A 72,089-nucleotide genomic window follows, 5' to 3' on the forward strand; every position below is an offset into this window, starting at 1 on the left:
GAGATGACAGGAGGGGCACAATCACAGTAAAGTCAAATCGCATGACGGCTGGGTGGGTGACTCACAAACTGGAGAACAATTATACCACAGAAGTCCACCCACTGGAGTGAAGGTTCTGAGCCCCACGTCAGGCTTCCCAACCTGGGGTCCAGCAATGGGAGGAGGAATCCCCAGAGAATCAGACTTTGAAGGCTAGCGGGATTTGATTGCAGGACTTTGACAGGACTGGGGGAAACAGACACCCCACTATTGGAGGGCACACACAAAGTAGTGTGCGTATCAGGACCCAGGGGAAGGAGCAGTGACCCCATAGGAGACAGAACCAGACCTACCTGCTAGTGTTGGAGGGACTCCTGCAGAGGCCAGGGGTGGCTGTGGCTCACCAAGGGGACAAGGGCACTAGAGGCAGAAGTTCTCAGAAGTACTGACTGGCATGGCCATGCCAGGAGTCAGCCATTAGCCACACTAAAGAGTCTGTAGCCTCCAGTGCTGGGTCGCCTCAGGCCAAACAACCAACAGGGAGGGAACTCAGCCCCACTCATCACCAGACAAGCAGATTAAAGTTTTACTGAGCTCTGCCCACCAGAGCAACACCCAACTCTACCCACCACTAGTCCCTCCCATTGTAGGGCTTGCACAAGCCTCTTAGAGAGCCTCATCCACCAGAGGGCAGAAAGCAGAAGCAAAAAGAACTACAGTCCTGCAGCCTATGGAACGAAAACCACATTCACAGAAAGACAGACAAAATGAAAAGGCAGAGGAATATGTAACAGATGAAGGAACAAGATAAAACACCAGAACAACAACTAAATGAAGTGGAGATAGCCAACCTTCCAGAAAAAGAATTCAGAATAATGATACTGAAGATGACCCAGGACCTCAGAAAAAGAATGGAGGCAAAGGTCAAGGAGATGCAAGAAATGTTTAACAAAGAACTAGAAGAACTAAAGAACAAACACCCGGAAGAATTAAATAACAAACAAACAGAGATGAACAATACAAAAACTGAAATGAAAAATACACTAGAAGGAATCAATAGCAGAATAACTGAAGCAGAAAAACAGATAAGTGACCTAGAAGACAGAATGGTGGAATCCACTGCTGTGGAACAGAATAAAGAAAAAAGAAAGAAAAGAAATGAAGACAGCCTAAGAGACCTCTGGGACAACATTAAATGCACCAACATTCGCATTGTAGGGGTCCCAGAAGGAGAAGAGAGAGAGAAAGGACCCAAGAAAATATTTGAAGAGATTATAGTCAAAACTTCCCTAACATGGGAAAGGAAATAGCCACCCAAGTCCAGGAAGAGCAGAAAGTCCCAGGCAGGATAAACCCAAGGAGAAACACGCCGAGACACATAGTAGTCAAACTGACAAAAATTAAAGACAAAGAAAAATTATTAAAAGCAACAAGGGAAAAACGACAAATAACATACAAGGGGGCTCCCATAAGGTTAACAGCTGATTTCTCAGCAGAAACTCTACAAGCCAGAAGGGAGTGGCACAATATATTTAAAGTGATGAAAAGGAAGAAGCTAAAACCAAGATTACTCTACTCAGCAAGGATCTCATTCAGATTCAACAGAGAAATCAAAAGCTTTACAGACAAGCAAAAGCTAAGAGAATTCAGGACCACCAAACCAGCTCTACAACAAATGCTAAAGGAACTTCTCTAAGTGGGAAACACAAGAGAAGAAAAGGACCTACAAGAACAAACCCAAAACAATTAAGAAAATGGTAATAGGAACATACATATTGATAATTACCTTAAATATGAATAGATTAAATGCTCCAAACAAAAGACACAGGTTTGCTGATGGCTTCACAGGTGAATTCTATCAAACCTTTAGAGAAAAGCTAACACCTATCCTTCTCAAAAATCTTCCAAAAAATTGCAGAGGAAAGAACACTCCCAAACTCATTCTACAAGGCCACCATCACCCTGATACTAAAACCAGACAGAGATACTACAAAAAAAAAAGAAATTTACAGATCAATATCACTGATGAATATAGATGGAAAAATCCTCAACAAAATACTAGCAAACAGAATCTAACAACACGTTAGAAGGATCATACAACACGATCAAGTGGGATTTACCCCACGGATGCAAGGATTATTCAATATATGCCAGTCAATCAATGTGATACACCATATTAACAAATTTAAGGATAAAAACCATATGATCATCTCAATAGATGCAGAAAAAGCTTCTGACAAAATTCGACACTGATTTATGATAAAAACGCACCAGAAAGTGGGCATAGAGGGAACCTACCCCAACATAATAAAGGCCATATACGACAAACCCATAGCAAACATCATTCTCAATGGTGAAAAACTGAAAGCATTTCCTCTAAGATCAGGAGCAAGACAAGGATGTCCACTCTCACCACTATTATTCAACATAGTTTGGAAGTCCTAGCCACGGCAATCAGAGAAGAAAAAGAAATAAAAGGAATACAAATTGGAAAAGAAGAAGTAAAACTGTCACTGTTTGCAGATGACATGATACTATACATAGAGAATCCTAAAGATGCCACCAGAAAAGTACTAGAGCTAATCAATGAATTTGGTAAAGTTGCAGGAGACAAAGTTAATGCACAGAAATCTCTTGCATTACTATATACTAACAATGAAAGATCAGAAAGAGAAATTAAGGAAACAATCCCATTCACCATTGCAACAAGAAGAATAAAATAGCAAACCTACCTAAGGAGGTAAAAGACCTGTACTCAGAAAAGTATAAGACACTGATGAAAGAAATCAAAGATGACACAAACAGATGGAGAGATATATCATATTCTTGGATTGGAAGAATCAGTATTGTGCAAATGACTATAATACCCAAAGCAATCTACAGAATCAATGCAATCCTTATCAAACTACCAATGGCATTTTTCACAGAACTAGAACAAAAAATTTCACAATTTGTATGGAAACACAAAAGACCCTGAATAGCCAAAGCAATCTTGAGAAAGAAATACAGAGCTGGAGGAATCAGGCTCCCTGACTTCAGACTATAGTACAAAGCTACAGTAATCAAGATAGTATGGTACTGGCACAAAAACAGACATAAGTCAATGAAACAGGATAGAAAGCTCAGAGATAAACCGACACACATAAGGTCACCTTATTTTTGATAAAGGAGGCAAGAATACACAATGGAGAAAAGACAGCCTCTTCAATAAGTGGTGCTAGGAAAACTGGACAGCTACATGTACAAGAATGAAATTAGAACACTCCCTAACACCATACACAAAAATAAACTCAAAATGGATTAAAGACCTAAATGTAAGACTGGACACTGTAAAACTCTTAGAGGAAAACATAGGAAGAACATTATTTGACATAAATCACAAAAGATCTTTTTCGACCCACCTCCTAGAGTAATGGAAATAAAAACAAAACGAAACAAATGGGACCTAATGAAACTCAAAAGCTTTTGCACAGCAAAGGAAACTATAAATAAGACGAAAAAACAACCCTCAGAATGGGAGAAAATATTTGGAAACGAAGTACCGACAAGGGATTAATCTCCAAAATATATAAACAGCTCATGCAGCTCAATATTAAAAAAACAAACTACCCAATCAAAAAATGGGCAGAAGACCTAAGTAGACATATCTCCAAAGAAGACATACAGATGGCCAAGAGGCACATGAAAAGCTGCTCAATATCACTAATTATTAGAGAAATGCAAATCAAAACTACAATGAGGTATCACATCACACCAGTTAGAATGGGCATCATCAGAAAATCTACAAACAACAAATGCTGGAGAGGGTGTGGAGAAAAGGGAACCCTCTTGCAGTGTTGCTGGAAATGTAAATTGATACAGCCACTATGGAGAACAGTATGGATGTTCCTTAGAAAACTAAAAATAGAATTACCATATGACCCAGCAATCCCACTACTGGGCATTTACCCAGAGAAAACCATAATTCAACAAGACACGTGCACCCCAATGTTCATTGCAGCACCATTTACAATAGCCAGGTCATGGAAGCAATCTAAATGCTCACTGAGAGACGAAAGGATAAAGAAGATGTGGTACATATATACAATGGAATATTACTCAGCCATAAAAAGGAACGAAATTGGGTCATTTGTAGAGACGTGGATGGATCTAGAGACTTTCATACAGAGTGAAGGAAGTCAGAAAGAGAAAAGCAAATATCATATATTAACACATATATGTGGAATCTAGAAAAATGGTACAGATGAACCAGTTTGCAAGGCAGAAACAGAGGCACAGATATAGAGAACAAATGTATGGACACCAAGGGGGAAGTTGGGGGGTGGTGGTGGTGGTGGGATGAATTGGGAGATTGGGATTGACATGTATACACTAATATGTATAAAATGGATGACTAATAAGAACCTGCTGTATAAAAAAATAAATAAAATAAAATTCAAAAAGAAAAAAAAAGAAATGCTTTGGGGACATCTAGCAAGGAGATCATTGTTTTCCTATTCATTTCCTAGAGATTACTTCCATCATGTGCTTAAGATGCTTCTAGCAATGCTAACTGCACAAGGTTGAAATATACTGGCCGATGGACTAAATTACAGCACAGCCCATTTTCGAAAGGGTAGCTTTTCACTTCACTGGGCAAAAATACAATTTAAACATCTTAGAAGTGTGGTTTTCAGTAACATCAGTACCAACTGGGGTGTTGGGAAATGTAACTGAACCACTTGAATCTTTTTTGTTGAAAAGTAACTTGAATGCCAAGCTTTAGGAAAATTACATTTTACTATTCTCTCAATGTGAGCTAGAATATACAGCAACTGCTGTTATTACAGCAAATAATAAACATTAGTCTTCAAGAACGTAAAAATAAGCACAAACCAAAGCAATGTTAACCACGAATAGAGTTTATCTCATGTATAATTCCCTGCAGCTTTTGAATAATAATGGGGACTATGATGGTAGAAAGTGCTAGCAAGTAGTAGTGTCTACACAGGCTTTATACAAAAAGTTGTGTGTGCACTACTTTTTTCAATGATCACTTTACAAAATCAGAGAGCTGTTGATATAATGTTAAGAGATACAAGAAAGAGGAGTAATGGGCATTGTCCAGCAATTGAGGGCTTTATTCTGGATTCAATAACTGAGCATGGCTTTGAGTCATTTTGGTTCGGGGAAGAGGCATGCATTTTCATCTTTATGTGAGCTAGTCATAATATAAATATGTTAAGCAGAAGCATTATGTTATGGGAATTCTGCCAGTTGCTGAGTATGTCTATTCCAATTATGCATTCCAGAACTGGAGAACTAATGTCATAATGGGTTCAGAGAACCACTGAACCACTATGAGACAGATCTAAGCTAACACTCCATTGATCACTTGGCCTCCACAAGCACCAGCTCCAACAGATGGACCAAGTGATATTCGAGGTCTCCTGGGATTGGTGTCAGTTTAGAACCAGCACCCCTTAATCCCTGAACAATCTGATTATTTCCTTTTCCCCAATGCCTGACAAAAAGCCATATAGGTCCCTTTGGGGAAGGCTGGGAGTAATACTAACAGTATACACTTTTGGCAGTGTAACAGGGTCCTTCCTCCAGGGCATTCAGCCTCTCCTTCATTCAAGGGATTCTAGGTTTATAAACTGGTTCGAGTCTGGGAATTGATCGAGGGGCTGTGACACTGTTTTGATGATTCAAGTTAGAACTTAGTTCATTTGACTTAGGATACTTCTTTTTAGACCGTTCAAGTAAAAATTTAGTAGGCTGCCCATCTATTTCTTTTCTAGAGACACAACGATAAACTAGTTGATGCCATAGGTCTTTGCAAGTCAGACTACTGTGATTACTGTTTGGACTCTGCTGTCCATTATGATAACCACACCCACCTTGTCCTTGGCAATTAAGTGCTACCTTTTGGCCCCTGCCACCCTGGAATCCAATTATCCCTATTGCATTTAAGGGTCCCAGTTCAGTGACAGTGGTTCCCACTGCAATTTCTGACCTACAGAGAAGAATGACCACAGAGCTCTGCAATGATGCTGGGCTCCCCTCACATATTCATTTCTCACAGTCATGGTGAAAGGTGTGTCCTCTGGACCCTCCCAGGGTGGGTGAGGTCTGACATGATAAATCCACTCTAACATTCCAATCTCCTTAAGCCTTCGGATCCTTTCTACCACAGTATACCAGGGCAGTTCTGGAATTTCAACTTCATTTAGTATTGGCCACTTTTTGATCCACGTTTCAGCCTAACAACCAAACAAATATTAGCATTCTTCCTCACCCTTTGAGCTACATCGAATCTTGAATTTCTGCTTAGTGGACCCATATCAGTAAGTTCAGCCTGATCCAACTTTTTGTTCCTTAACTATTACCCTACATCCTTACTATCCATCTCCACCCATATTCTCCAGATCTGTGCACGAAAAGAAGCTTGTGTGTATATGTTTAGTGTACATGTACATGCTGTTAAGAAATGAAATATAGTGGTAGTCTTTTTAAAAAATTCCCCTTTGTTTTGTGATGATTGTTAATATTTTCTATTCTTATGTCCTTTTAAGATGAAAGTATTGGGAAGATTTATATCTGATGGGTTTAGTTTGGTTTGAATACCCATCTCTCCATGTGTGTGTATGTGGGGGGTTTAAATAAGTTTTATTGAGAACACTAATCTTATCCTTTTCATAATTAGCTCTCCTCTGCTTTACGAATCCTTGATGAAACTTTTCTTTTTCTTTTAATTGCTATTTTAATATTTAACAACTTAATTCATAAAAGTAAAAAGTACAAATAGCCAATAAGATATGAAAAAATTAAAGTAATTCTCAACTTTACTAACATGTAAATACCTATGAATAAATATAGACACCATTTTTTCCTTCAGATTACACACATGCACACACAGAATAACAAAGACAGTGTAGCAAAGGGAGAACTCTCAGGCACCAATGGTTGAAATATAAAGTAACACAAAATTCCCAGCAGAAAGGTGGCTCTTTTGTCATTATTTTATTTTGATATTTCTGGAAATATTTTATTCAATGATAATCTTTGCAAATGTATGGATAATGTCCAAAAATTAGGGAAGAGTAAAAAAAAGTCAAGTAAATCCATATGGTGTAATATAATGCTTCAAATATAAAGCCCATCTTAAAGTTTATATAAGGAAATGTACAAATCTTCATGTACAAAAATAAAATCATATATTTCATGCAGCTTTCCAAAGAAAATATATTAATATGCATGAAAATACTGGATGATATATATCAACATATTAATAGCTGTTGCTTCTGGGAACTGAAAATATTAGTAAGTTTCTTTTTCTTTTTAAAGAAATCTATAGTTTTTAATCTTAATGTTTTGCAAAGAGCATATATTGGAAACAAAGAACTAAAAGCATCCTTATATTGGAAACTTCTGTTATTTATATTGTGTTTCAGAATTTTTATCCTAAACTCTTCTTTTAAAATTTTCTATCCATTTGAATTTAATACACAAATTATCCATGTTTTAGCTTAGGTTCCACCAAAAAGCAAAGTTTTCATATGGGTAGTTTAATTTTGGAAATTACCCCAAGGAACAGGATTTAGGGAATTTAAAGAGGAAAACAGTAAGGAGGAAAAACAAATTCGTAAGTGTGATATGGATCTGGTTACCAATGTGAGCAACTAGGACACACACACACAAAAGAGCTGTGGAGAATGCACCTCGGAGCTTCCCCCAGTGTAAAGAAGAGAGTATTTATATACTAGTACCTAGTCAGGAGTTATCTCATGCAGAGTTAATTCCCTCATATTTCCAGGTTTGGGTACTCAACAGAATTACCATGTGTAGCTGTTTGCTACAGCAACGTCTGTAAAAAAGCTGGGCCAAGGTCATGCAAGGTGGAGCATGAGATCGTTTTCAAAGATCCCTCTAGTCTATTGCTATTACTAGCTATGTGAATTTAGGCCTATTATATCTGTTTTTGAGATTTAAACACCAATATCAGCAGGTTATTTTACTTACCTTGTATGTGTGGGTTGTTGTGAAGATAAACTTTCATCAATTTTTATTAAAGAACTGAACCATGCTTTACAAGCATTTCCTTATGCTGTTAATTAGCATATTCTTCAAGATGACAGATGACATGATAATTATTAAAGATCTCCTTGTAGTTAAACATGGTTACTTCCACACCTTGGGAAAGAACAAGTCTGCCTCTATGAGACAGGTTCAATAAGGCACGACGGTCAAGGAAAACTTACAAAGAGTAGTGAGGGAGAAGAGAACCTTCCCACTGACCATCAACCAGATAAACCCTTCAATCAATGTTAATCAGATGCCACAAACAGATGCTCTTAAAGCAAATCATCAGTGTTCTACAACAATGCAAAAAAATTCAGAAAGGCTATCTGTAACTCATCTGTAAGTACAATTTGAGTACCTACACACACACAGAAAAGAATATGACCCAAGAATCACTTTCCTGGTAGCTTTTTCTAAGGAAATAATACAAAGTAAAGCTTTAGCTATAACAACATCAAGTTAGCAATAACTTCAAAGTTCAAGGATAAGGGAATTAATTAAATTATTCTTCCATATGATAAAATTTTAAGCAAACATTAAAATTATGATTTCCAAAATAATATTTATATCACAGACACTGTGTTATCATAGACACATGAAAAGAAACTATAAAATGACACATGTGATACTATTTCAAATATGCATAAATCTTTCCTATATTCGGGAAAATGATGAGAAAGAAAATGAATAATTGAAATCAACAAACAGGGCTGATCGAGGGTGTATTTTTTTAGTTTTTGTTTTAATATTTTACTATTATTCATTTTTATAGGCATTATAGCATAGTTGTTAACATGGGATGTAAAACCAACTACTTGAATTAGAATTATTTTTTTTCCATTCACTAAATATATAAACTTGGGCAAATCAATTTCTCTGAGTTTCTATTAGTACCTCTGTAAAGCAAAAATAATAAGACTACCTTACACATAGGGTAGGGAGAGCACTGAATGAGTTAATGCACGATAAATGCTTGGCACAATACCTAACCCATAATAAGTGCTCAGTGAACATCATCTATTTTTATTATGTTGGAAAATGAATTCATTGTAATTGTTTCCATGAACACCTTCAGTCAAGCATAAAAATTATAGTGATAATTTCCAAAGATTATTGTATCGTAGCCTTCTTTTCTTAAAAATTCACTTTGAAACAGAAATATATGTATGCTGGTAAAAGAAAACTAATTAATACCTTTTGTTGATGACTGGAGGTAATAAAAATATTGAGAGTTAGCTATGAGGGAAACAATGTAAGTATTTGAGATGACTTAACCTTCCCTAATCTGAGTACAAATTTGCAAATTTGCACTGCAAATATTCTTAGCTATAGATTTTGATCTGATGAATTGAAAATTTTCATCTTACTGTTAGCTGAGCGATTTTAGTTCAGGAATATTGTGACCCTTTTGTAGGTACACATGGCAAGATGAGGTAGGACAAGAGCCTTGCTTCCAGAGATATCAGCTACTTTAAGTTATTGTTTATTGTATTTTCTTCATCTAGTCACAGCATGTGCCAGACGTGGACAGCAGAGTCATTATAGAGGAAAGCAGGATCTCACAAAGGCGCCGAACTCAGAAAGGTGAAATAAGTTGCTTCTTCTGAGCTACATACGTGGCTCCTCATCTGACTCAGTTTCCCTAACACTTTGTCCTTAAGCTGATTAAAAATAGAATGATGGTAGTTGGTAGGCAGAACCCACTGGATCTGAATGTCACGGACTGATTCCCCAAAGTACAGGGTATGCTGAGCTCTCCTGGATGGTAGGTAGCATGCTGATACTGAGTGTGCTGAGATTTCATTATGAGTACCCATGCGAAGCAAAAGGACGTTTCCTAAGGCAAGGAAACAGCCTTCTTCTCACTTCTTGATACATAATAATGCATTATCTCTCTCATTTTGTTGGTGGCTCTATTTTGTTCTACCTTCACCCCAAATTCATTTATCTTTGGTTGACTAAATAACAAAGAAAGATCTGAGTGTTACTAGGATATACCATATGAAAAATAAAAGCATCCAAAATAAAGGCTCTGGAATACCCAATTTGGTTTACCACTAACTTAAGCACTTAATAGCTCAGAGTTTGGCAAGTTTATCAAACTTCCCTTTGCCTCAGTTTGAGCATCTGTGAAATGGTGAATCATATTTACCAAGAGGCTGTCATGTGTATTAAATGAGATAATATAAATACAAAACTGGTATGCCTACATTATATTCATTACTAAGCAAATTAATACTATTTCTTTATATTATTGTTGATTATTTACGTGAGTGTTGGAAAAGCATGGACCATTCTGTACAGCTCATAAATAAAATGCATTAAATAGTTAACACCAAAATAATTTATTGTAGACAAAAGCCATAAACAGTCTACTATTTGTGGTATTAGGATAAGAGGGAAATGGAAGAAAGCAAGCTTGCTAGAAAAGCATTTCCTTCATATAAATCCTAGGGGAAAATAATCCATCTACCAAAGAAATGTACTCCATTTATTAGGAAAAAAGATAAACTGATTTCTTTAGAAAAGTATTTTTGCAAACTGTTGCTTCATCAAATTAAAACCTACAAACGCTTGTTTAAAGAAAGAGTACCTAACAGAATAGCTTCTATCTCAATATTTCAAACAGTTCCCTTCTAAGTGAAATGAGCCATTCACAGAAAAACAAATGCTGCATGATTCCAGTTACTTGAGGTATCCAAAGTCAAATTAATAGAATCAAAGAATGGAATGGTCCTTGCCAGTGGCTGGGGAGAATGGGAAATGGAAGGTTACTGAACAAAGGGCAAAAAGTTGCACTCAAGGGACTTCCCTGGTGGTCCAGTGGTTAAGAATCTGCCTTCCAATGCTGGGAACTCGGGTTCAATCCCTGGTGGAGGAACTGAGATCCTACATGCCGCGGGGCAACTAAGCCCGCGCACCTCAACTAGAGAGAGAAAACCCGCACACCACAACTAGAGAGAAGCCCATGTGCCCCAATGAAGAGCCCATGGGCTGAGTCCGCGCACTGCAATGAAAGATCCCACGTGCCGCAATGAGGATCCCGTGTGCCACAACTAAGACATGACGCAGCCAAAAAATAAAAAATAAAATAAAATAAATATTTAAAAAAGCAAGTCAAGCAAGATGAATAAGCTCTAGAGATCTGCTGTACAACATTGTACCTATAGTTAACAAAATATTATACAGTTAAAAATTTATTATGAGGCTCACTCTCATATTAAGTGTTCTTGCCACGATAAAATTTTTTTAAAAATTAAAAAGGTGTACTAACATAGCTGCCAAATCAATAATATTTGGTCCCAAAGTCAAGCATCTGTAAAAAAATTTCCCTCTTATCCTATTCTTATCAGCTTGTCATCAAATTATGTATAGTATTTATGTTTTTAAAATTTTTAAATCTGATGTTATAGATTATAGATACACAGATTTATTGCATAATTTTTACATATAGCTGTAGTGAAGTTCTGTTTTGCCTAATATTTTAAAATATTCTTTAAGTTTCTTCAACAGTGTGGCCAATGAATGGTATATTTTCTTAGTCTTTTCAAAGAAGCAACTTTTCCTGATGATGCTCTCTGTTGGTTTGATTATTTTTCACTACACAGTTATGCTCTTCACTTTAATTTTTCTTTTCTTCCACATCTTTAATTTACTTTGTAGCTGCTATTATAATTTCTTGAGTTGGATATATTAGAAAAGAAGAAAGTTTGCAAATCAGTGAGCTGAATATTTAAGACTACATATTTTTTTCTCAGAATCACCTTTACTGAATCTCTTTCTCTCTCTCTCTCTTTTTTTTTTTTTTTTCACTGTTCCAGGAAACATAATGGACGACTGCCACGTCTCCAATAGGGCTCATACAATAAGTCTAGGTCAGAGGCATCTCCTGTTCAAGGAGTTCCTGGACCCACAGTGACCCTTGTAAAAAGGATTAAAGAGCATCAGAATGAAGAGAATATTAGTAGTATGTGACCTAAGCAAGCTTTACCGTAGTTGATAACAATAAATTATTTTACCACATGGGTGTTCTCTTCCCATTTTAACCATTAGAATGGCAAGAGCTACATGAAAAAGTTCAGGGCATTTTGGAAATAGCCAAAAAGTAGTATTTTAGGTTGTTTTCATCTAGAACTTAAAGTAGAAGGATCAAATGATCAATGTTGAGATTTATAGCCATATTAGTCTCTGCCTTTTTGATCTGCCCCCATGTGCCAGGTGATACCCGACCCCTTAAACTGACCAAAGTTTATCATCTGTACTACTGTGTTCGGTTCTTAGTGACCCCGTTTGACTCCACATGCTTACTGGCAAAGTGTGGGCATTTGTGTACATGCTTTATATAAATTATCATTTCGTAAAATTTATTGAATTATAAATTTAATGACTGGTGCTAAGTAAACTGAGACTGTGCTTTCATTAATCTGGACATTTAGAAGCGTCACCTGAGCTAACAACCCTGCCAGGCAAAATGTCTAAAACAGCTGTTGTTGCAACGGATATTTTAAAACTTCATGGTTCCTGGCTGACTGAAACATATATTACAATATTTCCAGGCAAAATGTACAAAAGATTAAAATACATTGGCATAGACTAAAACAACCCGCTACCATTGAATGAGACATTCCTCTCCCAGCTTTGTGTAACTTACAAATTTGCTGACAAGGCTTCCTAAACCATCTTCCACATTATTGATTATATTATAATGAAGACAAAGTGTCTGTTACTTGCTTGGTGTGTGTCACTTAGGAAGTGTTTCAGTATTCATCAGTTTTCAGAATTCATCACATATTTTTGGATAACTGCAATTACTGTTCCAGAGAATACAGTGAATTTAGTCTTTCTTTTACTAAATTTCATATATCCTGAATACATTCTTGTTTCCATACTAAATAAGTTTGTTTCATATTAACTTTCCCTTAGTTTGTTTCATATTAACTTTCCCTTATGTGAATGAATTCCAACACATTCACTATACAGGTGTGTGTTATTGAATGCCCCTTGAATTTCCAGTGACTTTCATGGTTTGGAGCTATGGCAGGACCAAATCACCCCCAATACAGATTTCCAAGGGACTATGAATATCTTTATGCTAGAAATTTTTTTAACAATAATAGTATATGCTTAGTTTATAATTGGCTCATGTCTAAAATAAAAAATCTGTGTAGGCGTTACTACACAGATTCTGTCAAATCAAAGTTTTATCTACATTTTATTTGAGTAAATTGTATTATATGATATAAATGGAAGGTTTATTCATCTTGATGGCATCTTATTCACATACAGGCTAAATATTGCTATACATAATTATTGATTATAAATGCCTTTATACTTTAGTAGTAGATGCAATTTAGAGGTTCATATTATCCACAACATTAAAAGGCTAAGTAATCAAGGACTTAGTAACTTAACTTCAATTTCTTCATCTATAAAATGGGCTAGTAATAATTTACTTACACCAAAAGGTGATCTTGAGTAAAATAATTCATGGATACAAAATTTTAATGAGAATAGAAATGAGGTAAGCTGTAAAGTTTAAATATTTTTTAAAACATTATTCTAAATCAAGAGTTAGGGAGCTTTTTTCTGCAAAGGGTCAAAAAATAAATATTTTAGGTTTTGTAGGCCATATAAATATATTATTTGTTTTAACCCTAAAAAATGTTAAAAGTATTCTTTACTTCCAGGCAGTCCAATTTGGCCTGGGAAATGTAGTTTGCTGACCCCTCTGCTCTAGGTTACCTCCTCTATACATTGCTTTTTCATTAAACCATATTATTCTGAGTTCTTTAAATATTAAGCAAATCACAGTTATATAATTTTTATTGTAAAATATTTGCACATAGTCTTTATGATATGCAGCTTTTCTATAACCAGAGCAAAAAGAACAACTGAATTTAGAGCGTGTTTTTCTTAAGAACATCTATTCACATGAAAAAATACCGCAGAATCCCCAAAGAGCCAAATGCCTACAGCTTGCTCTCAAGAAAAAAACTGGTCCTAAGGGAAGCAACAGACTGAGCATTCAGAGTGAGATTTGAATATGAAAACCTTCAGTAGAGCTTCTCTTTCCTGCTGTGTTTTTTGTTTGTTTTGCCTTTCAAAAAACTATCCAAGATACTGAATTACATCCATCTATTTCCTTCTCTAAATTAGGGAAGCAACTTTTCTCTCTCTGCCTGGTAGGTTATATTTGACTGCCTAAATCCTTGCTAAGAGTTAGTAGAACTCTGGATATAGAAAACAAACTTATGGTTACCAGGGGATAAGGTGAGCGAGGGATAAATTGGAAGACTGGGATTGACACATACACACTACTATACATAGAATAGATAACTAATAAGAACGTGCTGTACAGCACAGGAAACTCTATTCAATACTCTGTAATAGCCTATATGGGAAAAGAATCTGAAAAAAAGAGTGTATATGTATAACTGATTCACTGTGCTAACACAACTGAAACTAGCACATTGTAAATCAACTATACTCCGATAAAAATTAAAAAATAAAAAAATAAATAAAATTTCAACCCCCCCTCAAAAAAAAAGTTAGTAGAACTCTTTCTAACAGTTTATCATCTGTTTAATCTATCTAAACCCCCTCCCTCCCTTGTTTGGTTCTAGTCTGAATAAGAATAATTTAAGCTTCTCTGCCTGAATCCATTAAACTCATTTCCAAGTATGTACTGCCTTATATTAAAACCAAAACAATAAAGATACTATAAATATATCCTTATGGTGACATCAAGAAGCTCATATCATTAATTTTCGAGCAACAATTAAATTTCACAATTCTGTGAATGGTCATTTCTTATTTAGGCATTAGAGAAAGTCAAAGGAATTGCATTTCCTGCTATTCTCATGGTTTTAGAGCTATGACAGGACAGAATCATCAGTACAGATTGCAGCAGCTTAATAACTATTCAAATATGCAGAATTTACACACCCAGAATGACTCACAACAAAACTGTAGCAGTATTAGTTCAAAGAAATTATTCTTGCCTTCTGGGAGGAAAATGAGAAAGAAAGAACTTGACGGGCATTATAAAATGTAACAAATAATGAGTGACATAATATATCCTCTAGTTCAACTGTTTAACATTTCAAATTTAGCTATAAACTTAAACTTTCCAAAGTGTTTTATCTAAAGAGCCTTTTAGTCAAACCAATATGGAATCTGAATCCTGGCTCTGCTCTCACTCTTGGGAAGTCAAGTAACCTCTGACCTCAGCATCCCTGTCTGCCTCTGCCACATCATGATTTGGGGAGGATTAAAAGGCAGAATTGACTCATCCAAAAACACACAAAACAGGTTCTCAATCAATGTAAACACTCCCTCCTATTTCTCTTGATGTCGTCATCTGCAAACTCATAGAATAGGCACCCTCCATACTGGGGAAAAAAGGAAAACTGTAATATAATGCTGAGAAAAAAATCTCTCTCTAGTGAGAAGAGTATTAGTTTGGTAGCTAGGAATTCTGATTGTCTATTTCTAGGGCTGATGTTTGCTGCCCTTGGGAAAATAAACCTTTCTCTTTCTTTGGATCTGAGTGACTTCATTGGTAAAATTAAGGTGTTTCACAAGATACTATCTGAAATAGACTTTACTGATTTTAATATTATTATGGCATATTGTCCTCTGCATATTCAAAGATAGGCTTTGAAACAGTAAGAGGCAGGTTCAAATTCTGGAGTTGCTGATTTGTTCATAAATGATCTTATGCAAACTAAAAAACTTCTTTGAACATCAGCTACTTATTTTCTCTTAACTACTGTTTTCTCACTGATATAACTGAACTAATATCCCATTACTGTTTAATAGGTATATTATTTTCAGAGACAATAGTGTATATAGCAGAGTGTTTGAAAGACAGTAGATGCCTAATAAATGATATATATGATGAATCTCAAGACAGAACCCAGGTATTCACCCTAGACTCCTCCCACATCCTAACCCTCCCCCTCAACACATTATAGAGGAGCAACCACCCTCATCATTATGCCGAGACACCTGGCACCTAGAAAAAGTCTAGCAGTTAGCATGATCTTCAAGAAAGGTAATACGTGGCATGTAATTCCACCCTAACTGGCCTCACAAACAGATGATAGTGTCCTGTACTGGGGTGAACTCTCACAATACCCCTCCACACAGTATACCAGAGGGTGTTAAAATACAAGTCATAAGGAAAGGAAACTCACATTTTACTCCCACTTCACAGCCTACCTGGCTGGCCAGGGTAAGGAACACCCTAGTGATGGAAGTAAACTAAAGTTCTCTAGCCATGAAGTAATCTGGCACAAGAACCTCATTTACTACTGTGGGAACTGGGGTCCAGTGATTTCGAGTAATTTACTCAAGCTCTCATAAACACTGGAACTCATACTAGAATTCAGTTGTCTGTATTTTCAGTCTAGGGATCACTTCATAGTTTACATAATTTGCTCTTATTGTAGTAATAACACTGTCCCATGTCCTTCAATATAGCAATGCAAGGGAATAACAGAGAAACATCACCTTCACCTGTGTGGCCAATAAAAGGGAAAGCCCTGGTCTTGGTGCCCATTAACACCACTATATAATAAGCAATTACTCAGTGAAATGTTCTTGTATTTCAAGGACCTGCAACTATAATTATATTCATAATGAAAATAATTAAACTTATAAATGTCATCTGCTCAACATCTTTAGTTATAATTCTTATCACTCAGTCAACTGTTAATGATAAATTCCGGGAGTGATCAACTGTTCTTTTGATGTGAAAGTACCTGGAGAACATTGTCTGACAAAACCAAGGTTCAGGGAGAAGATGTAATGTACCCCAAATCACATAGTTTATAAGAGGCAAATCAGTACCAAAACGCTTTCCTCCAAAACTGTGTCAGCTTTTGTATGTAAACACATGTCAACCTTCATTTAGACATCCACTGATGCTCCTGAGACCATTTTGGCCATCAGCAGGAAGCTGATAACTTCAAGACATCCCATTGAATCTGTACAGCAGCTAATGAGCTATTAGAAATGGAAGAAATTAAACCCATTAATAGGTGGCATTGGAATAAAGTCCACTTTTTGGTTAATATTCTTGACATATACATCTCTATCTACCCAGTGCCTAGCACTACTACATTTCCTCTACGGCATCAGTAATATTTTAAAAGCTAAGGGATTTCTTCATTCATTCAAAAAAGATAAGTGAAAAAAAAAAAAAGATCATATTCTGTGAAATAGCCAGGAATCCTAGAATTCATATCAACTTCTCTTTGGGAAAATAAGAAGAGTAAATAAACTTGGATAGTTCTTTCTGATAGTGACGCGTGGACACCTGGCCTCTATTCCTGGCTTAAGCCTACTCCAACTTTCAGCATATAATTCACTTATGCTCTCTGGGCCTCAATATCCCCATCAGTGAAGTAAACAGTTTTTTTGAGCAGATGACTTATAAAGCCCACTGGCCCTTTCTTTCTAGATGCATGGAACTGCAGGGCAAGGAAGATAAACTACAACTCATGTATTCTGAGAAACGCCTAATGGATATTCTTTGTCGTGACCTATGGCCTTAAAAAATGAATCAAAGTCCTCCTCCAAGCTAGTCAGTTTGGGATTGTTTATTTCTACCTACTATCAATATTTAACTTGGCATTTGCTGGATTTGGGGTGTCCTGGTCCTCAATCCTTGCCAATCCTAATGATTACACAGAGGGAAGATTATGGAAGCCTGGAATGTCATTAATTAAAATCAAAGAGAATTCAAAGGGACTCAAGGATGTCAACTTCATGCCTCTTCAAATATGAAAAGCACTTAAACTTGAATCTTTCCACTCCAATGACAGTCTCATTTAATTCTACAAACCTCTGATGAACAATATTTTACCACCATGACCGTTGCCATTTTAATTTTGTTTTACGTCTGCTTTTTTTCTAAGGTCAGACCTAGAGCTTCCACTCTGGTTGGTCTTCTAACTTATGATCCTCAGAGTTCAGAAAGGTGTTGGTCAGGCCCCATAGATCACTGGAATTGTCTAGCCACATTTATGAGCTCTGGAGCCTCTACTTGTACAAAGTCCTAGAGTAGTGATAAATGACTTGTAATTTATCTGCTGAGTACTTTGGTTTTATATTCCCAGTTCTAGCTTTACAGAGTTTCTTTCTTTTATAAAAAGAATGTGTCACTTTGCTTCTTGTAAGTCATTGAGTTTATGGCGCAACTTGCTACAAGTTAATGTGCAGAGGCAAAAGAGAAGTCATGGTCAGACATAGCAAGCCTCAAATGAAGTTCATATTCTGTTTCTGCAGCCTGAGTCCCCCAAGAAACGTCACTGAATCATAAAACGTTGTTCTCTCTCATGTTCTTTTTAAATTTTCATCTTATGCTAACTGCCTGGAGACTTTCAGTCATTGGAGACATTGAGACTATATAGTGTTGTTGTTGTTTTTTTTTCTTCTTTTGTAGAAATGCCTAGAGGAGAAATATTCTTTGTCTTCAACCACTGTACGTTGATTTCACATCTGCCTACAAACACACTATACCCCCAAATGTTATAATCCTAAGTATGACTTCCAGCTATTATAAATATTTCTCTTTTAAAACTAGTGATGAGTGACATTTTAATTTTTTTTCCCCAATAAATTTGTATTTTACCAAACACTTTTTCAAAGACTGGGCATGCTATGTATACATGAAGGTGGAAATGTCACACAAATATGTCTAGCATGTTGCTGGGCTACACAGGTATTATTTAGAGAAAAGTTTACTCTAGAGATGTCGTCCAGAGAATTTACAATTCTTGGTGAATTTGACCAGTTGCAAACGACTACTCCAGGGAATTCATTTACCCCTAAGGGTAGAGATACTAAAAGAGGTCTAAGAGATTAATGGTATTCTGGGTGATTTCCCCTGCTCAATTCCAATTAATGGTATGGCTATAAAAACCTTTGGGTAACTATTAATATCTAATGATGGAAGAAGAACGGCAATTCATGACAAGGTTTAGTTTAAGGCACTTTTCACATAGAAGGATAGGAATCTTTAACAAAATGAAATTCTTTAACACAAAATGGCAATAATGCTTAATAGTTCTGTGGCTATTTTAATTCATGGATATAGATAATACTGAAATTTCAATGTAATATTTTCTTCCCATTATACTTCACTGTCTACAACTGATAATAACATTTAGCATATATATTACTTTTCCTAATTAAATTGAATTGAATTTATTGAGCAGCCAACATGTGAAAAACTCTGCTGGAGGAGGGAGATTCAAAGATGAAATGACCAAATTCTAATTTTCCGGTGACTCAAAGTTAGAGATGCAAATAGACATTTTTACAATAAAAATCATTTGATATTTATTTTACAATAAAAATTATCGAATGCCTTTATACCATGTGAGAGGTGCTATAATAGACACACCTTTGCCCTTAAGGGTCTCTCCTTCTGGGCTATGGGGCTAATAGTAGGGACACCACAGAAATATCAATGAGTCATTGAAGGCTTCTGGTAGAAAATATATCTAACAGAAGCTTGAGGCATGTGTAGGGCTTTCTTCCACTACCCTCCATGCCCTATTCACCTAGCTTAAAATGTCTAGAAGGAGAAAGGGCTGTTAATGAAAAAGTTTTGAGAGACAGGAAATAGTATATTCAAGCCAAAAGACTCTGTGAAAAAGCTTAACGGCAGAAAATGTTCTGAAGAATAACCAAAAGTCTGTTGTTGTAGTCACACAGGTTAGACACAGAGTTGAGCATTGTGGGAAAAATAAGGTCTTCAATATCAGGCTAAGGAATCAGTGCACCACTCTGATTGAAGAACCTTCCAAGGAAAAGCAAGAACTATATTTAACAATGGAAATCATGAGAGCAACAAGAGCCTATGCTGTATCACGTCCATGTGCTTTTCTTTTAACCTGGGGATCAGGACGCAGGTGAAACTAGAGCATATGGAATGACGATAACGGCAGTTCTGCCAGGAAGATATATGCTGACGCTTCTGTTGAAAAAAATCCAAATCGAGCACAAAAATATATTTCTATAACAAGCCCTTTTGAACCTAACATGTGCAAATCTAAGTTTACCAAAAAATAAATAAGAGAAGTATGTCCAAAGTGATTACGGCAGTTCAAAATGATATTTCACTACAAAATGAACCACAATAGTTTCCTTCTGAACACTAAATTATTTTTAAGGACACAGATACTCTATTCAGAAAGGAAATTAAATCCCACTTTCACCATTGCCAGCTTTGTGAAAATAGGCAAAACAACTAACCTTCCTTTTCTTCTGTGTTTTAATCAATGAAATGTGATTGAGAATAATCCCCACTATTTAATACATGTTTTTGAAGACTACATATGTAACAACTATAGTCAGTTTGGATATTCCAGAAAGCAGATGCCAAGAAATTTGGGAGGAGGGGAGTTGATGCCCCTGTAAGATGAAAGAGAGAAAGGAGCTGGAATGGGCTAGGAGAGCTTTCGGACTACAACATGAAAGGAATGAGGGAAGGGGAAAAGATGGGAAGAGACTCAGAGGGTGGTGCAGCTCTGAGAATGTTTCGTCAGCCCCTCAGGGAACCCTGGCACAAGGATAGCCCAAGAGCAGTCCTGCACTGAGCAGAAATGACCGTGCTCTATCCAGTACACGACTATGTGCCATTACTGGCTGGGAGCTGCTGGGACGGGTGTGGCCTGGGCTAGAGTGCCGCAGTGGATCCCAGAAGCTATCAGCTAACTGCACTCTTCATGACAGGTTGTTATTATTATCATCATAATCAACAAAGTTTGGATCAAATCACACAACCAAATTGCACACAGTGATTTGGAATCACGTTGTTCTTACAATGACCTAAAAGTCCAGTGCACATCTTGCTTAAATGCACATATATCTTCCTGCCAGTTCATTTTAAAATTATATTACTTGATAAGGGACTTATGTAAGCTTCCTTCTCTACTGTGTCTTTTAAAACACGTGTTGTATTGTCTCTTTCATTAACTTTTTCCCAAGCCCTCTCCTAAATATAGACAGCACTTCTCTCTCTAGTGCCTCACTTGAGTCATGCATCACTTTCTACCTTAAAATGGTAGATCGGTCCTTCTTGGCTGTAAGTTATATAAAAGCAGAATCCAGTTCAAAAATATCTCTGTAATTCTCACCAACCATTGCAGGGTGCTTGGCCAAAGTAGAAGCTCAGTAAACATCTGCTGAAGAAATGAAGATTGTTATTTTTCCAGAGATGTGATCTCACTCTGGTCTGGCTGTGTCCCGACAGCAATAAGCCATGTTTAACCAGGTTCTTGTGAGAATGTTTGTGTAGACAGGATGTAGTAAGTTGACACAGCCGTCCCTGAATAAAACATTCAGGCCTTTTGACTTTTCTTTATAGATATGCTTTTTATATTTAGTATCTTGGACTATATTTTTCTTTTTTTTTAAATTTCACTGCATTTAGGACTTTATAATGATACTTTGCAAAAGTGAAAGATGAATTGCTCTCCAGCCCTAAAAGACAATGAAGATTTCCCTTAGGGATTTCTCATTATGGAGAGTGAAATGTAGACCTGTTGCAATACTCCCATGCTGTAATAAATACTTGACAAGCCCAAAAGTAAGTAAAATATGATAGAAAAGGGGCTTAGTGCAAGTTGGTACATTAGGGCTGACTTGCCTATCTTGGCTCTCAAGCAGATTGGTCATGAGAAGTGAATGGTGCCACGCTTGCATGAATATTTCAGGAATGTTTTCGCATCTAAACATAGATGCTTAAATATGCCAGTAATTATCAAGACTGCATGTGCGGAGCCCTCTTCTCCTCTGCCCCCAAGCAAACAGTTCTACTTCAAGGATACGGAAACTAAATTAATCCAACAAGGACTTTAACCTTCAAACGAGCTCCTCACCATTAAATTTCTGCCCAAGAAAGACAGTCATAACCTTCACAAACAGGGCTTTTCATAAAATATTCTCTGCCAAGGCTTTCACATCTCCTAGTCCTTCAATTAAGGATATTTGTAAATAGAGACGTCCCCCATATTTTGGCTAGAAATAAAGAGATTTAAATTCAGACCTCTTTTAAGTTCACTGTCTTGTGTACAAGTATTGAGAAGGTAAGAAACACATTGGAATAAGATTGAACAAGTGAGGGGAAGTGTTTCTCTCATTTCTTAAAGTTTTAGTTTAGGAATTTTGAGAGCTCATCGAAAAAGAAACCAACAATGAGAAATTGTGAAGCAAGAAAAGCTTTTATTGCCACCTTAAAGATCATTTAGTTATGTTTTCTGTTATTATTCTCAGAGAAGAGGAAGGGCTGAGCTGACACAGATTCTTTAATGCAGACATTATCCCAGAGATAAGCTCTTGTAACACCCGGTAGTTTAAGTACACCCTAATGATATTGAAACTGCATTTTTGTAATATTTCTTGAATAATAGGAGGAAAAATATTCTCAAGTCCTTGATTCTGGTGTTGTAATGAAATGTCAGAGAAATAGCCATTTCATTAAATGAGGAGTTGCACTGAATTCTTTCCAAGTGAGATTATAATTCATTATCTATTATCAGAATACCAAACACAATTTAGAGTGACATTATAGTTCCCAATCTAATAACTATCACTTCTTTATCATTAGAATTTTAATAGTTAACTTCCTTTTCTAAGCAAACAAATATCTACAATTAGAAACGTGATGAAATATGAGGATATTCTGGTGCTTTAGAAGTAAAGAGCTTTGGGTTATGATAGAAAAAAATGTCAGTGAATGGCAACATATCTTAAGGTAAGTGTAGGGAGCTTAGAACACGATACCTAAGTTGAAGTCTTGGCTCACCCACTCACTAGCTACATAACTTTGATGCGTGGAGATATTAAATACGTTTCTCATTGTCTAATTTATAAAATGGCTGCATTTCTACTTTATTCAATGGTTACTGCTAAGTTTGGATGACATGATTATTAACATGCCTGAGGCAAAATAAATATCTAATTAAATGAGTGTGTTCTCCAAGCACTTTTCCTATAATGAGCTTTATAGTTAATAACACACAGTTTATCACATCATAAAACAAATATTCAGTTCAATCTGTGATTTTCCATAGAGGACCTGGTTTTCACAGAGGCAAGAGGAAACTGTTTAATGTCATGAAACGAGTGAGTGGCCAAATGAGCATTAGGAAACAGACACCACAATCACTGTTTTGCGGCTCCCAGTCCTCACTAAGCTACACCTTTCAAATCATCCTTCAGGATTGAGAACCACTAGAGGAGGGGTTACTTTTCAGGCAGAGACTACACAGAGAATGGCGAGCCTTGTTTCAGCACAGAACGCTGATTGTCACATAAAACAGAATGTCTCTGCCCCTTCATACTTACTAACTGTGGACTATCAATAGGTAACTTAGTAACAAGATTCATTCTTTTTAAAAGTATTCTTTATACTGTACTTTAATTCTTTAGTTTGACTATGCACGATAGAACATAGTAATCAGGTGGGAATCTTTTGTAACACCAATAACTTGATCAACTTGACAATACAGTCATAAAATTTTTGGAGTGAGGAAACCCTGGAATGATCATTACATGGTGTATCATGGAGATAGATACAACATAATTAAGTGAACTAACTGCAAGGCTAGAAGTAAAACTCAGTTCCCACATTTCTAAATTTGGTGATTCCCTGTCAAAACCTTCAGCTTTCACAACATACGGATATTAATATAAATAAAAATATGGCAATAACCCACCCCCCCAAAAAAAAACCCTGAAAGGGCATTTTTCTTACCTGTGAAATTTTTGAAAAAAAGGTGTATTATTTTACATTTGTGCTCCTAAGTATAAATCACCTTTCTTTGTAGTTCTACTCATATTATTACCCTCAGACACATTTGTTCTCCTGTTTCTATTTGTTGGATTGTTAAAAGTCATTACTAAGTGTTGGTAGCCTTTGTATATATTTTCCACAACCAGAGGCAAGGTAGGTGTGAGAGTCTTTTAGGTAGTTACCTCTTCTTTCCAGACTTAGTATTTGGAATATCTGTTAGATCAGGTGGGTCTTGATTTCTTTGGCCAAGAAATCTTAGCCAAATTTTTATATAGACAATGGGTAGCAGTAACTTTGAAATAATTTTACTGAGGATTAAATGAAGAACATGATACCAAGTTATGGCACTCAATATTTTATAATCTGTACAAATAATTCAGCCAAATCGGTATAAAGTTACATATTTGACTATATCTTATTGCTGCTCCATCCCTACCCACTCTTACAGAGTGGCAAAATAGTGCCTTACACTGAAATCTAATTTAATATGATACCATCAGCTTTTACAGAAGAATGCTACAAAGAACTGCTTTAAGGAACTCACCATGGTTGTTATCTCAAGTTGGCTGAGAACATGGCTGGCAATGCATTTCCTGAGACCTCTCAAGAGAACATCCCACCTCTTCTGACCATCTATTCCTGAACAGTTCATTTTTTTATGGCCTAAATATTGTCAGTGTAATAACCTACCAAATTCCTTCAACATGGGTTGCTTAAAATCTTAGAAACAATAGTAAATGTGTAAAACTTTCACTAAATGGTACTTGTATTATATTTTGTTCTATTTCTGGTTTGACTTTAGGTTCCTAGTCTTGTTATTTTTCTACTTTCTCACCTATTTCTAATTATGTTGCTTTGATATATTTTAAATATCCTCATAAGCTATCCTAAATCCTTTTTAGAACAAAGTGAGGAATAAATAACTAAAACTATGAGCAACTTCACATGTGCAGAATACGATGGGAGGGTGAATATTCATAACATAAAATTAGGTTTTCTTTAAATAGAGTCTATGTCAAATAAATTGGGCTTTTTACTTTTCTGTTGGCTTAGCTGCCACCTCTCTTTCCTCATTAGGACAGTGAGGCCCTTACTTTACATCTTTCTCTTGTAACTATCCCAGTGCTGATTAAATAGTAGATATTTTATCTCTGTCTACTTAGAATCAACATATCCCTGAAAATTAAATGATCTAAAATATCACAAATTCATCTACTAAGAAATTCAGCACAATCTTGGATAACAAGTTAAAATAGTAAGAATGTCACTATTTTTGATGTGCACATAATTTTGATTGGACTAAGATCATGTGAGATGTAGAAAAATAACAGGGAAGAATTTAACTAGGTAAATACTTTAGCGAGCTAATCAGACTCTGTATGTATGTGTGTGTGTGTGTGTGTGTGTGTGTGTGTGAGAGAGAGAGAGAGAGAGAGTGTAGAATCTGCACAGGTTTGAAATGGCAAATTAGGAAGGAAGAAAAGTAAGAATAGTACAGTAGAGGAGAAATAATTAAAGAAAAGGAGATGAGTAAGAAGTAATGGGACTTCCTTCCTTTGTTTCTTATAAATTATAGAAACAGAAGTGAGGAATTGTGAACATAATTATTCTCTGGAGTTTTACCACAGTCGACTAGGACTGACAATTAATGTGGATAATTATATTTTCCATAATTTCACTTTATTGCTGGAAAGACATTTTCTATGCCTTTTCATATATTAAAGCATTTTCAGCAGTTATATTCTCTTGGCACACAGATAGTTGCTCAGGCAAATATAAAAATAAAACTATTGCCATCTATTTATCTGTTTACATTTTGTCCTGTCTTTTAGGTTCCGAACGCCCTGAGATCAGACCTTTTCATTATTCATACTTTTCCAAACATAGTGCCTGGCTCAAGGTAAAACTTCTGCTGAATACCGTAAATAATTTACTCAAAATAGTCCCTGTTTTCAAAGATTATACTTGGGAAAAAAATACTTAGGCAATAAAACAAGTAAGGAAGAAAAGGGTGCTAAAAATGGGTGGTGGTAAAATGGGTGGTGTACTCTACGAGAACACCTCAAAGTGACAATCATGTGGGATGTAATCATACAGAAGGCTTCATGGAAACGATGGGATACGTACTGGGATGAGAAACTATTTAGAGAAAGAGGAACAGACTTCCACATCATGGGGAACATATTTTGATTCAACACCCTGCTGTGTTCCCTTTATGTGTCAGAGCTTGTGATTGCCAGTAAGAACACACAGGAATGAGACAGACTGAGTCAGTGCTTACAGCTTAGTGGGGTGTGTAAAGAAGCAACTAGGCAATGAAAATACAGTGTAATGAGAGCTACTGAGGAGGAAGTCCAGCATCCCCTATGAGTATATGGGAAGGGTCTCAACCTGGAGATAAGAACAATCTTCCACGAGTAACTACCTGTTTGGTGGAGACCTACAGATAAGGAGTTTGCAAAGTAAAGGTGGGAAACTGTGTCAGTTGTTCCAGCCTGGAAAAAAAAATACATAAAGAGAAGACTGGCAAAAGATGAGGCTGAAGAAAGCCAGAACATAAAGGATTTATTAAGCCCTATAAAGAAGTTTATGGTAGAAACAATACTGAATCATTGAAAGACTGTGATCAAAAGAATAACACAGTAAAAATAAAACAAAATAATAATAACATTAGATATAGTAAAATATAGAAGAATTTGAATAGATTAAATTATCTAGAGTAGAGATTACCTGGAGTTCTATGAAATCAGTAAAGTGGAGTTTGATTTTGAAAGACTTTGAGAGACAAGTTAAACATTTCAATCTCTTACCGAAAGACTCTAGAGACCTGTGATTACTCATTAGCCAAGATAGGCTAGTGTATTCCCTATACGTGAGGCACTTAACAAAGCAGATGGTTTTTAAAAATTGATGTCTACTTTATTATGTGCTGTCGTGTACTGGGCAAGGTCATTCAGGGAACCAGACTCCCCATCTTGAGCAGGTATCATCTAGAAAAGGGACAGACGATGTTAGCTGTGGGTTTGTCATATATGGTCTTTATTATGTTGAGGTAGGTTCCCTCTATGCCCACTTTCTGGAGAGTTTTTGTCATAAATGGGTGTTGAATTTTGCCAAAAGCTTTTTCTGCATCTATTGAAAGGATCATATGCTTTTTATTCTTCAATTTGTTAATGTGGTATATCACAAGGATTTTTGATACTGAAAAATCCTTGCATCCCTGGGATAAATCCCACTTGATCGTGGTGTATGATCCTTTTAATGTATTTTTGGATTTGGTTTGCTACTATTTTGTTGAGAATTTTTGTGTCTACAATTGGTGCTGGGAAAACTGGACAGCTATATGTAAAAGAGTGAAATTAGAACATTCTCTAACACCATACACAAAACTAAACTCAACAGGTATTAAAGACCTAAACGTAAGACCGGGTACTATAAAACTCTTAGAGGAAAACATGGAATACTCTTTGACATAAATCGCAGCACTATCTTTTTGAATCCACCTCTTAGAGTAATGAAAATAAAAACAAAAATAAACAAATGGCAGCTAAATAAACTCAAAAGCTTTTGCACAGCAAAGGAAACCATACACAAAACAAAAAGATAACCCACATAATGGGAGAAAATATTTGCAAACGATGCTACCGACAAGGGATTAATCTCCAAAATATACAAACAGCTCATGCAGCTCAATATCAAAAAAACAAACAGCCCAATTAAAAAATGGGCAGAAGACCTAAACAGACACTTCTCTAAAGGAGATATACAGATGGCCAAAAAGCACATGGAAAGATACTCAAAATCGCTAATTATCAGAGAAATGCAAATCAAAACTACAATGAGGTATCACCTCACACCAGTCAGTATGGCCATCATCAGAAAGTCTACAAACAAAAAATGCTGGAGAGGGTGTGGAGAAAAGGGAACCCTCCTACACTGTGGGAATATAAACTGGTACAGCCACTATGCAGAACAGTATGGAGGTTTAAAATACTAAAAATAGAGCTACCATATGACCCAGCAATCCTACTCCTGAGCATGTATCTGGAGAAAACCATAATTTGAAAAGATACATAGTTCAGTGCAGCACTATATACAATAGCCAAGACATGGAAGCAACCTAGATATCCACTGGCAGAGGAATGGATAAAGATGTGGTACATATATACAATGGAATATTACTCAGCCATAAAAAGAATAAAATAATGCCATTTGCAGCAACATGGATGGACCTAGAGATTATCATACTAAGTGCAGTAAGCCAGACAGATAAAGACAAATATCATATAATATCGCTTGTATGTGGAATCTAAAAAAAAAAAATGGATACAAATGAACTTATTTACAAAACAGAAACAGACTCACAGACTTAGGAAACAAACTTATGGTTACCAAAGGGGAAAAGTGCGTGTTGGGGGGATACATTAGGAGTTTGGTATTAACAGATACACACTACTATATATAAAACAGATAATCAACAAGGACCTACTGTACAGCACAGGGAACTCTACTCAATATTCTGTAATAACCTAAATGGAAAAATAATCTGAAAAAGAATAGATATATATACATATGTATAACTGAATCACTTTGCTGTACGCCTGAAACTAACACAACATTCTAAATCAACTATACTCCAGTATAAAATAAAATGTTTTTAAATATTTGGAATAATACACACCAAAAAAAAAAAGAGAGAGAGAGAGAAAGAAAGAAAGAAAAGGGACAAATGTAGGGTAATGAACTGGCCTCTTCTGTGCTTCCATTGAAGTACCCTCTGTTATTTCATGGGTAGCCCATTAGCCAGAACTAGTCATGAGGACCTACCTACATGCAACATAGATCTGTTTATATACATGTTAACTTGCCCCACTTCCTTCTTAGTGTATATACCATTTAAGTTTCTGATCACATAGCTCTATTTACAATTTTGCATTTCAAATGTGGGGCAGCAAATGGAATGTTTGCTGAGCACCACTGTCCCTGTTGCAGCAAAGGATGAAGATGTCAAGGGTTAGCTTCGGATGTAGGAAAGAAAAAAAAAAAATGTAAAGAGATTGATTAGAAGGCAAGACATTGTCCAGAAAATATGTGCAACAGCACAAGTGGGAGATGAGAAGAAACCGAACTAGGAATGGAGCATAAGAAAAATGAGAACGGTGCTTATTCTTAGCATTAGAAAGTCTATTTAACAACGCACTGAAATTAGGAAGTTTGCTAAATAAGCAGTACTCTAGTACATCCTGACTTTTTTTTTTTTTTAATGCAGTTCTCTAGAGATACAGATTTTTATCCCGTGAAGCAAATGCCCATTTTCTGAAATGACTGAACGTCAACACAGAATATTTCATATTAATGGCATGAAGTGAGAGCACTGGATGAGTCTATCAGCGTGCAGCAACCTGAAGCATGTCAGAATTGAAAGTTTGAGAATCTAGCCTCTAAGAAAAACAGTGCAGCATTTGTAATGTATAAAAGCTTTTTGCTCTGTGGGAAACAACAGTTATTAGAGAGAGCAGTCTGAAAACATACTGTTAGGAGATTTGGGAGTCGTAGTCCTTGAAGGGAAGATTTACTCTGGTCAATTGTACAATTTATCCATTTTTGGTGGTTGTGATGTATGAATCACAAGGGTAATAAACTTCAAATAGGTTGAAGTAAAGTTAAGTATTTCCCAGTATTTCTATTAATTATCTGTGAAAGAGAAGAAAGAAAATTAATGCAGAGACATAAGCTGGTCTTTGAACAAAGGGGGATATGTTTTATTATGATGGTTTCGGCTACAGTCCTTTTCAAAATGGGCAAAGGACCAAGAAATATTTAAGCAGATTAAAATTATAAATAGAGCAATGTGATCAGTAACTTAAATGTTATACACACTAAGAATGAAGGGTAGCAAGTTAACATGTAAATAAACAGACCTAGAATAAGATCTAGAAAACGTCTAGCTAACCATAAGTACTGAAAAGGCTTCTCTCAATAGGAGAATTTATATTCTGTTAACAGCTAGAAAATGCATTTGTTTCACAATTTTTTTCAAAAGAAATACAAGTCCCAGTAATTTTAAAACTATTCTTAATTTCCAAATGCTTACGTACGGAAAAAGAAAACTAGGGCTTAGAAAATAATCATTGTGTATTCACTGTAGCATTCTTCGAAACAATGAAACATAGAAATAGTTGAAATGTATATTAACTGGAAATGGATAAATATTATATAACATATCCATATGATAGAATATTTGGCATCAGTTAAATAAAATCAATAGATCTGATCTATTACCAAATATCAACATGCACTAGAGATATCAGTAGAAGTGAAGAGACCTCATTTCACTCAAGCAGATCATAGTATAGGAAATAGAAAATTAAGTTCATGGCTACAGTATGGCATCAGTCACAGAAGTATGTCAGGGATGTGTGGTGGGAGCACATGAGAGCATGAGGACAAGACACAAGAAAAATTATTATAGAGATACAGTGAGTTGAGTCTTGAAATGTGAGTATGGGTGTATTGAACACCTCTTGTATAAAACTTTATATACTCTCTTTTTCCAGCCCCTGCTGGGTGACAAGCCTATCCCAGGTAAAATCGGAGAGCACCTTGCTCAGGCCTCCACTACAAAATTTTTATTCCTGCCCTTTGCTTATCAGCAACCCCAGCACCTTCTCTGACTCCTTCAGGTGTGCTGCTGCCATAAATCTGCATGGCACTCTCACACGAGCCACTCAAAAGGACCATAAGTAATGCACGTGGGCCATACTTGACCAATGGAAGCTGGGAGACAATTGATAAATGCTTCTCCTTTCTGTTATGAGAACAGACACAGATGAGCGAAGGGGAAAAAACAGTACATCCAAAGATCTGCAAATCATTCACTTTTCTTGAATCTAGAATATGATAAAAGTGTGATAAGAGACTCATTCAAGTGCCTGATCAGGAAGAGCCTTGTGTAGCATACAATAAAACTAGGAGTCTATCTCATCAGCATGGGATTACTACTGAATGGTTTAAATCTGTGTGACAATATGAAATGTCAATTTTTTTAAATTTTTTTAGTTATGTGGAGGTGAATTTGAAAGTAACATCACCAAAGATAAGAGACGAGTTAAGATACAATTCTTGATCCAGAAATGAAATCATTAAAACTTAAAAAAAAAAAAACCTCAAATCTACAGCTATTATTGGATCCAAAAAAAAATTAGAAGAATACACTGACAGTTCTTAGTACTCATGACATTAAGGATAAAGGAAGAATTTATCACTGCTGTTTTTGTTTCCTGAAAGATGCCATAAACTCATCTGGGAATATCCACTTTTGTTAGGAGATACAAACACATTTACACATACATACACACACACACACATTTGCAAGTTTGAGTTAGAGGTAACCATGGCTACTCTGGTTAAGACTGCAAGTAGGCTGACACAAATAACATGGAGTTGGATTGCAGAAGAGAAGTCTGCTTTGGAAATATGAGTTAAAGCATTTTTGTTGTGTTTCACTATCAACAGGCAGTTTGACTAGATGGAATTGCCTCCTGCAAAGAATATGTAAAGGGAGAAGAGGAGCCTGACATGGGGAAAAAGATGGAGATTTCCTACTAGGTGAGTAGGGGGAAGAGGAATCTCCACCTTTTGAGACTTATGGATAAGTCTCAAAATACATAGTCACAAGAGAACAGAATGGTGTGTTAAAGAAGCATAGATCAGAAAATTTTATAAGTCACTGAGAAAAATCATAGATCAGAAAATTTTATAAGTCACTGAGAAAAATCAATGTCAAAGACCACAGGGAGGTCAGCTGAGATAAAGTCTGAAATTTATTCACTAAACTATACCAAGAGGAGGTAATCAGTAACATTAATGAGGGCAGTTTCAGAGCAAAAATGAATGCTTAGGACACAGATAACAGGAAGCTGAGGCACAACTAGGTAAGGAAGAGTCAACAATGAGTATAGACTCATCTTAAGTAGATTGTAAGGAAAGTAGAGAGGTAAGCCTAGGCTTGGTTACACTTTTCTGAAAATTCTTATAGAGTTAAGTTACATTTGTAAAATACTTGTTGCTAAATGTAAGAAAAGACTGGATGATTGAACTGGGAGTAAGAATGTCTTTCTTACTGTTAGAAGCTGCTAGTGAAAAGTCTAACACATACTCGGGTATAGTAAATGTATTCTTCTAAATTAATGTGCAAAACTTTTTGCCCTTAAACCCTGTACCTAATTTCACCTGCAAGAAGAGAATAGGCTGAACCTAAAGGCAGCATTTATTTTTATCAATCACAATCTGTAATTACTACACACAAGTAAAATTTTTTTTGTTTGCTTGCTAACTTGCTTTAGGAAACACACAGAAATGCAAACACAGAGATGAAAGAAGGTGATAACTATTGAAGAAACAAGAAGGTAATTCACTTTTTTTAACACAGAAGCCAAACAGTCAATATATTCTGAATGTACCTTGGAGGGAAAAGATTTTTCTCAGGCATCAGATAATCTGAGATTTACTTGAATATCTTAACTGCCTAGTACAAAATAAATGATTTTCAGAAGAGAAGTAAAAACTTTGTGTTTATGTAACCAAACAAATTGCAGCCCAATGGTTGTGATTAACTCAGGCCACAGTTTCAGCATTCTTGTGGCTTACTATCAGTTAATCGGCTCCAGGATTCACACGTGTTAAAACACGAAGATTGTATGAAAGTGAGATGGTAAAATGTTCTAGGGAAAAAAATTAAATTGTGTAATTGAGTAATGGTGCAGGACAATTACATTTTACTATCTGCTAGAGAAAGAGAGTGCAGCTACCCCATTAAGGGCTGAATAGCTGGATAAAGGCAGCCTTAGATTTAGACACTACCTCTGACAGAATCTGTGAGATGCTGGGCAAGTCCTTCACACCATCACTCCATGGAAGATATTGTTAACATCTTCATTACACACATGAGGATGCAGCTATAAAAGGTAGTGTGGTAAAAGTTACTATTGGTACTGTTTATCATTATTATTGTGGTGGTAGTGCACCAGCTGTCAGTTAGCATCTGGAGTCTAGCACACATGATGACGTAACATCAGGGTTGAACTGGAACTCACTTTTTGGAATTACACATACTCTGTTATAAGTATTTTAAACTGCAAATGTCTACAATGGTTTCATAATTTTTTCAAGAAAAAATAGAAAACTGGCATGTAATTTCCTTTGGGCTCTGGCTCTACCTACTCTCCTATCATTTCTATCACCATATTTCATAAGTGGAGACCTTTGTGGAAGTACAAGAGAACGATGAAAATGGAGTACAACGTCTCCCCTGCATCTGCCTGGATTTTCTGCACTGGAATGACTGTGTCTCCTTCCTGAAAGCCGTCAGCCCTGCCTGCCAGCTGGCCTTGGCCAGTTGAGCTACTTTTGCACCAAATGCTCAGCAATAGCTGACAGGATGGAGTGTCACAGATGAAAGTAAGTTTTTAAAAGGAGGAAAAAGAGAAAGATTCATAGAGAAAGAAAAATGAAGAAAGTAAAGGAGGGAGGGATGAAGGAAAGAAAGAGGGATGAGGGGAGGGAGGAAGGAAGAAAAAAAGGAAGTGGGAAGAAGGAGAAAGGAGCAAGGGGGGAAAAAGGATGTGAATCAACTAACTTGAGCCATAGCGTGATGGTGAAGACTACATAGCTTCAGATGAAGATTGATTCCACTTGGATCCAAGCCAAGGCCTTTTTGCCATCCTAAAGGCCTCTCCATTATCCATGCTAACCAACTTCCTTTTCTGAATTACTCAGAGCTAAGTGAGAATGTGCTTCAAACTTACCAGCCATAGAAAACATGCAGTTAAAATATATTCAAAGGGAGACAGTATGGAAGAGAGCAGTGCAGCCGAATACTAAATTGACACAATTGTTACCATGCTTTTTTTTTTTAAAGCAGTTATTTTAGATCTATTTCCATTACTACTTCCATGAATTAAAAATTATGTATACATCAATTTTCAAGTAACCTCTGCTTTCGAGGAACAAAGAAGATTAATTATACCGTGCCACCACATCCCACTACCCTGTCGTCTCCTTACCACAGCAAATGAACACTAAACAGCCCAAGATTAAAATCAGAAATAAAATATATCAGAAACATCTTCTTTTAAGTCAGGACACAAAGTAAAGATTTCTGTTGTGTTGGGAGATGTAAATGCCAGTTTTCTTGCTATTTACAAAAAAAAAAAAATGTCCATGAAATATTTTGTGAGCATTATACTGGGAGCCAGGAGACCTAGCTAGGCACTATTCTCCATTCTGTCATTTGTTCTGTTTTATTTTTATTGTACTTATACTTGAGTGAATGTGTTACTCTAAATATATAATCACTCAATATTTTCAATACATTTTGCCCTCAATTAGTTTCCTCAAATCTCTGTGGAAAATTAATTAGTTTAGCTTCATCCAAATTAGCATCTTCCTAATAGAAGAAACTTGGCCTTAGAGAGTACATGCTGCATGGACATCCCAGGGGAAGCAAAGTTTATGAAATTTATCTTATCCTCATTAATAGCCATGCTGGGATATGGAATCTACATACATTTTTAAAAATAGCAAATTTTCAGAATCCTTAAACCACTTATCAGGAAATCCCTCTTCTTTTTTGTGGCTCAATGGTCATCTAGCAGGTAGGTTTTTATTGTTGTTCATGTTTGTTTGTCTTTCCACATCTCTGTCTAATGTAACCGTCATCTCCATAGATAACTTGGTACAGAAAAACTGGGACAGAGAATAATCTTCTTAGAGGATAATCTCACTGTAGTATCATAAAGTAGTTGGATAATAACATTAAGATATGGTCTTATCTGAGGTTTCCTTTCTGGAAATAGTCATCCTAAACCATGTAAAAATTGAGAAAAAAAATCATTACCAAGGAGCTTTCAAAGGGGTCTAAGAGGCACACTAGCCTAAGGAGTTTGCACTATACGCAAGGCTTACCGAATTGTCACAGACTCGAATGCCCATTCATTGTTCAGTCCTAGTCTTAGACGATGCCTTCCATACACCTGCCTTCCAATTCAAAATTAATTATGTTTTCTATTTCCTTGATTTCCTTACTTATTTGAAATCATTTGAGGACAAGCAAATCGAATGGACAGCAGATTGAAATGAGTGCCAGAATATTGTTTAAATTAGGACATTCCATGTGGAAGGGACAGCCATTTATTCAGACTTCTATTCCCTATTCAAATTGAAGTCATTTGGAAAATTGCCCTCTCCCTTTATTTTCCTCCTAATTATGTACGGGAAAAGCATAACCTCAGCAACTTCATCCACTTCCCAACTGTGTTAGAGAAATTTTGGTAGAACTTTTAATGACAAAACAATGAACTCAGTTATCTATAATCCTGAAAATACTCAAAAATTGTTCCACTATTATGATGGCAACATACGCACACACATAAATATGCACTTATACATGAATACAGCATCAATATCTTAATGTGATAATCAAACCAAAGTGGGGAAAATCAAACAAATTAGCTTACCAGATATAAAATTGTTAAAATAGCTCAATTTACTCATTTTATCACTATGGAAACTAAGGCACAAAGGTGAAATTACTTACTCATGTTTCAATTCACTGTCAGAGAGTCAGGATAATAAAAGTAATCAAAATACTGCCACAAAGCAGGTTTAGAAAGTTGCAAAGCTATGAAAGGTATTTTGACACCGGTCTCTCATTTGTCAATGCCAATCATACTCGTACAAATTGTAACAAATTGTAAAGATCTTTAAGGAAAAGATTAGATTATCAGGTTGCTAGAAGCTTTAGAATATAATACAACCATTGGTAGCTCTTAGGTAAATTACCTAAATTAGTGATTAAATAAAAAGTTGTATTTCTTATGCTTATCAAAACTGCAGAATTGTTCTAAGATCTGCATTCTGCTAGGACGTTTTCTGCTATTAGCTCCATAGAAATTTGCAGTTTGAGATTTTTTTGTTTTCTCTCTGGCTTTTAATGTTTACAGAACTCCACTTTTTAATTTAAAACATTTTATGAATAGAAAAATAAAATAAAAATACAATAAACATATATAAGTATATGTAGATTAATAATGTAAATGTATAAGACTATGTAAATAAAAGAGGTATAACACAATTATGGTAATTACCTATCTGAGAGTTTTGAGATATGATTTTCCTAAAAGAAATATAATTTTATTTGCAAAGAAGGTGAATTTAGATCTTATCAAAAAATATAATTTTTAAAAGATAAAAAAGGTTGAAGAACTTGTCTACACTGGATACAGTTTTGCGGGGTATTTTTTAATTTGGAAATTCCAATCTTTGTAGTATATATGGCATTCACTGAGTTCTCCCAGTCTGTCTTCGGCAATGAAGAAACAAGCAAAACTGCATCCTGCTATCAAACAGAAGAAACTTCAAAAAGGAAATTAACATTCCAAACAGAAGAAAGGGGAAGTGTTTACTGAGACTTGTTTTTGAATTATTTATATTTCATGATTTGTGCATCCCATGAGGGGATTCAGAGCATTGCCAAGAAAATATGGGAACACCTGCCCCAAGAGCTGCGGTCAATGAGTCACTAAACTTAACAATAAAATGTTCTAAGACTCAGAATCAAATGACATTTCCTGTAATTTCTGCTTCACAGTTTTGCTTTAGCAGTATAGGTCTTACCCTTCTATGAAGTGGAGGCTTAGAAAAAGCAAACTGGCTCTTACAAAGAGAAATGTACCCTCAGAAATTTCTGCTCAACATATTATCAGCCTAAACATTTTCATCCAGCCCTCAAGGCTGGGGACTCTTCTTAGTAACTGAGAAAGACGAGTCCATAAATACGTATTTATTTGTATACCCACTTATTATATATCTCCTCCACCAGAATCGACATATGGTTGCTAAAGTTAAGAATCCTGTCTTATTTATCTTGGTAGTGTCTGAAACTAGAGAAGTTGGTATTCAAAAATATTTGTTGAATGAATGAGCAAATTGGATAATGTTTACCTGGATAAGCTAGCGATGCAAACACCTCTAACAATACTAAAGCTACATAAGGGAGGACAGCAATGTGATTCTAACATGAACAGGGCTGGAGGAGGGAGCAAAAACAAAATTTAAAAATAGTGGCTGGAAAATCACCATTGGGAGTTATGAGATGTGGGCTGTATTAGGTGTTTCAGAACTTAGCCTGTGGAAGTGAGCACTGTAGCATCCCTTGTACATGATGTTTGACTACTTTGGGTTGAAAAGTAGGGAAGCATGAGTTTACCACACAAGCAGAATGATTTCCCACAGTGAGAACAGTTATCGTCGCACACCAGGAGAGAATATATTTTGGTCAGCCCAGGGGAACACTAACCATGTCAAATATAAAAGTCCCAACAGCTTTGAAAAGAAACAAAAGCAACCTTATTATTCCCGCTTCTATAATTCTAGAAACGAACGTTTCCATTAGGAAATATGCACTATTGAAATGCATCCCTCTCCCTGAAAACTCCATTTAGACAGTTAAAATTGGTATTTAGTTGTTTGCCCAGATAAATATTTCATATTGAAAACACAAACATTTTTGCTTGGGATATTACAATTTAATATGAAATATTCAATAACCTCTCCTGATAGGATAATGTGACTGTTGCTTAGTGATATTTTAATGTTAACTTTTTATTTTAGTTAAGAACACATTCTCATGATTCGGAAAAAAAAAAAATCTCTTTTTTTTTTCCACATTATATTTTGTTGCTTGTCTTATTGAGGATGCTTAATGAAAACCTAGACTATTTATTTACTGGCTTCCAAATTGTCCAGGCAAATAAAAGCAAGAACTCTTAATGACACAGTGCACGTATTGTCAGGATTTCACTTTGCTACAATTTATGCCCTCCACAAATGTCTGGCATCCTAGACCAGAAAACACTTAGGTTATCACTCCTACCAATGTCTGATTATCTTTGCAAGAATTTCCCTAATACTACAGGGGAAAAAAAAGTCTCTAAAAACCTCAGAAATTTTATCTCCTAGTAGACTCTTCACTGGCTATAAACCTTAGCATTAGCTTCTATCAATTTGATCTTATTTGGGATTGCTTAATTGTTGCTTCCTTTTATATAATACAGTTGTTTTCAAGAAATATCACATGTTGCAAGTGAATATGGCCATGGCTAAATAAGGTTTACTGTAAAATAATAATTAACTTTCATTTTTAAAGTACAGTGTCACTTCTGATTTAAAAGAACCATAGCGTAGAGTATCACAAAAGCAAATAACTATTTTTTTTTTTTTTTTTTGCAAATAACTATTGACATAACCTAAATAAATATATTTTTAAATCTATAAGGTACATTGCAGTTGGAAATATAAAATGTGAAGCTGTCATCACTGAGGCCAATGATAACCTTTTCAAACTTTATTAACATGATTAGGATTTAAAATTAGATATAATTAAATTAATAACAGCATCTTTTACTTAATTTTAAGAATAAAGCTTTAATAAAATCAGTATGCATTCTAATTGTTTATTTACACAATATTAATATTCAGACAGAAGGATCGCTAAAACGCAGTTAATTAAATATAAATTAATGTGGTGGAATATTTAATTATCTTTTCTACACCTCACGACTAATGATTATGTAAATGCCTTGCATTTAATCTTGTTGCCAGGAAATTAACTTAATGGCCTTCAACAAATGAACATTTTGTATGCATTACAGGACACTTTATCTAAAATTTAACTGCATGGTATTAGTTTCAGATAATAACATGATTACACAATTTAAAATGTAAATGTATACAATACTTTTCCCCCTCCCCCCACCTTTTTTACAAAGAGGAGACTAAAATTGTTCAAGTGTCATTTAATAATCCAGGTTCTGACATGTGAGAGATTTCCTTGCTTATCACTGAGGAAGCCAACCCCTTTTAAGGGAAACACTTCCAAAGAAAAAAGACAAGTCCCTTTGCAGCGGACAGTTAAATCAATGATTTCACACAATGCCACCTTTAAAAGTAAATTACTTCGGATGTCAGAGGACGGCAGGGCCATCAGCAAGTGGTTTCTCCAAGCTTTGGGGATTTTCTGAAGTGCCAGCACTTTGGGATATGTTAACAAAATCTTGGGACTCATAACCCTCTCAAGGAATTGAAGCCCAGAATAATTACAAGTCTCATTAGATTTAATTTTCCAGAGTAAGATCCTTATCTTGAACAATTTTAATGACTAGACATTCCAACACACAAATGAATAGAAACGATCTGTCCTGCACTGAATGGGAAATCTCACAGAGGGGATGACAGACACACGAATAGCCAGGCATCTCTCGTCTCACTGACTGTAGCAGATGTTGTTGGTGCCCCCACATAACTCCTCGTTCTCACCCCTCAGAGGCTACCAACCAACCCACAGCACCAGCATCCCATGTCCTGAGATTTCTTTTTTTTTCCAACAGAGACCACTTTGCTGCCTACCTGGCAGATCAAGTGACAGGGTTTGGGATTTAATCCTCCCCATCCCAGCAGCCCTCAATCAGTTACTAGAGTTGGTATATTAATGACCCGGCTACCTTGCTTACCCTTTGAGTGAGATCATTTGGAAGCATATGTTTTGCACCGAGGCCCAGAGTTTCCTATTGGAATGAAGTTCTAGTTACCTGTGCAAAGTGGCTTGATAATGGACCATTTATTGCCTCTCCTTCTCTCCTTCATTTCCCCATTCCCTTACCGGTGTTTATTTCACTTCTCAGATAAATTCTATGCATTTACATCTTAACTCAATCAATGCAGTTAGACATAGGACTGAGATCAGGACACTAAAACGTGGCATTAGGATTAGTGGAAGATCCAGGAATTTCTAAGTGTATTAGATCACACCCATTCCTCCCTCACTCAGTCTCTGAATGAGATGTATAGAAAAATATTACATATTAAAATAGCTAATATTTGAGGGCTTATTACATATCAGACATTTTTAAGTGCTTTACACATATGACCTCATTTGTGTCTCAAAAAAAACTCAACAATATAGACACTACTATAACGCCCCCAAAATTCCTTGCTTGTAACAACAGCTAGTTTATTAAATCTCATGATTTTTTGAGTTAAGAATTCAGGCAAGTCTAGATCAAATAATTCTCTTGTTCCTATAACGTTGATAGAAGTCACTGGCTGTATTCATTTGAAATATGGGCTGGTCTAGAGGGTCCACAGTGGTTTCACTCACTCATCTGGCACAGTGGGAAGAATGGCTAGAAAGCTGGGCTCATTTGGAATTATCAACGAGAGCACCTTCACCTGGCCTTTCCAGTGTGGTGGGCTCATATAATAGTCTGACATCTTAATGGTAACTCAGAGCTCACAGAGAGAGGATTCCAGGAAAAGGAAGTATAAGCTGCCAGATCCTTAAGACCTGGATCTAGAAATTGGCACTGAGTCACTCCTGCTGTGCTCTATTGGTCAAAGAAGTTACTCCTCAGGTTCAAGGGGAGGGGGAGAGAACCTGCAACCATCTTTAATCTTCCGCATTAGGTTAAGTTGCTCACCTGCATAATTAGTAGAGCCAGATTTCAACCCAAAAATGCTAACTTCAAAGTCTAGATTCTTAAACACTATGTTTTGTCTCTTCCTATATAACAAAGAATAAGAAATGTAGAAGCAAATTAATATTTTTATTAATATCTGAGGCATTGTATCCATACTCCAACTCAGAGAATTCTTATAAATTGAACCACAGGTAGCATGATGTTACCAATACTGGGTAAAAATAACAACTAGCACAGAACAGTGTACCCGGCACATGCTAAATGCTAACACCTTTTTTTTTTTTTTTTTTTTTAGTTTTCACTCCAAACACAAAGCAAAGTGAGCCAAAAATGCAAAATATAACGAATTTTCAGATAATATCCTTCCTTGCACTCACATCAAAACTTTGCACTCACACCAAGATGTATATACATGTATACATATACACACATATATACACACATACATAGACATATATACATGTGTGTGTGTATATATATGTCTACATATATATATATAAAAACATAGATTTCAGACACTCCGATGAACATGCAGTTGCCTTTTTCATGTCTTTCATGCAAGGGCTAATCAATATAATATTACATATTTCAATGTATTCAGTAGGCAGTTATTAAGGGTGAGTCTAATTTTTAATGGATCTTATGCTTCCCATCAGTTGCTGTGTATTCACGTCTAGAAAGCATTTTATTACCAGCTGCGGTATCCTACAAAATAAGCCACCTTTCCCCAGAGCCTGACTGCTTCACCATGAGATGTCTTCAGCAGTTAGAAGTAGACATCTCATTCTGCCTATTTCAAGGCCTTTGCTATATTATGACCATACTCCTTAGGTCTCCATATACCTGGAGGAATGTTTCCCTTGTTTATAAAAAAGAGATAAATGCCAGATGATGAGATCAGTAAATCTTTTCATGCATTTTTTAGATTATTTATGATCACTTATTACTCAGAAAGCCCCAGGAGTGTAGGCTTCCAAAGTTCCAAGTTTATAATTCTAAATATGCTGTACTAACAGCAAACACTTTTCTCTATTGGGGAAAAAAGTAGCTTATGCATGATTTCACTATGATGGTTTTGATTTACTACTTTATTGCTGTAGCTATCCAATGAGATTTCATAATATAATTAATATATGTACTATATTTACTATATTAAGCATCTCGGTCATTTTCCTATATTCTATATGAGATATAGTCTATATAAAGTCTATAAGGAGACTAATTCAAAGTACAAAAAGACACAGCATTCTCTAATTTCTAGTTCAGGGATTCATTCACAAAATATTCTAAAACCTTCAGAGTCACCTATTATATTCTGATGCATACAACATGAATTTATGTCTTGCAACCTGGTAATGGTTCTAAATGCTTAACTATTCTAATTAATAAGTAACAGGAATGTTGCAATTCCCTCTATGTTTTTTCTATCATACAAGTATTATTTTATACTTGAATCTCTGCACTGAAGGAATCTGAAATTTTCAGCTCCATGTAAAAATCCTCCATTTAGTTTTCATCCATATGAAACTACATTTATGCATAAGAGAATCCTACATGTTCTCTTTCTAAGCAAAGCTGGAAATACTGAGGAGATAAACATCTCCTTTGCCCTCACTCCACAAGCAGGAACCAAGGAAAAATCAGGCAAGAAATCACAATCTATTTTTTTTCTTTTTAAAAAAATTTTTATTGAAGTATAGTTGATTTAAAATATCATGTAGGTTTCATGTGCACAGCACAGCGATTCAGTTATACATATATATATTCTTTTTCAGATTCTTTTCCCTTACATCTATTACATAATACTGAGTACAGAAATCACAGATATTTCCATTTCATACTATGGTAGTTGTAGATATCTCCCAATGTCATTTACTCTCTTGCTGCTTTAGACTTAGAGTAGTTAGGAGACTTGTGGCTAGATCTTGTTTTTTATTTTTAATATAATTTAATTTTTTTTTATACAGCATGTTCTCATTAGTTATATATTTTATATATATTAGTGTATAAACATCAATCCCAATCTCCCAATTCATCCCACCACCACCACCACTCCTCCGCTTTCCCCCATTTGGTGTCCATACGTTTGTTCTCTACTTCTGTGTCTATTTCTGCCCTGCAAACCAGTTCATCTGCACCATTTTTCTAGATTCCACATATATGCGTTAATATACGATATTTGTTTTTCTCTTTCTGACTTACTTCACTCTGTATGACAGTCTCTAGGTCCATCCACGTCTCTACAAATGACCCAGTTTCATTTCCTTTATATTGCAGAGTGATATTCCATTGTATATACGTACCACATCTTCTTTATCCATTCGCCTGTCAATGGGCATTTAGGTTGCTTCCATGACCTGGCTATTGTAAATAGTGCTGCAGTGAACACTGGGGTGCATGTGTCTTTTTCAATTATGGTTTCCTATGGGTATATGCTCAGTAGTGGGATTGTGGGGTCATATGGTAATTCTATTTTTAGTTTTTTAAGGAACCTCCATACTGTTCTCCATAGTGGCTGTATCAATTTACATTCCCACCACAGGGCAAGAGGGTTCCCTTTTCCCCACATCCTCTCCAGCATTTGTTGTTTATAGATTTCCTGATGATGCCCATTCTAACCAGTGTGAAGTGATACCTCATTGCAGTTTTGATTTGTATTTCTCTAATAATTAGTGACGCTGAACAGCTTTTTATGTGCCTCTTGGCCATCTGTATGTCTTCTTTGGAGATATGTCTATTTAGGTCTTCTGCCCATTTTTGGATTGGGTTGTTTTTTTTTTTTTATTGAGCTGCATGAGCTGCTTATATATTTTGGAGATTAATCCTTTGTCTGTTGATTCGTTTGAAAATATTTTCTCCCATTCTGAAGGTTGTCTTTTCATCCTGTTTATAGTTTCCTTTGCTGTGCAAAAGCTTTTGAGTTTCATTAGGTCCCACTTGTTTAGTTTTGTTTTTATTTCCATTACTCGAGGAGGTGGGTCAAAAAAGAGCTTGCTATGATTTATGTCAAAGAGTGTTCTTCCTATGTTTTCCTCTAAGAGTTTTATAGTGTCCACTCTTACATTTAGGTCTTTAATCCATTTTGAGTTTATTTTTGTGTATGGTGTTAGGGAGTGTTCTAATTTCATTCTTTTACATGTAGCTGTCCAGTTTTCCCAGCACCACTTATTGAAGAGACTGTCTTTTCTCCATTGTATATCCTTGCCTCCTTTGTCATAGATTAGTTGACCATAGGTGCGTGGGTTTATTATAGGCTTTCCATCCTGTTCCATTGATCTATATTTCTGTTTTTGTGCCAGTCCCATATTGTCTTGATTACTGTGCTCTGTAATATAGTCTGAGGTCAGGGAATCTGATTCCTCCAGCTCCATTTTTTTCCCTCAAGATTGCTTTGCTATTTGGGGTCTTTTGTGTCTCCATACAAATTTTAAGGTTTTTTGTCCTAGTTCTGTAAAAAATGCCAGTGGTAATTTGATAGGGATGGCATTGACTCTGTAGATTGCTTTAGGTAGTATAGTCATTTTCACGATATTGATTCTTCCAATCCAGGCCGTTTGTGTCATCTTTGCTTTCTTTCATCAGTGTCTTATAGTTTTCTGAGTACAGGTCTTCTTCCTCCTTAGGTAGGCTTATTCCTAGGTATTTTATTCTTTTTGTTGCAATGGTGAATGGGATTGTTTCTTTAATTTCTCTTTCTGATCTTTCGTTGTTAGTGTATAGGAATGCAAGATTTCTGTGCATTAATTTTGTATCCTGCTACACTACCAAACTCATTGATTAGCTCTAGTAGTTTTCTGGTGGTATCTTTAGGATTCTCTACATATAGTATCATGCCATCTGCAAACAGTGATGGTTTTACTTCTTCTTTTCCAATTTGTATTCCTTTTGTTTCTTTTTCTTCTCTAATTGCCATGGCTAGGCCTTCCAATACTATGTTGAATAATAGTGGCAAGAGAGGGCATCCTTGTCTTGTATCTGATCTTAGAGGAAATGCTTTCAGTTTTTCACCATAGAGAATGATGTTTGCTGTGGGTTTGTCGTATATGGCCTTTATTATGTTGAGGTAGGTTCCCTCTATGCCCACTTTCTGGAGAGTTTTTATCAGAAATGGGTGTTGAATTTTGTCAAAAGCTTTTTCTGCATCTATTGAGATGATCATATGGTTTTTATCCTTCAATTTGTTAATATGGTGTATCACATTGATTGATTTGCATATATTGAAGAATCTTGCATCCCTGGGATAAATCCCACTTGATCGTGATGTATGATCCTTTTAATGTGTTGTTGGATTCTGTTTGCTAGTATTTTGTTGAGGATTTTTCCATCTATATTCATCAGTGATATTGGTCTGTAATTTTCTCTTTTTTGTAGTATCTCTGTCTGGTTTTGGTATCAGGGTGATGGTGGCCTTGTAGAAAGAGTTTGGGAGTGTTCCTTCCTCTGCAGTTTTTTAGAAGAGTTTGAGAAGGATGGGTGTTAGCTCTTCTCTAAATGTTTGATAGAATTCACCTGTGAAGCCATCTGGTCCTGGACTTTTGTTTGTTGGAAGATTTTTAATCACAGTTTCAATTTCATTACTTGTGATTGGTCTGTTCGTGTTTTCTATTTCTTCCTGGTTCAATCTTGGAAGGTTATACGTTTCTAAGAATTTGTCCATTTCTTTCAGGTTGTCCATTTTATTGGCATAGAGTTGCTTGTAGTAGTCTCTTAGGATGCTTTGTATTTCTGCAGTGTTCGTTGTAATGTCTACTTTTTCATTTTTAATTTTACTGATTTGAGTCCTCTCCCTATTTTTCTTGATGAGTCTGGCTAAAGATTTATCAATTCTGTTTATCTTCTAAAAGAAGCAGCTTTTAGTTGTATTGATCTTTGCTACTGTTTTCTTTGTTTCTATTTCATTTATTTCTGCTCTGATCTTTATGATTTCTTTCTAACCTTGGGTTTTGTTTGTTCTTCTCTCTCTAGTTCCTTTAGGTGTAAAGTTAGATTGATTTTTTGAGATTTTTCTTGTTTCTTGAGGTAGGCTTGTATAGCTATAAACTTCGCTCTTAAAACTGCTTTTGCTGCATCCCATAGGTTTTTGATCGTCGTGTTTTCATTGTCATTTGTTTCTAGGTATTTTTTTATTTCCTCTTTGATTTCTTCAGTGATCTCTTGGTTATTTAGTAACGTATTGTTTAGCCTCCATGCATTTGTGTTTTTTACATTTTTTTCCCTGTAATTGATTTCTAATCTCACAGCATTGTGGTCGGAAAAGATGATTGATATGATTTCAATTTTCTTAAATTTACCGAGGCTTGATTTGTGACACAAGATGTGATCTATCCTGGAGAATGTTCCATGCACACTTGAGAAGAAAGTGTAATCTGCTGTTTTCGGATGGAATGTCCTATAAATATCAACTAAATCTATCTGGCCTTATGTCATTTAAAGCTTGCGTTTCCTTATTAATTTTCTGTCTGGATGATCTGTCCATTGGTGTAAGTGAGGTGTTAAAGTCCCCCACTATTATTGTGTTACTGTCGATTTCCTCTTTTATAGCTGTTAGCATTTGCCTTATGTATTGAGATGCTCCTATGTTGGGTGCATATATATTTTTAATTGTTATATCTTCATCTTGGATTGATCCCTTGATCATTATGTAGTATCCTTCCTTGTCTCTTGTAACATTCTTTATTTTAAAGTCTATTTTATCTGATATGAGTACTGCTACTCCAGCTTTCTTTTGATTTCCATTTGCATGGAATATCTTTTTCCATCCCCTCACTTTCGGTCTGTATGTGTCCCTATGTCTGAAGTGGGTCTCTTGTAGACAGCGTATATATGGGTCTTGTTTTTGTATCCATTCAGCGAGCCTGTGTCTTTTGGTTGGAGCATTTAATCTATTCACATTTAAGGTCATTATTGATATGTATGTTCCTATTACCATTTTCTTGTTTTGGGTTTGTTTTTGTAGGTCCTTTTCTTCTCTTGTGTTTCCCACTTAGAGAAGTTCCTTTAGCATTTGTTGTAGAGCTGGTTTGGTGGTGCTGAATTCTCTTAGCTTTTGCTTGTCTGTAAAGCTTTTGATTTCTCCATCGAATCTGAATGAGATCCTTGCCGGGTAGAGTAATCTTGGTTGTAGTTTCTTCCCTTTGATCACTTTAAATATATCATGCCACTCCCTTCTGGCTTGTAGAGTTTCTGCTGAGAAATCAGCTGTTAACCTCATGGGAGTTCCCTTGTATGTTATTTGTCATTTTTCCCTTGTTGCTTTTAATAATTTTTCTTTGTCTTTAATTTTTGTCAATTTGATTACTATGTGTTTCAGCATGTTTCTCCTTGGGTTTATCTGGTATGGGACTCTCTGAGCTTCCTGGACTTGGGTGGCTATTTCCTTTCCCATGTTAGGGAAGTTTTTGACTATAATCTCTTCAAATATTTTCTCTGGTCCTTTCTCTCTCTCTTCTCCTTCTGGGACCCCTATAATGCGAATGTTGGTGTGTTTAATGTTGTCCCAGAGGTCTCTTAGACTGTCTTCATTTCTTTTCTTTTTTCTTTATTCTGTTCCATGACAGTGAATTCTACCATTCTGTCTTGCAGGTCACTTATCCGTTCTTCTGCCTCAGTTATTCTGCTATTGATTCCTTCTAGTGTAGTTTTCATTTCAGTTATTGTATTGTTCATCTCTGTTTGTTTGTTCTTTAATTCTTCTAGGTCTTTGTTAAACATTTCTTGCATCTTCTAAATCTTTGCCTCCATTCTTTTTTTGAGGTCCTGGATCATCTTCATTATTCTGAATTCTTTTTCTGGAAGGTTGCCTATCTCCACTTCATTTAGTTGTTTTTCTGGGGTTTTATCTTGTGCCTTCATCTGGTACATAGCCCTCTGCCTTTTCATCTTGTCTATCTTTCTGTGAATGTGGTTTTTGTTCCACAGGCTGCAGGATTGTAGTTCTTCTTGCTTCTGCTGTCTGCCCTCTGGTGCATGAGGCTATCTAAGAGGCTTGTGCAAGCTTCCTGATGGGGGCGGGCTGGTGGTGGGTAGAGCTGGGTGTTGCTCTGGTGGGCAGAGCTCAGTAAAACTTTAATCTGCTTGTCTGCTGATGGGTTGGGCTGAGTTCCCTTTCTGTTGGTTGTTTGGCCTGAGGCAACCCAGCACTGGAGGCTACAGGCTCTTTGGTGGGGCTAATGGCGGACTCCGGGAGGGCTCATGCCAAGGAGTACTTCCCAGAACTTCTGTTGCCAGTGTCCCTGTCCCTTGGTGAGCCACAGCCACCCCCCGCCTCTGCACGAGACACTCCAACACTAGCAGGTAGGTATGGTTCAGTCTCCTATGGGGTCACTGCTCCTTCCCCCTGGGTCCTGACGTGCACACTACTTTGCATGTGCCCTCCAAGAGTGGAGTCTCTGTTTCCCCCAGTCCTGTCAAAGTCCTGCAATCAAATCCCACTAGCCTTCAAGGTCTGATTCTCTAGGAATTCTTCCTCCTGAAGAACTGGTCCTAGAATCTGGTCCTAGCCAGACCCCCAGGTTGGGAAGCCTGACGTGGGGCTGAGAACCTTCACTGCAGTGGGTGGACTTCTGTGGTATAGTTGTTCTCTAGTTTGTGAGTCACCCACCTAGCAGTTATGGGATTTGATTTTATTGTGATTGCGCCCCTCCTACTGTCTCACTGCAGCTTCTCTTTTGTCTTTGGATGCGGGGTATATTTTTGGTGAGTTCCAGTGTCTTCCTGTCAATGACTGTTCAGCAGTTAGTTGTGATTCTGGTGTTCTCACAAGAGGGAGTGAGAGCACGTCCTTCTACTCCGCCATCTTGAACCAATCTCCTCACACATTCTTTTATTTCTAAGAATTCCAACTTCTAATTTCAAAGATATGATTTTTTAGGTGATAATTTCTCACTTATTTCTAACTTCTGATATCCAGAACCATAAGATAATAAGTTTATGTTGTTTTAAGCCACAAATTTGTGGTAATTTGGAAACAAAGTACCTACTGAATATTATGTTACATGGCTTTCTAATTAACCAAATACCATTTATAAATAATCATATCATTCTGGACTGCAAAGGCAACTTTATTCTAAATGAGATGACCATATGTGACTCTATTTCTGACCCTTTATTATACTTCAATATTCTCTTCATCTATCTTTTCACCAATATTGCACTTTCTTAATAACTGTAACATTACAGTAAGTCTTAATACGTGGTAGTGTAAATCTTCAAGCTTCTTTATGATAGCTTTTATTTTTTTTTACTATTTTGGTCTTTTGAAAATCTGATAATAAAATTTATATGAAAATTTAGTTTCAACAATAACAAAGAATCCTTTTGGAATTTTGACTGAGATTGCACTGATTTATAGAGCAATTTGGGGAAAACTGATACCTTAAAAATTCTGAATTTCAGATCCATGAATGTGGTATAGCATTCCATTTAATTTAGGTCCTCTTTGTTTTTGCACTATAATGTTTTTCTGTTTCTGTGTGGATATACTACCAACTGGACTTGTACTTACCTTGTGGGAAAGTTTTTAATTTCATATTCAATTCTTGAGATGTTCTTCAATTTATTTTTGTGTCAGTTTTGGCATCAAGTTATGGTTTTCAAAGAATTCATTTATTTCCTAAATTTAAAACTATGGTGGTATCAAATTATTCATTATTGTCTCTTATTATAATTTTGTTATGTCCTTTTTACATTCTCGGTAATGAGAATATTTTTTCCTTATTTTTTTCTTTTTTTTAGATCAGTCTTTCCAGTGGTAATCGTGATAATGGTCTTTATCATTATCTCTCCCCTTACAAAGTAATACAAATACTATATAACGCAGACCATCATGTTTTTAACAGTAGCTAAAGAGAAAGCAATGTTTACGGAATATGATGAGATCATGGTTCAAGCTATTAAGTTGCTATTAAGCAGTATTTTTGTTTGATTTGATAAGAAAATATAACCACTATCCCAATAAAGTTTATAAATATAGCCTTGTTAGTATATAATAGCTTTATTTAAAATTTAAGAATTTATACCATATCAATTTAACATAATACCTATATTATCAACGATCAGTGATCAATAAAAATGCACACACTAAGAAAAGTACCATACAACAATAGGATATGCACGTTGGAAAAATGTCTTTTAAAAGGCTGGCTTAAGACCTCAATTTTTTGTAATACTTACAAAAATTCTGCAAAATTTATATTCTTTTGTGGTAATTCATCTCAGAATGATTAAATCAAATGCCCAAGTAAGAGGGTCAGATTATGAACACTGGCCCATGAGAATTTCAAGCCTGTGTTACCTCACCTATGATACTGTTCAGTGGTCAGATGAGCAGACCACTTATCAATCTGAAATCTTCCCATGTCTATAGATTTTTAAACTATCCAACTAAAAGTTATCAAAACGGAGAAAAATCTTAAAGATCTGTTAGAAACCCAGTAATGTTTTGCTTTAGATATTTATTTTTCATTATTTACACCACTTTTTTAGTATTATTACTATTGCTTCACTGGCATTAGATAGTCTTCATTTTGTCAATATCTCTGCAGATATACATATATTGCTCAATCACTTTAAAAAAAAGAGAGATGGGGTGGAAGTAGAACTAGAGATTCACTGTAGTCACCTCAAATCTCACCAATTCTCATTATACAAATCTTGCATTAGTATAGGATTAAGTGAAGGACTCTGCCTTACAATGTATTATCAACCATACACAATGGGAGGGCAGTTCTATTAAGCATTTATATCTTACTAATAATGAATATAACGCTATGCTAAATGAATGATACCTTCAAAGCATTTTAAACAAACTTCCTAAAATCTTTAATGCTTTGTCGAAAAGAAATACTTCATTTTACTAATTGGATTGGTGGGATTTATCTATGTTACACTATGAATCTCAACCTATTGTTATTAATCAATCACCATAATTAAAGAATAAAGTTCTTCATTTCCATTTCTTTCATAAAAATAGAAAAGTTTTTGTACTTACAAAGCCTATCTTGTTATTTTCATCTGTGAAAACAAGTGACTTTTCAACATATTCCAGAAAATCAACATATAATGTATATTATGTAAGAACTTAAATTAGGCTTTGTAGGAAATTGGGTAACAATATAATTTTCTTTACTCACCTTAACTTCTGGCCAGGAAAATCGGGAAAAATGCCGGATTTCCTTGGCAGTCTCATGGTCCACTTTCTATCCTCGGTGAAATTGCAATGTAAACATAACAGTTCTTGACTCTGTCCTCTTTGCAGACCATGTGAAGGTGACTTTGGGACCTGGACAGAGGAAGTACAGGAGGAAGGTGATACTCTTGCTACCTCGCAGGTACTGAAAAAAAATAGCTCTATATATTCAGAATTTTTTAATTTATATAAAAGTGTTTGAAAAAAAAGATTCTCCTTACACAATGGTTTAAAACTTGGTCAAACTAGGATCTACAGATGAGCAGAGGAGAAGAAGAAGGAAAGGAAAGACTGACCGAGGTTAATCCTTAGGAACCACTCAGTCATGTGTTATAAGATTCAATACCGACTGAATATTCAGTTCTGTGTTACTACAACATGATCATAGGAGACAGAAGGGAAAAGAGAGAAATATAAACACCAATTCCATTGCAATCTAGTAAAATATTAGTTTTTTTCAAATATAGACATCAGGTTAATATCTCTTTAAATTACATGGTTTTAAGTAACATGGCTCCTTGAGGCCAGGAAATAATTGTCACAGCGTTAGCAACTCATGTTAAGAGAAAAAAATGTTTCCTTCATGTTTGACTCTCAGCATTTACTAGAGTGTGTTACAAATAGGAAAGGTTTCTAAAAGTCTGTTGAGGACACAGATCCAGTCCCAATTCTACAGGTAATAACAATTGTATACGTTGAGAAGTTGAAACAGAAATTTCTCATATATTCAGATTTCATTCAGCCACTAATTCCCAATTTATACGCAAAGGCTCATTGTTTCATTAAAGACCAAAGAAAACACTAAAATGTATAGGAGTTTGCTACACAGACTGAAGCCTCTGTGTTCCTCTTGTCTGAGTTGGAAAGTAAATGTAAAACTCCGATATTCTGCGTTCCTGAAGCTGGGCAAAGCAGTGGGGGTTTGAATTAAAAACCACAGGAATGGAAAAGGGATACGTCAATAAAACCACAGACTTGTACGTACGGCATACTAGTTTGCAAACAAACACAGCAAGCCTTCCTGGAGTATGAGTCTATTACTGTATGTTTAAACTGAATGTGTGATGGCTGAGGTGACTATCGCAGCATGGTTTTCCCTCATTTCATGTACAGGGGAATGCAGACCTGCATCCTTGGTTCCTTGTAGCAATGCAATGAGGAAATTGCTTAACTGAAGAACGCATCACCAAAGTGGGAAAGGCTGAAATGATACTAAATCTGCCTTTTAAGTACGAAGATCATTAAAGGAAGAGAATTTCAAGGCTGAACTGATATGCAATCAGTAATGGTGGAAAATTAGTTTTTTCAAATATAGACATCAGGTTAACATCCATTTAAATTACATGGTTTTCACTATAAGGTTTCTGCAGTGTCTGACATTAGAATATATTTGTTGAGTAATCAATTGGCTATAGAGGAGTATAATCAGTACATAAAAATATTACATATTTTACAAGGATAAAACCAGAATAAAGGCAGTCAAGTTGAACAGAGCACAGGCAAAGTATTTAATTTATAATTCATGGTACATAGCTGTGCACTTTTTTTAAAGATGCGATGTGTTACAAATATTTAAGAGAAGACAGCTATGTGGGAAAACCTGGATTGTTTACTTGGTTAATTAATTAGGCTAAATGGTGCTTAACTTTGCTACCAGTTAACAACTGGTTTCAAATATACTGGCTTCTCATTATGCTTGAACAATTCATGAAATTAATCTTACTGACTACCTAGTGCATTCAGAGACTGTTTGAAGCTCAAAGAAATATCCACGATATTTTTAGGTAAGGATTATCTCATTTGACTCTGACAAAGAATGCTTTATTTTTCTTTCCACAGAAAACATGTTTATTTTATCCATACTGAAGGATGATAGAAATAAAAGTCAGCTTTGTTTATTTTCCAACATTTTAATGCTTACCTTATTGCACAGTCTAATGAAACATGGTGGCAGACACAGCACTTACTGTGGGGTTTATTTTATGGAGGGTTTTATTCCTGAGTAAAAGATAAAAGGCTGGGGATAAAAGTGAACATACTTTACTTCCCAAGCTTCCTATATATTGTAAAGGATATACATTGTGATACTTCAGGAAATTCAAAGATTGTGAGATGTCTTGCACTTCCTAGACAATTAATTTTTATGAATTATAAATTTCAAAGAGTTTGATAAAGGCTTAAATCCTAAATCTCTTGGTTATTTTATCAGTCAGTTGTGGGGTCTTCTGATTACTATAATGATAGAGCCCAACAATTATGGGCTATGTTATTTTGAAGTCAAACATAAATATACATTTTTAAAATGGAGCACAGCATCCTTGTACTTGAAAATATAATTAGAGTGATTAAAAACAGAACATAGGACAAGTTTTATCATAATCCCTTACTCACTGCTATGTCTCCAATGTTTATTCAGTCCAGTCTCTGACACATAGTAGAGGTTTCATAAACAGCAGTTGAGAAGATAAATAAAGATAAATAAAAGAGTTAACAAATAAAAATGGATGTTAAGTGGAAACAGATCTAAAACCTAGATTTTCTAAAATGTGCCTTCCTCTGCTTCTTTTTTTAAAATTTATTTATTTATTTATTTATTTTAATTCACAAAGCATTTTATTATATTTTTTTTCCTTTTTTTTTAACATCTTTATTGGAGTATAATTGCTTTACAGTGTTGTGTTAGTTTCTGCTGTATAACAAAGTGAATCAGCTATACATATACATATATCCCCACATCTCCTTCCCCTTGTGTCTCCCTCCCACCTTCCCTATCCCACCCCTCTAGGTGGTCACAAAACACGGAGCTGATCTCCCTGTGCTATGTGGCTGCTTCCCACTAGCTATCTATTTTCAATTTGGTAGAGTATATATGTCCATGCCACTCTCTCACTTCGTCCCAGCTTACCCTTCCCCCTCCCCATGTCCTCAAGTCCATTCTCTATGTCTGCGTCTTTATTCCTGTCCTGCCCCTAGGTTCTTCAGAAACACTGTTTTTTTTTAGATTCCATATATATGTGTTAGCATACGGTATTTGATTTTCTCTTTCTGACTTACTTCACTCTGTATCAGACTCTAGGTCCATCCACCTCACTACAAATAACTCAATTTCATTTCTTTTTATGGCTGAGTAATATTCCACTGTATATATGTGTCACATGTTCTTTATCCATTCATCTGTTGATGGACACTTAGGTTGCTTCCATGCCCTGGCTATTGTAAATAGTGCCCTCTGCTTCTTTTTTAAGGAAGCCTGTTGCATCATAAAAATCATATAAAGTGCCTTGCTCCCTCAGGCACTACAATTCTGAGACCGCATCATGACCAAGCAAATGAGTTTTCACGAAGAGCACCACGTTAGAAATGGACACCATAAAAAATAATCAAAATCTGTATTTGCATGGGATAAATAGTAATACAGGAAACTCAAAAATCAGTATTTGATCTTAAGAATTATAAATATTTCTTTGAGGATCTGTAGTTGCTGCAAATTATTTTTTTTAAAAAAAGAACAATTATGATTAGCCTTTATTCTTAACCTACTCAAATACGTTATTAATAAAATATCAAATGTTTAATACTGAAATTCCCTAAATGCTGCCTCATTAAAATGGAGGCTTATAATAGATTATTAAAAAACAGCACAAAGCATAGTGGAGTAGCTATAAGTAGTTATTTACCTGATGTAATGTGTATACAAATTAAAAGGTTAAAGTTAATAAGAAGCTGAGAAAGCTAAACAAATTAAGACATAATGCATTTATCATTTGCTAGATTGTTTGACATTTATTTAAAATAAGGAATCTTGCTAAATCAGCTCCCAACATAAAAAAGGCCTTTATGTATTAAAATATATGTCAATTAAAAGTTTTAAATGTTTTCAAGCTCCTAATATATAACACTGTGATTGACACATTAGAGGATACAAAAAATATTAATAACTAATAATAATAATAAACTGGCCATAGTTGAACTGCTGCTATGTTTCAGTAAAGTTAAACCATTTTTAACATCTACTTACTTCATCTCACACTAACTGCTGGATTGTCTATTTTAGTCTCAATACAGACAGCAATAACTGATGTCTTGGGGCCAAGGACAGGTACCTAGGAGGACATGTACCTTGACTCATAGGTACTCATGTACCTGTGAGTCAAAACCCCTTTGAGCCCAAGGTTCATACTTTTTCTCCAAACTGAAATTGAGTATACGTGAAAACCTGCACACACACACACACACATATACACACACAATGCAGTATATAGTGGTGTGTCCTAGAAGAGCTCACACACATATACACACACAATGCAGTATATAGTGGTGTGTCCTAGAAGAGCTATGAAGAGATTGTATCAGCATGGGAAATTATGGGGGTTTTTTTGGTCGAAGGATGAAAGAAGGTTTGATGGAGGAGATGGCTTTTGAAATGAGCTTAAATGTATCAATAGAATTTCACTGGTTCAGGTTACAGAAGACATGGCAGGCAAAGGTAAAAAAACTGAGACAAAAAAATCAAAATTTGTGGAAAAATGACCTAGGCTATTCAGATTGTTAACTAAGTTGCTAACTAAGTAGCATTTAGGATGCTGTTGGCATCTTCCTCTCTCTTCAATGCCATTCACAAAATATTAATCTTAGGCCCTTATATAAAAAGGGCTGTTTCTTTGAAGCATTTGTTATATAGGTATACAAAATAATAAATACAAATCAAAGCACAATTTTGATTTAGCATCCTAAAAAGCCAACAGTGCATTCCCTCTAAATTAAACAAATAAACTAAAATATTTTGTTTGAGCCTATTAAAAAGTTAGACAGCATAAACTTGGATAGATAATATTTAACATGTATATTTTTAGCTTGCACTATATTATTTTATATACTTTTGTATAGTACGCACAGATGTATATAATACATAAGGGATATTTACACTATTATTTTGATCTTCAAAGAACTCAAACTCATAGACAAAGGTCAAGTTTAAAGTTGGTGTCTTCCATAAATGAAATATAAATGTGTCTATCCATACTTGGGCAGTTATACACAGAGTTCAGGAAAACAGGATGTACATGAAAATAATGAACTATTTATAGACAATATTAATAATCTAGAGACATTTTTTACAGATACATAGAAATATCTGACTCTGCCTCACTCAGGTAGCTGAGACATGTTTTATAAAATAAGGTATTTTTATTAGTAACAGAAGAAATACGAAGAAATTTATTTACTATAAGCACATGATATAAATTTTCTAAAACCAATAGTATTAAATAAATTAGTGGTAACTACTATGGGTTTAAGATTGACATTACTGATGGAGTTTAGACCTTCCTCAACATGACAACCTTCAAGTGACAGAATCTGGAAATAAGGTAAATTTGTCCAAACTGCTTTGGGGTTAGTGGGCATAAATCTTGCCATATATACATAAGTATACATGTATATGCACACACATATGTATGTATGTATTACATATACATATATAATTTATATAGACCTAATTTAAAATAGTTAAATTAGTAATAACAGTAATTAATGAACATTTCAGAAAACTCATAAAACAAAAAAAAAAAAACCTATAGAAATCATTATTATCCATCAACTCCAAACATACAGATAACAATTAATATTTTGGAATATTTTCTTCCAATATTATTCTCTCTATATATATTTACAGTATTGAATATCTATAGCCTAGATGAAAAGGAGGCTTTCAAAAATAAATCAGTTACATGAATATTTTAAAAGTCATTAAATACCCTTAAATATTGTTTAAAGAATGCCTACATTTCAAGTATTGAATTTATCAAAATGTTTAATTATTTTCTCAATTGTTATTTATTTAAATTACTGTTAATCACAGTTATAAATAAAGCTGTGACACATAATATTTTTGACCATTTCTCTCATTATTGAATTCCTCAAAGTTGGATTCTTGTATAAAAGTGTCCTGACATTTTTAGAGCTCTTGATGAAGAAGGAATATAACTTTTATAGCAGTTGATATGGATTTAAATTATTTGAATGATGGGTGTTTATTGAGAGACAACTATTTCTCTTCAAATCTATCAGAATATAAGGTCAAAAATTAATTGTGTGCAAAAGTTTTATTAAAACATAGTAAGTCCAATAAAACACTTGTATTTTTTGAGCAGTACCTTTCTGTACTTTTTTGAACTTTCTGAGTAGTACTTTTCATCATTGTATTGTTACTCTCAAGCTGACTTGGATTTAAGATTCATATTGCTGGGCCAAAAGAAAAAACTGAAACAATTTTAGTAAATAGAATTAATTTTGAAAATGTGAAATGGTTTGTTACCACAAAACTAAATTAGTCAAGTTTCATATTTTATATAAATATACCAACCATGTTCACGTTAGGTATCAGACATAAATAATTCTGTTTGAGAAAACTGTGTGCCTACCATATCAAGCCTTCATCTGAGACTCCTGAGGCACATGTGGCATTCATCGCCAGCAACCCGCTCACAGCCTAGTGATCACCCCCTTGCCAGCTGGCTGGTCGCATGGATGAATAAGGAAAAGGTTTTCATGACTGCCATAGGAGCAGTGAGTTGGCAGGGAGCCAAGTAATCTTCAACAGCCAACTGGCACCAGGGAACTCCTTAACTCTCAGAGGGTTAGCCATGCACACTATGTCCAAGCCATGCAGAGCTTACTGCCAGGAAGCCTACATTTGGAAAGGCATTCTCCCAAAGAAGCAGGCAGAGCACTCCCTTCATGAAGAACTGCCTCATTCACAGATTCAGGCACCTCAGAAAACACTGAAACCGGAAAAACTGGCATTGCTCCTGAGGTTGTCTTGCTTATTACATTGACTCATTTATTTGTTGACTTTCAGAGTATTCAATTTTTAAAGATATTCAGTAGAATTCCTACCTACCAAGTGGTAGACCACCTGAGTCCGTGTGTTTTGAACAGCCCTGTTTCGTGATTGCAGTCCTAACACATTAAAAGCGCCTCCATTCATTCCCAGCAGGGTCCTGCTTTAGATGATATAGGATATGGTCACTCAACTACTAACAAAATATCTAAATTGAGTTTTGGGTCAAAATAACTAAAATGACCAAACTACTGATTCTCAATAAGAGAACAAGGTAGATGACAACCCTGTGTATTTTTTAAATTTTAGCTTTTTATTATAAAAAAAACAGATCTCTATAATATTTAGAAAGCTTATAAAATTTTATGAGTATAAATAATATATTATGGACCTCCACATACCCATCACCCAACTTCAACAACTATCAACTTTTTTTTCCTATTCTAAACTTTAACTAAATAAAACATGACTTCCTTGAATTCTCACTCTATCACAATGTTAAGGAAGTATTTACCAAAGTTTATTCATGCAAAACTAGTCCTGGGAATTGTTTCAAGAGAAAGAAAAGAGTTGTATATTAATCCCCTGCTTTTCACAACAAACATTAATGCTGCTACAAAATCTTTAATAGGCTAAAGAAAGTATGTTTATGTGTGTTGGATACAGTTTTCATAAATCAAATCACACATATTAAGATCCTACAGAATTAGTGTTAACCTAAAAAAAAATAGTCAACTTGTAAACATAACCAGATTTTTTTAAACCATTGTCTTTGCAATGATACGGTTTTATAAAATTAAATTTTATCTAACTACCTGGGCCTCTGGGCAATCATATCAATGTATGATTTATCTGGGACCAAGGAAAATAGCACCTTGGGAGAAGTAAACCTGTGTTGTTCTTCACGGGTGCAAAACACAGAGAATAAGCCTAAATTTCTGTTAATGCACTCATCCACCAATCCAGTTATGAAGCACCTACTGTGTTTTTTAAATTCTGTGCCAGAACTTCAGTGAAAAAGAAACATTGCCCAGTGGGGAAAGCTATTACATGCCTATTGTCTATTTAGTTGTTTAAGTGCTTTTCGTTCATTCCTTAATCATTCATTAATCATTTGTCGAGTACCTACTATTTTCAGGTCTCGTCTAAGTATTGGGGATATAATACTGAGAGAAACACACAACATTTCTGTTCTCATGGTGCTTTCACTGTAGGTTGACTGGGGACAGCAGGCAGAACATAATGAGGAGAAGCACCAATCTGACCCGAGTGGGAAGATGTTGCAGGGAGGAAGCAAGAGGAGAAATTCCTGGATGACATAAACTTGTTCTTTAAAACAAAGGTATGGAAGGGGAACAGAAATAAAGAAGTCAAAAGATAGCATTTGCTAAGATTAGAAGATGGGAGAGTGTCTGTTCTAACTTCGTTTTACTTGACACCTCACTTATAAGTACTATGGATAAGCGTTTTGCTCTTGTTTCCAAAGTCCTAGCACAAGACTGCTCATGAAATACTTTTGATAAGATTTCTCTAAAAAGGACTGCTTCTTCCAAACAAACAAACAAACAAAAGCATGCATTGGGGATATGAGTTGACAAGGGATTCTTCATAGTTCTCTTGGATTCTGCATCTTTCCTCCTCCCCCTAGTAATCCTCACTTCTAAGACAATAGAGTCAGCCTCATCTTTCTGTGGCCCACACTCACCATATTATCTTTAGTCATGATGACGCCACAGAAACAGACTATATTCCGCCTTGTTCTGTTCAATGGCCATTTTGTTTGGTCCTTGTTTACTTCTGCCCATATGGTCACCAGCCCCCTAACCCTCCTTTTGTCCCAAGACCTGGACTACTTGTGTGTCTCATAAAAGGGTATTTTCACCTCAGGGCCTTTGCTTTCATAGTTTCCTCTGTGTGGAGCTCTCTTCCACCTGATACTCATATAGTTTGCTCTCTCATGCCCTGTTGGTGTGAGCTAAGACATCGTTGTGTCAGTGAATGCTTCCTGACCACGCAAGATAAACCAGCAACCACCATTCACCTAACCACCCCTACCCTACTATAGCCTTTTCCTTTCAATTATTATTATATTACAATCTGATACATGTTTCTTTCCCTTTTTTAACAAAATTAGCTTCCTGCACCAGGCTCTATACTCCATAAGGAAAGGGACTTTGTCTGTTTTAGTCACTGCTGTGTCTTCTCTATATAAAACAATTCTTGGTACAATGTAGATGCTCACTGAACAAACAAGCCAATGAATGAGGGATATTATGTCAACCCTAGATGGTATCATGCTTTTTCTTAGAGTATTACAATATCAAAGGGTCAGTGTTAGGGAGAACATTGGTAACGACCTGATAGAAAGTAGAGTTTCTAGTTGATGTTTTTAAATGACATGGATTCATAGTTGGTCCTTTCCATTTGGGCTTGCTGTGATTAATTAAATGCCCAACATGAAATGGGAAACCTTGTTGGTGTCAACCTCAGTTTCCATATCTGCAAAAGAAGTTAGGCTTAAAAACTACTATAAAATTAGAAAAGCTGTAACAATACTTTGGTTGCTAAAATAATGTCACCAGTGAATCCATTACTGTATGTGGAGTAGAATAATAAACCTTCCTTCAGGTTGAACTGTCAAAGTATAAATCTGCAGGAAGCCTCTCTTGATGAAGAGTGCAGCTCTTCTCCTCAGATTAAACTGGAAAAGTGATAATTATACCTTTCATGCATTCCAGATTTTATAGGACAGTTTCATTGTAATATCCACTTGCAAAACTGTGTGGAGTGAGGTGGTGTTAAACAGAACATATTTTTAATTTAAAATCCATTAGCATTCCACATAATTAATTAGAATTTTACACTCCAGTGACTTTTGGTTCCCTACACAAAACTGAGCACACAGAATATAATTTGATTTAATTTTTGGTTTAGGTTGAATCTACCTTAAACATTTTTTTAAATATCTCGGGGGAAATTTTAACTACTTAAAATTTTGTGTTCTTTCTTTAGTAAACCCAGCATTCTATTCTAATATTCTTTGATGTGGGGCGGGGGGGAAGCTTAGAAAAGTATAGGTAAAGCAAAAATATTTAATGCAAGTATTTAGAATCCAAAATACAGAGTGCATAGCCTTGCTATGGTAATATACTTGGGAGAAATGAAGAGAGGTTGTGAAATTTTGCCTGTCAATTTCACACCCTCCTCTTCTTATGAGAATTATGGAACTGTATCTCCACACAGGTCTTTTAAAGTTTCAGTCTATGCCACTAAAATGATCTCTCACAAAAGGTATCACATGTATTTGACATTCTTACAACACATTTATTGTGGCTCAGAAGGCCAAGTACAGGCTCATAATTACATTCCATAACAATTTCCAAGGGCCATTTCTGTGGGTAAGTTTCCAGTTGCATTATTTATAACCACGGAATTAAATCACAAGGTTTGGAGGGCCTTAGCCTAACTTCAAACTGCTTTACAATGATTATAATAAATATTAGGTCTTTAGGATTCTTTGTTCAGTTTAGTGGGGTCATCAATTAAATTTTCTGTACATTTTCTTTTTACTCTAATGTTTTCTTTAATTTCTTGCCCTCTTTTAACCTTATCCTATATGCCCTTTTATCTCAGAGGCTGACACATTCATATAGTTATTTGCTAGATATGCAAGCGTATTTATTTATCATTCACCTGGATAAGGTTTTTCTAACTTCTTGCATTATTGTTACACTAAGTAGTCTTTCAAACATTTAGATTGAGTAGGACCATTTAGCATTTACTAAAAACAATTATAATATTGCGACATACTTTCTACAAATGGCGATGCAGTTCAATTCAAAACAGTGGTAATAATAAGCTATTAAATAAAACACACATATACACACAAGTGCACACACATACACATACATATACATAGATAAAACATACAGATTTAAGTAAGTCTATCAAATAACAAGCTTTGAAAATTTTAATAGAACTAAACACCAAGGATCTGTTGTTTCTTGTGTTTTACAACCAGAGATTTGAATACTATATTTCATTTTAAAATATGTTTAAAGTAGCATAAAGCAGGAGATACAGTGATCTTTTAGGTTTTCAAATCTTGGGGGACAAAATAAGATGTCATTTAGTCTCCAGATCCAAATTTGAATGAGATACTTTCCAGATATAGACATTTTACAGAATTTAAACTCATTTTGCCTGTAGGTAGAATTAAAATGTTGGCTCATTTATACACATATAATTTTAATCTAAATGGTGGATTTAGGCTTATTTTGACTCTTTAGAAATGTGCATTCAAGTGTAGGGTAAATCTCATTCAATCTCTATCACAAACTTTTTTTTAACATTAAGATTTTGCATATAAAACATACAATATTATGAAGCACAAGTTAGTTAAAATTAGACCGACAAGATCAGGTTACTATACGGGAAAACGCTATTCATTGGTTTTACGTCATAATGTGAATATGCTAATAACTACGGGAATAATTGACACTGGAGGAACAAATATAAACACGTTTAATGAGGTTACTGATTTTTTCCCTTATAAATGTTCTTACACACTTTATATTGTAAGCATATCACTAATGATGTATGTCTTTTCATTAGAGTTGGCATAATAAACATGACAATTAATTTTTAATGCATCTGTTAGTGAAATTTAATATTGAAAAATTAATAAAGCAAACTTAATTTCATTGCTGACTCTATTATTAGCATTACATGTATTAGCAAGCAAATTTACCAATATGAACATTCATCAGGCAACTTGGTTAGGAAAGCTATGATAATCCTAAATCACTATCAGCCTGGTCAGGAGGAGAATAAAACAGTTCCTCAGAAAATAAACCAAAGCCCACAGTTTGAGAGTGTCGTAATCCTATAGGACTCATTTCTCCTTTGATACAGAGCATTCATGACAGCTGTACAAAGGTCAGCTTGTTGAGTAGTTTCCTGATTGGCTTTAAATGAATTGGGCTACTCTGGACTGTCTGTGAAGTCCTCAACAGGCTTCTGTTGGACAAAGATTGTAGAAAGGGAATTCTTATTTCTATCCACTGACACCACCAATTGTAATACACTGTCTTATTTAAGGCGTCTTCCCTCTGGAAGATAGGTATTATTCTCATCTATTCTATAGACGAGAAAATCAAGTGTCAGAGAGGTTAAGAAATATTCCATCAACGGATAGAGCTCTGATTCTAAAACAACTGGGTCTCACTCCGGTACGTCTGGTCTTTCTAACTTGAGAAGCCTGTGGCCTTGTTTTGTGTAAATTACATATGAGCAAAATGACACATGTTTTAAGATTCTGAAATGGGATGAAATGGTCATTTTATGAAATAAAATGTTAAGCTCAGAAAACTTTCCTCGTGTGATTAAATCTAGCTCAGATTTTATTCCACACCGATTCATTCAAAGACATTTTTAAAGTGGCTGTCAGGTAAGCTTTGCATCTTTTTTCTTCCTCTACACAACACATGATACAAGTACCCTCTGGTCTGTCATTTGTAACTATTGTATCTCTAGAAAAGCATTTGTTTTAAATGGATGATTTATCACTAATTTTCAACTTTCTACACATATAGGCAGAGGATCTGAGAGAAGGCAAGTGGAAGAAACAAAACAACAGCCCAGTTTTCTCCAGCTAGGGTGGTATAAAATCTTTCAAAAGGTAGCAAGTTCATCAGAGGCACAATAAAATTTAACATATTCCTGCCATAAATATTTTTGAAGAGAAGAAGATTGAAAAAACACAAAACAGCAACAACAAAAAGAAAATTTACATCAGTAATATTACATTTTACCTTATAATGTTAAACCAATTACCTAAAAATTCTCCATCTTTATCAATCATTTATTCAGGCCACTCATTTATTCACTTGGTTTGTGCATTAAATATATGTTCAAATAAATTATACAAACTTGTGATACAGAAAGAGGGTTGGGAATTAGAGAAAGCTTAAAAGATCATTGAAGTACATCTCCAGAATAACTGTCCCTAGAGCCTATACTGACTCAAAGCAGAACAAAACAAAAAATAAACTGCACAGAACAAATATTATGTGATTTAAATTGTGGCTCCATCACTGATGACCTTGGGAAGGTACTTCATATGAAGAAGCCATTTACATTTTTTAACAAATAGAGGGCTACACATATTTAAAAAAATAATTATAAAGGTCAACTATTAGACAAAGAAAACCCAGAGAAAGCAAAGAAAACAACACTTACTAAAAAAAAAACTACAAGAACATTAAAAACTAAAAACTGGACATAAACCAGATATATCTGTCATGTCAATTAATATTAAAATGGTGAGAATATCTATGAAAACTTTCATGTTGGACACTATGGAAAATCAAAACCAGAAAAACTTAGGGGAATAAAAGCAAACGAAAAGAAAGTAGGGCACTTGACAAAGTAGAATTCAGGCCAAAAACAAGTAAATAAACTAGACTAAGAAAGACAATTTATACTGGTGAGAGTACAACCTGCATAAACATGTAACAGTTATTTATGAATATGCATAAGCTAAATGATGCTGCATCAGTGGTGATAAAGCAAAAACTGTAAAAGACATCAGAGGGAAATACACAGAAATATGCAACAAGCAGGAAGCTTTAATTCACAGATATCAGACTATGAAATATCGAGTGCATAAAATTAATTTAATAAAAGAACACTTAAAAAAATTAAAAAATTTAACAACTATATATTAAATTTTCTTCCCTGAAAATAAAGAATGTACTTTATTTTCATATGCCCATGGAATAGTCACAAAATTGATCATATATATTATGCCACAAATTGTCAGTAATTTTCAGAAATGTGTAAATAAAACAGTATTCTCTAATTGGATGCAATAGAACTAAGACAATAACAAAGCCAGAAAATAAATCATCCCTACCACCTGGCAAAAAGAGAAGTATATTACAAAACTAAGTTAGTAAGAATATAAACAAAAGACAGTAAAACAGATTATAATATTAAATATAGTAGTTAATAACAAGCCATGAGATACAGCTAAAGAGATTCTCAGAGGAAAATTTGTAGTCTTAAATTTATATGTCAATATTAGCAAAGACCTATTTCTTTACATCAATTAGGCAGGAAAAGGGAGCTAACCTAAGTAATTTTATAAGAGTGATGTTTTGAATGGATACTGTAAGGCTAAAGATTAAAAAATAACTGTACATAAATATTGTACTCTAGTTGATAAATTTGTTTCTCACAGGGGTATGGATTAGTAATTCTGAAACTACTTTATGTATATACATACAGTCGTCCCTCAGTATCTATAGGGTGTTGGTTCAGGACCTCCCACAGATACCAAGATCCTCAGCTGCTCAAGTTCCTTATATAAAATGGCTTAGTACTGCATATAACCTCCTCCCATGTATTTTAAATTATCTCTAGATTACTTATAACACCTAATACAATGTAAATGCTATGTAAACAGTTTACTAATGCACATCGAATTCAAATTTTGCTTTTTGGAATTTTCTGGAATTTTTTTCCCAAACATTTTTATTCACTGTTGGTTGAATCCATAGGTACAAAACCTGTAGATATGGAGGGCCAACTATACTAAGATTGAACTAATGAATATTGATATATATATATATTCATATATAAATATGAATTCACACTGATATTACATAATAACTATACATATACATATGTAAATATATGAATATATATATATACTTACTTATATAAATGTATATATGTAAATATATATATATAGCTGTTGTATATATATTTAAATATATATATATAGCAGTTGTAACAAATTATAACAGGCTTAGTAACGTAAAACTACACAAACTTATTCTTACAGTTCTGGAAGTCAGAAGATCAAAATGGGTCTTACTGGGCTAAAATCAATGTGTCAGCGGGGATGCATTCTTTCTGGAGGTCCTAGGGGAGAATGTGTTTCCTTCCTTTTACCAGCTTTAGAAGCTACCTGCATTCCTTGGTGTATGCCCCTTCTGCCAACATCAAAACTAGCAGCATAGCATAGTCACCTCTCTCTCTGGCTCCTACCTCGTCTGCCTCCATCTTCCACTTTAAAGGACACTGTGATTATATTGAGCCCACCTTGATAAACTTCTTACTTTAATATTAATTATTTTCCCTTGCCAGCATGTAACCTAATATATTCATAGGTCCCAGGGATTAGAACATGGATATTGTTGGGGGGGGGGGGGGTGGGCAGGGGCATTATTCTGCCTACCACAAACCCTAAACTCTTTTGCAAGAGAACTCTACCAAAATTTTAAAGAGCAAATAATTCCAATGCTTTCTGAACTGTTTCAGGGAATAAAAAGAACTAAAACTTAATTATTTCTTTTAATCAAGCAAAACATTGATACTTAACTTGGCAGTGTTAGCCCGCAAAAGATGATTACAAACGAATCTCATCTCTGATAATCAAAGCAAACATCTTAAATAAAATATTAGCAATTGGAATTCAGTAGCACATCAAAAGAATAATACATCATGACCAAGTGTTGTTTATATTCTTATACAATGAAAAAGTATTTGATACAGTTAAACATCTATTTTTTACTTTTAAAAACTTTCAAATATTAATATTATTGTGATAAAACATATATTAACCCAAAAGATAACATTAAACTAAACAGGAAAAAAGAATAAGACTATGAAGTATAAAAATTGAAAAAGAGGAAGTAATTGTCTTATGGTTTATCCTTGAAAAACTCAAAAGAATCAACTAAAAGCCACTGTGAGAGGAATAAATACGCAGACATAGAGAACGGACTTGAAGACACGGGGAGGGGGAAGGGTAAGCTGGGACGAAGTGAGAGAGTGGCATGGACATATATACACTACCAAATGTAAAATAGATAGCTAGTGGGAAGCAGCCGCATAGCACAGGGAGATCAGCTCGGTGCTTTGTGACCACCTAGAGGGGTGGGGTAGGAAGGGTGGGAGGGAGATGCAAGAGGGAGGAGGTATGGGGATATATGTATATGTATAGCTGATCCACTTTGTTATAAAGCAGAAACTAACACACCATTGTAAAGCAATTATACTCCAATAAAGATGTAAAAAAAATAATAATAAAAAAATGAAAACCACTGTTAGGAACAAAACTTGGTAATGTAGCAATGTACAAATTTAGTATTTCAGATAGTAGATTTTCTATAAGCAAACACAAACAGCTAAAAAACTTAAACTAAATATCTAAATTTACAAAATGAATATAAAACCTGTGAGGATATATTTGATAAGAAATGTCTATACACACAACCAGCTAAAAAACTTAAACTGAATATCTAAATTTACAAACTAAATATAAAACCTGTGAGAATATATTTAATAAGAAATGTCTGTATGAATTATATGGTGAAAAAACTAGCACATATGATAATTATATTTATTTAAAATATATAATGATTTCAATTCTCTCCAAATTGACTGCAATAAAACAGTAATCTTTTATGTTTATGTTAACAAAAGAAATTAAAATTCTTATGGATCAAAACCACAATGAGATATCACTTCACACCCACCAGGATGGTTCGAACAAAAAGTCAGAAAATGATCGTACTGTCGAAGATATGGAGAAATCAGAACCTTTATACACTCCTAATAGGAAAAGAAAATGCTGTATCCACCCTGGAAAACTATCTGGCACTTCCTCAAATAATTTAACGTAGAATACCACATGACCCACCAATTCTTCTCCTAGTTAAACACCCAAGAGAAATGAAAACATATACCCACAAAAAATAATTGCACATGAATATTTATAAAAGCATTACTCAAAGTAGCCAAAAGGAGGAAACAACCTAAATGTCCACCAAGTGATGGACAAATTTAGGAAACAACCTAAATGTCCACCAAGTGATGAATGGATACGCTGTGGTATATCCATACAATGGGATATTATTCAGCCTTAAAAAGGAATGGAATACTGATACATGTTACAATTTGGATGAACCCTGAAAGTACTTGCTAAGTGAAAAAAGCCAGTCACACAAGACCATATATAGTATGGTTCCATTTGTATGAAATGTCCAGAATAGGAAAATCTATAGAAACAAAAAGTAGATTGGTCATTGCTTAGGGCTGTAGAGGGATGTGTAGATAGGGAGGTGACAGTTAAAAGGTACAATGTTTCTTTTTAAGGTGATGAAGATATTCTAAAATTGACTCTGATGATGGTCATACATATCAGCGATTACACTGAAAACCATTGAACCACACACTCTAAATGGGTGAATAGTATAAGAATTACGTTTTAATAAAGCTGTTAGAAATTCTTATAAAAATGAACAAGCAAAAATGGCTAGGGGAAAAAACTGTAAAAAAGAAAAGCAATAAACATGAACTCAGTCCAATAATGAAAAAAACATGAGACTGTGGTACCACTCATGAACAAGGACAGACAAATGGAGCACAATATACAGAGCGAAGTCAAACACCAATGGGGATGGTATAAATGTCTTAAGGGGTATAATAAATCTGTGGGAAAATACGGAGTATTCAAAAACTATGTTTGAGACAGCTACTTAACTAGCTGGGGGGTAAAAACTGAATTGACATATGACATCAAATACCAACATAAATTACCAAATATCAAAGATTTCATTGTAAAAATAAAATCAGAAAAGCAATAAAAGAAAACTTTGGATTTCAAATTATCAGAAAGACTTTTTCTAAAAGTAGCTCATAACATAGAAACCATGAAAGAATGAATCAATTAAAATTGTATTTTATAGTTATAATTATATTTATATAATATATATTATAATAATCATACTGTTATATTTTATATATTATTATATTTACATTATATATAATATATAAAATTGTATATTTTAACCTTCATGGTTGAAATATATAAAATAAAATTTTAAAAACACTGTCAGAATACAAGTGACACACCAGGGGTATTACTTGCAAATCACTAAACAGAAAAAAAGAGCCCCTAGAAACTAATAAAAATAAAAACAAACATTTTTTAAAACTGGGGAAAAAACTATAAACAACCATGCACGAAAGATAGAACGTTGAATGGGCCCTTAATTATGAATGGATGCTCAACCTAACATAATAAGAGAAAGAAAACTTTAAAAGACTCAAATAACACATTTTCAGATTGATAAATTTCTTAATGCTTGTTAACACACAATGTTGGCAATGTAGTTGGAAATAAACCTTAACAAGTTTCTGAAAGGACTGTAACTTGACAAAACTCCCAATGCATGAAGTTTTTTCATTCTGAAATGAAAAATTCTTTAACTTTTAACAATCAATTCTACTTCTTGCAAATAGTCTCATATGTGAAGTAAAGCATATGCAATTACTCATTCTGGCATTGCTGTAATAACAAAATTTTGGAAATAACTCAATCGTCCCTCAATAGGGCATAGGTAAATTGGGGTACACCCATATAACACAGGATTTTTCAAGCTTAGCATTACTGACGTTTTCGACCAAATAATTCTTTGGAAGGGGAGGGGCTGTCCTGAGCATTGCAAGATGTTTAACAGCATCCCTGGCTCGTACCCACTAGATGCCAGGAGCACACCCCACCCCCAGTTACAACAACCAAAAATGTCTCCATACATTGCCAAATGTGCCAAGTGGGACAAAATTGCTCCCTCTCATTGAGATACACTAATATAATGGAATACCACACAGCTATTTCTAAAAATTGAAAGTATTCTAATGCATTGAATTAGAAAGACATATAATATATATTTTGTCAAGTTCTACCATTTTTGAATATAGGTTGGGAAAAAGAAAATATCCGTATTAGCATATTTGCACAGAAATGCTTTGGAAGAATTCAAAAGAAACAAAACAGCGGTTACCTCTTGTTGGAAGGTGGATAGATGGATGGCAGATAGAGAGGGGGATGTTTTTTATTTTAATTTTTATGATAGATTTAATTAACCACGGGAATGTTAAAATAAAAACACATTAGGCAAATTTGACAAATGCATTTGAGTCTTTTCCATTAGCTCTGTCTTAATAATCATCCTTTATAACGGTGCTGGACCTTGATTTCCCTCTCAAGCTACTGAGAATCCTTAATTAAGGGGACTGAGATTTTCTTTACCTGTACATTGGTTTGGGTGCCTGAAATATCTGCACAGTCAGTCAGGTTTTAATGTCTTGAGAAAGGGAAATTTTAAGGAAGTAGAAATAGTACTGTAGTTTGCTTCTTGTTGTTCTGATAGTTTTTCAACTGGGAATAACTTTTCAACAGTTTTCAGTTTGGGCTTTTTATTTCAGTTTTCAGGTTTTTACAACAGTTGAAAAACTGAGACCCTTCTGTGAAGACCTGTGGAGTATCAATCTTATCAGTGTTCTCCAGCTGCTAGCTGGGGAGTGATATCCTCTTTCAGAGGCATGAAATTACAGAACTTCAGATTACCAGGGCAGTCCTTCAGGACCGCCGCTGTCAGCAGGACTGGACAGGCCCCACCTCCAGGTGCCTGATGCACAGGAAGCGAAGCCATCCCTCTTGATATATTAATGTGATTGCCTATGGCCTGTCGGGCTGCTCCTCCAGGAAACCTCAGCGTCCATGGATTTGAACACAGTCTCCTCCAAAGAGGTAACCCTGGACCAAATAAGCAACTCTGGATTCTACTTTTCAAATCCTGTCCCATTTCTGAACCGCAAATAACAACTTCCTGTACCTGTTCTTCATTCTGTGGAACTCATGGATTTAGACGAATGTAAAATTCCCTCCAGGAGATTTTAAGTGACTCACAGAAATTTGGGAGAACTAAAATAACCATACATGATGCAACATTTTTACACAAATTGTGTTTAGCCCAACTCCATCATATCACAAATAAGGAAATTCAGTTGAAGAGAGATTAAGCAACTTAGCCAGGACCAAATAACTAGATAACCTGATGATAAATCTGAGATGCTTGCCTAAAGCAAATATCCATTTGAAAAATCTGTACTTGATATTCTGAACTAGAACATAGGAAGGCATTTTCGATTGCATTATAATGAGAATGGAGCTTAGAACTGAAACCAGGGGGAAGAGGGCATTCATTAAGAGAATATATAGAAAGAAAGATCAGATCACTGACATGTGAATTTGCAGGAATGCCCACAGTTGAAGTATTAATAGAAGAATAAGACAATTTTCCCTTTAACTTTCCATTTCTTCTGACTTTAAGTGCTATATAGTTTTGTTTCGTGAAGAAAGAAAGGAATGACAATGTCCTAAGTGGGATAGAGTTTATTTCTCAACTCTCCAAAGACGTCTCTTTCTCAGACTTCTACTTCAATCCAATAATTTCAGTATTCTCCAACATATTTTATATGGGAACTGTTTCTGTGGAATGTTTATTGAAATTTCTCTCAAATTAACCTTGTTAAGCTTGATATTTTCCAAATCTAAAGGCTTTGAGAAATTTTGAAGTAAAGCAACCTGTTAATAAGGCTACTATTTCCCACTCTGAAATTCACTAGTCTCTTTGACCACAAACCCTTCTACCTCGTGTTTAGCAGAGTATCTCTCAGAAATAGAAATTTATGGGCAAGCCTTGGGTAACATCACTCCAGCTCTCTTCCCACATCCATGAAAACACTAAGAGTCCTGGAGTTGATACACATTGTGAAAGCATCCTCACTGGGGCTACTGTCTCTCCTTCTATCCATTCTCCATCCTTCCCTACTCTGGGCCTAAGGATCCGTATTGCTGAGGACTGCATCACCGGGGTTTCCTCACCTCCTGGCTTCTGTACTGAGTCAGCCAATATGAGGCATCCTCCAGGAGAGTCAAAAGAAGGAGAAGAGAGAACAATTAATTTGTTCCTCATTGCCTCCCTGCATCAGTGCTGCATCTCTGGCAGCAGCTGAGATGCTCCACAACTATCCCTCTGCTAAGCAGCCCTGTGGCCACCACTATTCCAGCTCTCACTGGGCTCCTTCCAGCCCTTTGAGCTTCCTGGTGTTATTAGTTTCTGAATTCCTCAACATTCTTTGTTCCCTTAATATCTCTACATTTGAACCAACTAGGAAGAATTCTATTTTATGCTGAAACCCTAAATATTAAAAGTAGTTTTTCTTTCTACAAATTTCAAATTTGTACACAAAAAACCCTGAAGAACATTTATCCTTCCTGTACTTCTCAAATTAAATATACACAAACAATAGTATAAAACTAATGTTAAAATATCGATGCTATATGTGAATATAATCATATACTTTTGGGATAAATAATGATTTTTTTCAACATCTTTATTGGAGTATAAGCGCTTTACAATAGTGTGTTAGTTTCTGCTTTATAACAAAGTGAATCAGTTATACATATACATCTGTCCCCATATCTCTTCCCTCTTGCATCTCCCTCCCTCCCACCCTCCCTATCCCACCCCTCTAGGTGGTCACAAAGCACCGAGCTGATCTCCCTGTGCTCTGCGGTTGCTTCCCACTAGCTATCTATTTTACATTTGGTAGAGTGTATCGTCCATGCCACTCTCTCGCTTTGTCCCAGCTTACCCTTCCCCCTCCCCGTATCCTCAAGTCCATTCTCCAGTAGGTATGCATCTTTATTCCCATCTTGCCCTTAGGTTCTTCAGGACCTTTTTTTTTTTTTAGATTCCATATATATGTGTTAGCATACTGTATTTGTTTTTCTCTTTCTTACTTCACTCA

The sequence above is a fragment of the Eschrichtius robustus genome, chromosome 19 (assembly GCF_028021215.1).
Source record: "Eschrichtius robustus isolate mEscRob2 chromosome 19, mEscRob2.pri, whole genome shotgun sequence".
Classification (NCBI taxonomy): domain Eukaryota; kingdom Metazoa; phylum Chordata; class Mammalia; order Artiodactyla; family Eschrichtiidae; genus Eschrichtius; species Eschrichtius robustus.